Below are 72,089 nucleotides of genomic sequence, written 5' to 3' on the forward strand. Positions count from 1 at the left end.
ATCATCACCGCTCTGTGTTCAACCACATGGGGGGAACGTACCAGAACCTTGGTACACTCCCACTGGAGGAGAATGCCCCACTAGCTTGTTCAGGAAACGATCAGGGGCCCCCAGATCTGCATCCCATCAACCAAGACACCAATCGTCGTTCAAGTCCCTTTGCTCAGCCTACAGCTTACTCACTTGGGATTACACAGGACTGACTCCAGTTATTTTTATTGGTACCTACAAGCTCCCAGAGTCTGAGTGGTCTGGCCAGACACCTTGGACCAGGTCCTCCTCCATACAGGCTACAAAACCATCACATGGCCCCTTTCCAAAGAAGCTACCACCATGACCGCTAACTTCACCAAGTTAGCCACCACCATCAAAGATGGTAAACATATGCTAGACCTTACGACCAATATCCAACAAAAAGGCTGCATCAACCTATGCCTCCGACCGGACCGACCAGGAAAAGGCCCCCTCTTTACTATCACCATCCGCACTACTAGTCCAGCCATGGTCCCCAAAGTGATTGGTGTGAACCCCTTCGTACAACCATCCGCCACACGCCTACTCAAAATCCGTCCGGCAGGAACACCTAAGCCTGAGTAGATACACCTTATTCTCGCCCATGTCCAAACACAGGAAGAAAACGACTACAACCTGATGATGAGGAACAGTTGGTACAGATACACCGCACTCACAGCCCGCGCCACAACCAATGAGTTGTTATGTCTGTTCCCTCATGCCTACTGCCACAGCCCAACCACAGCTATGGTCCAACCGACAGAACGAAGAACTCGCCAACCTCACCTACAACTGTATCCTGGGTAATCTGAGAGAATCCTTCCAGCAAAGCTCGACCGCCTACATACCATGGTCGCAGTACCATTAGCAGCTACAGTCAATACCGCAACGTATGTCCAGTGCAACAACCGAACAGACTGTTATCCATCCTGTTTCAACTTCAGCGGACCGGATCCGAAGACCCCTTTGGACCAAGTTCACGTCACCAGGTGCGCCGAGATCAGACACATTCCTTCCCAATCATGGACAGTATTGGACCAAATATGGTGGCTCTGCGAATGGCAAGTGTATATGATCATCCCCACCAATACAACTGGGCTCTGTGTCCCTACATCTGCATCCGACCACACGTACGTTCTAACAGCAGACTCGATTCCAACTGTCGACGCCAACCCACATCTACCCACCAGGCGTCAAGTGACGGAGCTTTGATTTCTTCCCCCATGATTCAGTTTGGGGCTCGGATGTCCCCCTCTAATACAAACACTGGTCAGTCTCCTCCAAAATCATGATGGCGGTATTCCCCAGGGTAGGAACAGCGAAGAACACCCTACGTCTGGAAACCATTGACTACAGATTCCAGGCCCGACACTAATCAATTACTTGTTGCCCTGCAAATGACTGAAACGTATCTGTCCAAAGTCTTAGGGACAACTGTCAGTTTTGCCTGTATTTAAGACACACTCACTGGTCATTCGACTAGAGTTGCAGTAACATCGCAGTGAACAGGAGCCCACTGTATGAACTCTCTGTCCACTTTGCAGTCTGGTCATACATATTTTCTATTTAAATTTATCTCACTCTTTCTTAGCCTGCTCCTGAAGTTGTATTTTCAGACCTAACAAACATTTCAGTTTTTTTGCCCTAATGTGCGTTTCATGCGCTGAAAATCATGTTTTGGCCAAGTATCCTAGTTTTCACTATAACTTAACCTAAACCCTAACCCTAACCCTAACTTTCATCACTTAGAATGATATCAAATGAAAAACCTACTTAATTTGGATGATTATACACTATATACACAGTAACTATGTGTCACTGACAGTTTGTTTCGCAGCAGGGGAACATTTCAGTTTTAATGCCTTAACGTGCGTTTCATGCGCTGAAAATCACGTTTTGGCCAAGTATCATAATTTTCACTATAACCTAATTTCTATCACTTAGAATGATGCTAAATGCAAAACTTACTTGAATTGGACGATTTTACACTATATACACAGTCACTATGTGCCTCTGACAGTTTGTTTCGCAGCAGGGGAACTTTTCAGTTTTTATTGCCTTAACGTGCGTTTCATGCGCTGAAAATCACGTTTTGGCCAAGTATCATAGTTTTTACTATAACTTAATTTCTAGCACTTAGAATGATGCTAAATGCAATACTTACTTGAATTGGATGATTTTACACTATAGACACAGTAACTATGTGCCTCTGACAGTTTGTTTCGCAGCAGGGGAACATTTCAGTTTTTATTGCCTTAACGTGCGTTTCATGCGCTGAAAATCACGTTTTGGCCAAGTATCATAGTTTTCACTATAACTTAATTTCTAGCACTTAGAATGATGCTAAATGCAATACTTACTTGAATTGGATGATTTTACACTATAGACACAGTAACTATGTGCCTCTGGCAGTTTGTTTCGCAGCAGGGGAACATTTCAGTTTTTATTGCCTTAACGTGCGTTTCATGCGCTGAAAATCACGTTTTGGCCAAGTATCATAGTTTTCACTATAACTTAATTTCTAGCACTTAGAATGATGCTAAATGCAATACTTACTTGAATTGGATGATTTTACACTATAGACACAGTAACTATGTGCCTCTGGCAGTTTGTTTCGCAGCAGGGGAACATTTCAGTTTTTATTGCCTTAACGTGCGTTTCATGCGCTGAAAATCACGTTTTGGCCAAGTATCATAGTTTTCACTATAACTTAATTTCTAGCACTTAGAATGATGCTAAATGCAATACTTACTTGAATTGGATGATTTTACACTATAGACACAGTAACTATGTGCCTCTGACAGTTTGTTTCGCAGCAGGGGAACATTTCAGTTTTTATTGCCTTAACGTGCGTTTCATGCGCTGAAAATCACGTATTGGCCAAGTATCATAGTTTTCACTATAACTTAATTTCTAGCACTTAGAATGATGCTAAATGCAATACTTACTTGAATTGGATGATTTTACACTATAGACACAGTAACTATGTGCCTCTGGCAGTTTGTTTCGCAGCAGGGGAACATTTCAGTTTTTATTGCCTTAACGTGCGTTTCATGCGCTGAAAATCACGTTTTGGCCAAGTATCATAATTTTCACTATAACTTAATTTCTATCACTTAGAATGATGCCAAATGAAAAACTTACTTGAATTGGACAATAATACACTATATACACAGTAACTATGTGTCTCTGACAGTTTGTTTCGCAGCAGGGGAACATTTCAGTTTTTATTGCCTTAACGTGCGTTTCATGCGCTGAAAATCACGTTTTGGCCAAGTATCATAGTTTTCACTATAACTTAATTTATATCACTTAGAAAGATGCTAAATGCAAAACTTACTTGAATTGGACAATTATACACTATATACACAGTAACTATGTGTCTCTGACAGTTTGTTTCGCAGCAGGGGAACATTTCAGTTTTTATTGGCTTAACGTCCGTTTCATGCGCTGAAAATCACGTTTTGGCCAAGTATCATAGTTTTCATTATAACTTAATATCTAGCCATTAGAATGATGCCAAATGAAAAACTTATTAAATTATAAAATTTGATGATATTACACTATGTATAGAGAGACATTTGTGTCTCTGACAGTTTTACACAGTTTTACAAGTTATGACTCCAGACTCTTAATTTACAATTCTGCCTTTATGGATACATTGCATCACCACCCCTTGAGTGGATCGCTTACCTCTCACTGTCTTTCACTTACCTTCATTCAGCATGTAGGTGTCAGATCACCTTGTACCTAATGTCTATTCATATTACCTCACCCGAAGTTATTACACAGAAGGGATTGTGTTGTGTTACCCCAAGTTTAGAGTCCCAACGGATGTGGGAAACTTACAGCGTCTGTCTGCCAGAGAGCAGCAGCTGGAACCGATTGTGACCAGGGTGGCATGGGTCCCTGATCATGTCCCTGGCTCTGCTGAGGTAACGAGGGCTGGCAATGTCTTCCAGTGAGGGCAGAGTAGCCGACGTTCTTCTGCGTAGTGGTGATACCTTTCTAAATAGCCTTTTTGTCTGCTGCTGTTCTTCCCGCGTACCACCAAATGTGCTTTTTATGTGCTGATAAGCACGTTTTGGTCGAATATGAAAGTTTTCAAGTGTGCACTTGACCCTAGATGACCTGGAGAGTGACAGTTACTCCTGAAGTTGAACCTCTTTTCATCGCACAATACAAGGAAAAAATTGCAAACCCTGTTAGCCAGCCTTTCTTATACTTCTCGAGGCGAACAAACAATTGCAAGGCCAACTAGTTAGTCTTTCTTACATTCCACCATCTTTTAATTCAATTGTAAAACCAGTTTGGCTAGTCTACCTTGCATTCTACGATCTTAAAAAACAAAGTTAAACCAGTATGACCACATGGTGCGACAAGAATAAACAATTATTAAGCCAGTTAGCCAGTCCATCCCACAATTCCCTCCTTATGTGTCTGTGAAAATATCGAAATATTGAAGTGGCTGTTTCCATGAGCCAGAGAAGAACCAGTCAAGCCATCCTCGTTGTGGAACCGGATCTTCGGTCACAGCTCTCTGCATGTTCCTAATAGCCTGCAGGGCATCATGGACCGAGCAGGACATGCCGGCAGGGATGAAGGGGCAGCACGAGTCTCCCACCATGAAACACACACAGCCCCGCTGGGTGGCCACTCCGTCAAGAGCAGGGCAGCCCTGGAAAATCACCTGGGCCATAGCGGCTACCCAGCCTCACTGATGCGCCGACACAGGCCTTCACAGAACCTGCCTTCAATGGTCTTCAAATGCAGGGCGTTCCTTGCCGCTCCCACTCAAGGGAACTGAGCCATTACGATTTTGGATGAGACTGACCAGTATTTGTGTTTGAGGGACACATCCGAGCCACACACTGGATCATGGTCGTGAGCTCCGTCAATAATGTGCCCAAATGGAGGTCATTGATTCGGGAATAACAGAACTTCTGAAGATCCCTAGATGATTATTTTTATACATAATAATCAAAAATACATCCCCATCGTCAATGGATACAATTATTCGGGTAAATTCACCAACCAGAACAGACTGGGCCTGGTTCTAATACAACCACTATTTTAATCGCAGAATGCCTGTTTTGGACACTGTTTATGGTGGGAAAATAGCTCCAGAACCATCCTGGATCATTATTTTTACACAGAATAGTGAACATACATCCATCTACACATTCAACACTAATTATGGGTAGAAGCACTAACCAGAACCGACTGGGCCCGGTTCTAATACGACCACTATTTTAATCGCAAAATGCCTGTTTTGGACAATGTTTATGGTGGGAAACATTATTTTTATAGAAAATAGTGAAACTACATCTACCTACTCAATCAACACAAATTCTGGGTAAATACACCAACCAGAACCGATTGGGCCTTGTTCTAATACAACCACTATTTTTATCGCAAAATGTTTTGGACACTATTGACGGTGGGAAATATTCCCAAAACATCCCTGCATCTTTAATTTTACACATAATAGTGAAAATGCATCCATCCACACAATTGACACTAAATCTGGGTAAAAGCGGCAACCAGAACCTACTGGGCCCGGTTCTAATACGACCACTATTTTAATTGCAAAATGCCTGTTTTGGACAATGTTTATGGTGGGAAACATTATTTTTATAGAAAATAGTGAAACTACATCCACCTACTCAACCAACACAAATTCTGGGTAAATACACCAACCAGAACCGATTGGGCCCGGTTCTAATACGACCACTATTTTAATCGCAAAATGCCTGTTTTGGACACTTTTTGTGGTGGGAAATAGCTCCAGAACCATCCTGGATCTTTATTTTTATACAAAATAGTGAAAATACATCCACTCACACAATACACACAAATTCTGGGTAAAAGCACCAACCAAAACCGACTGGGCCTGTTTCTAAACCACCACTTGTGAATAAAGTGACCAAATGAAAGTAATTCAGTCGGGCATAACAGAACTTCTGAACATCGCTAGATGATTATTTCTATACAAAATAGTCAAGTATACATCCCCATCATAATTGGACACAAGTTCCGTATACAAACACCCACCAGAACCGACTGGACCCTGTTATAATGCAACCACTATTTTGTATCGCAAAATGCATGTTTTGGACACTATTTATGGTGGGAAATAGCCCCAGAACTGTCCTGGATCTTTATTTTTAGACAGAATAGTGAAAATACATCTACCCACACAATGGATAAAGCACCAACCAGAACCGACTGGGCCTGATTCTTAAAAACCACCACTTGTAAATAAAGTGCCCAAATTGAGGTCATTGATTCGGGCATAACAGAACTACTGAACATCCCTAGATGATTATTTTTATACAGAATAATCAAAAATACATCCTTATCAACATTCGACACAATTTCTGGGTAAAAACACCAACCAGAACCGCCTGGGCCTGGTTCTAATACAACCACTATTTTAATCGCAAAATGCCTGCTTTGGACACTGTTTATGGTGGGAAATAGCTCCAGAATCACCTGGAATGATGCCAATGAATGACTTACTTGAATTGGACGATTTTACACTATATACACAAGAACTATGTGTCTGTGACAGTGTGTTTGGCAGCAGGGAAACTTTTCAGTTTTTATTGCCTTAATGTACTTTTCATGCCCTGAAAATCACGTTTTGGCCAAGTAGGATTGTTTTCATTATAACTTAATTTCTAGCTTGAGAATGATCCAAATGGATAACTTACTTGAATTGGACGATTTTTCACTTTATACACAGTAACTATGTGTCTCTGACAGTTTGTTTGGCAGCAGGGGAACATGTGAGAATAGACAAAGTATCTTTGCAAATGCTTGTTCATATTGTATAAGTTTTTGTGAGTATAACAGCATCATAGTCATCCTTATGGCTGACATGTCAGCATAAACACCCAACTGTCTGACTGAATAAACAATCTTAGTCTTGTGATTGGGGTGACATGTCAGCACAAATACTCAACTGTCCGACACTGATCAATTACTTTTTGCCCTGCAAATGACTGAAATGTATCTGTCAAAAGTCCTAGTGACAACTGTCAGTTTTTCCTGTATTTGAGACACACACACTGGTCATTCGACTAGAGTTGCAGGAACATCGCGTTGAACAGGACCCTACTGTAGGAACTCTCACTGTCCACTTTGCAGTCTGGTAATAAACCAATTGGTCCGGGACCAATGAAAGTAGAACAATAATTAGCAAGGGCTTTATAGTCTTGGTCTGTTAATAGAGTCAGGGACTTAACTAAGACAAAGTCAGGGACTTTTGGTCTTTGTGTGTTCAGAGATATTGGGTTAATCACAAAGTAGAGATCACTTTCGGGTAATTTAGAAAATAATTGTTGTTTAAACTATTAAGTAGGTGATTAATATGGGTCAGAAAGCAACAAAAGGAATCGGTTTATTGTCAGAATGCAAAATGAAAATCGGAGAGTTACCGGGACGAGATATCATGGTCCAGCTTGGGCTAAGCCTAGTGGCCACCCAAAATGGCCTCCGACCCAGGGAATTACAGACCAAAAATATCTTCCACACCACCACATCTAACAGCTTCTACTCTCTCGACATTGTCGGGAATGATTCTGCCAAGGTAGCTGAAAGTCTAAGAGAACAGTCTGAAGATATCTGCCCAGCAGCACCAGGGCAGGAACAACAAACATGGCCATTACATGTCACCCTGAAGTTCATGGGAGACCGGACGACAAGTGGTTAAACCAATTCTCACAGTTGCCCACTCAACGAATCATAATTAACCACGTATATGCAACTGACCTAATGGACAACCCATTGCCCCCGGACACATTGCCTATGGGGATGGATCATCATCAAAAACCCTGGATGGAGAAAAACACAACGTATATGCCGTGGTGACTCAAAAAGACAACCTCAAGACAGGACGACTCCCCGGCGACTGGTCTGCACAAGCCGCAGAAATAGTGGCACTGACAGAGGCATGTAGACTATTCCTAGAACAAGACGTGACGGTGGAAAGACACAGCCCAATCCCTGCTGAATTCCTAAGAGAAATGCAAAATCATTCCCCAGAAAAAGAGAAACTGCAATGGGAAACAGAAGGAGCCACTCAACACAAGAACGGACTCTATGCAGTAGAAAACAAGCCATGCGTGACACGATCATTGTTTGAAGTAATTGCCAAATTGAGCCATGGGAGGAGCCATGTCTCAACAGGAGGGATGATCAGTACAGTACAACAAACAATGCATGTTCCCAGAGGTCTCCAAACTTCAATTTTTTTGGCAGGAACTGTCTGAACTGCTGTAGACACAACTCTCAAGGCAATGAACGACCCAAGCATGGAACAAGGCAAACAGGAACATATCCCTTCGAGCTTCTGAACATGGATTTCATCAAACTGAACCAAAGTGCTGGACTCGTCAAACAAACCATTAGAACAGTAAAACTCAGACTCAGAAAAACCATGGAAGATACAGGAAAACGATGGCAAGAATGCCTGAGCCTGGTAGAAACGTACATGAGAATCATTCCAACAGCACAGGGATGCACACCATTTGAGGCAGTGAAAGACAGACCCTTCCACTGAACAATGTGGGAAAAAGATCTGGTGGTAGAAGAGAAAAGAGAAACAGAATCCCTCACTAAGTGGTTATGCAAAATGTTCCAAGAAAGAAAACTGTGATGAATGCAAAATAATCTGCCAACATCTTCTCTGTCTCCCACAGAGGAGGTCCTGTCCCCAGGAGACCTGGTACTCGTCAAGGTGATAAAAAGAAAGTGCTGGTCTTCTCCACGTTGGGACGGACCTCACCGTGTGATTTTGGCCATCATCATCACCGCTCTGTGTTCAACCACATGGGGGGAACGTACCAGAACCTTGGTACACTCCCACTGGAGGAGAATGCCCCACTAGCTTGTTCAGGAAACGATCAGGGGCCCCCAGATCTGCATCCCATCAACCAAGACACCAATCGTCGTTCAAGTCCCTTTGCTCAGCCTACAGCTTACTCACTTGGGATTACACAGGACTGACTCCAGTTATTTTTATTGGTACCTACAAGCTCCCAGAGTCTGAGTGGTCTGGCCAGACACCTTGGACCAGGTCCTCCTCCATACAGGCTACAAAACCATCACATGGCCCCTTTCCAAAGAAGCTACCACCATGACCGCTAACTTCACCAAGTTAGCCACCACCATCAAAGATGGTAAACATATGCTAGACCTTACGACCAATATCCAACAAAAAGGCTGCATCAACCTATGCCTCCGACCGGACCGACCAGGAAAAGGCCCCCTCTTTACTATCACCATCCGCACTACTAGTCCAGCCATGGTCCCCAAAGTGATTGGTGTGAACCCCTTCGTACAACCATCCGCCACACGCCTACTCAAAATCCGTCCGGCAGGAACACCTAAGCCTGAGTAGATACACCTTATTCTCGCCCATGTCCAAACACAGGAAGAAAACGACTACAACCTGATGATGAGGAACAGTTGGTACAGATACACCGCACTCACAGCCCGCGCCACAACCAATGAGTTGTTATGTCTGTTCCCTCATGCCTACTGCCACAGCCCAACCACAGCTATGGTCCAACCGACAGAACGAAGAACTCGCCAACCTCACCTACAACTGTATCCTGGGTAATCTGAGAGAATCCTTCCAGCAAAGCTCGACCGCCTACATACCATGGTCGCAGTACCATTAGCAGCTACAGTCAATACCGCAACGTATGTCCAGTGCAACAACCGAACAGACTGTTATCCATCCTGTTTCAACTTCAGCGGACCGGATCCGAAGACCCCTTTGGACCAAGTTCACGTCACCAGGTGCGCCGAGATCAGACACATTCCTTCCCAATCATGGACAGTATTGGACCAAATATGGTGGCTCTGCGAATGGCAAGTGTATATGATCATCCCCACCAATACAACTGGGCTCTGTGTCCCTACATCTGCATCCGACCACACGTACGTTCTAACAGCAGACTCGATTCCAACTGTCGACGCCAACCCACATCTACCCACCAGGCGTCAACGACGGAGCTTTGATTTCTTCCCCCATGATTCAGTTTGGGGCTCGGATGTCCCCCTCTAATACAAACACCGGTCAGTCTCCTCCAAAATCATGATGGCGGTATTCCCCAGGGTAGGAACAGCGAAGAACACCCTACGTCTGGAAACCATTGACTACAGATTCCAGGCCCGACACTAATCAATTACTTGTTGCCCTGCAAATGACTGAAACGTATCTGTCCAAAGTCTTAGGGACAACTGTCAGTTTTGCCTGTATTTAAGACACACTCACTGGTCATTCGACTAGAGTTGCAGTAACATCGCAGTGAACAGGAGCCCACTGTATGAACTCTCTGTCCACTTTGCAGTCTGGTCATACATATTTTCTATTTAAATTTATCTCACTCTTTCTTAGCCTGCTCCTGAAGTTGTATTTTCAGACCTAACAAACATTTCAGTTTTTTTGCCCTAATGTGCGTTTCATGCGCTGAAAATCATGTTTTGGCCAAGTATCCTTGTTTTCACTATAACTTAACCTAAACCCTAACCCTAACCCTAACTTTCATCACTTAGAATGATATCAAATGAAAAACCTACTTAATTTGGATGATTATACACTATATACACAGTAACTATGTGTCACTGACAGTTTGTTTCGCAGCAGGGGAACATTTCAGTTTTAATGCCTTAACGTGCGTTTCATGCGCTGAAAATCACGTTTTGGCCAAGTATCATAATTTTCACTATAACCTAATTTCTATCACTTAGAATGATGCTAAATGCAAAACTTACTTGAATTGGACGATTTTACACTATATACACAGTCACTATGTGCCTCTGACAGTTTGTTTCGCAGCAGGGGAACTTTTCAGTTTTTATTGCCTTAACGTGCGTTTCATGCGCTGAAAATCACGTTTTGGCCAAGTATCATAGTTTTTACTATAACTTAATTTCTAGCACTTAGAATGATGCTAAATGCAATACTTACTTGAATTGGATGATTTTACACTATAGACACAGTAACTATGTGCCTCTGACAGTTTGTTTCGCAGCAGGGGAACATTTCAGTTTTTATTGCCTTAACGTGCGTTTCATGCGCTGAAAATCACGTTTTGGCCAAGTATCATAGTTTTCACTATAACTTAATTTCTAGCACTTAGAATGATGCTAAATGCAATACTTACTTGAATTGGATGATTTTACACTATAGACACAGTAACTATGTGCCTCTGGCAGTTTGTTTCGCAGCAGGGGAACATTTCAGTTTTTATTGCCTTAACGTGCGTTTCATGCGCTGAAAATCACGTTTTGGCCAAGTATCATAGTTTTCACTATAACTTAATTTCTAGCACTTAGAATGATGCTAAATGCAATACTTACTTGAATTGGATGATTTTACACTATAGACACAGTAACTATGTGCCTCTGGCAGTTTGTTTCGCAGCAGGGGAACATTTCAGTTTTTATTGCCTTAACGTGCGTTTCATGCGCTGAAAATCACGTTTTGGCCAAGTATCATAGTTTTCACTATAACTTAATTTCTATCACTTAGAATGATGCTAAATGCAAAACTTACTTGAATTGGACTATTTTACACTATATACACAGTAACTATGTGTCTCTGACAGTTTGTTTCGCAGCAGGGGGACATTTCAGTTTTTATTGCTAACGTGCGTTTCATGCGCTGAAAATCATGTTTTGGCCGAGTATGATAGTTTTCACTATAACTTAATTTCTATCACTTAGAATGATGCTAAATGAAAAACTTACTTGAATTGGACGATAATATGTTGTACCCGTGATTTTCCACGGGGTGGTAGTATTTCGCCTTTAAAAGACGGGTGAAATAATCAGACAGGTTCTTTGTTGTATTTTCAAACCAACTTCGAGAAATGTCTGAATAGCCCGTTATTATACCCTACCAAGGTCTATGACCATTGGTTAATCATTACGTCATCGCCCCGTGTTTAACGCATGCTAGCGGCATGAGTCCCTTTTTAACTTAACACCTGCACTCATGTATAACATCAACTACTTCACCCTGTCACACTAGCGGCATGAGTCCCTTTTTAACTTAACACCTGCACTCATGTATAACATCAACTACTTCACCCTGTCACACTCTCCCCCACAAAAACAAATGTCGTCCCGACATTAATATGCTCCCAAACATTTCCACTTTGGTGAGCCGATGCTCATTACAGTCCAGGCGGCCCGGGCCACAGTTCAAATATAATCCACAACTCGTACGGTCCACGTTTTACTGGATGGCACAGTAATCACAGTCCATAACAGTCCATAACAGTCCATAACAGTCCATGACAGTCCATGACAGTCCATGACAGTCCATAACAGTCCATGACAGTCCATGACAGTCCATGACCGCATCATGCACGTCGTCCTTGTAGGTTCAAGCTTGTTGGAGTCCAAACAAAAAAGGTGGCTGCAGGTAATATGGATGCAGGTGTACTAACCAAGGGCCCACTCCTGGTGCAGGGTAAACAGTTAGCCGTTCCTGCGGTGACTGTGTACTATAACAGGAGGGGATTCCAAGATGGTCATAGGTCGTACGTCGTGGTGGGTGTCTCTCTCTTCTCGGCCGTTCATCAGTCAGCGCCTCAGGTTCCGTCACGGCGGTTGGCGGGGAAGTCTCTGAGAACTGCTCATCACTAGGACCTTCAAGAGGAGGGTTTGCTCCCTCACCAGGCAGGTCCTCCAGCTGATGGTCCTCTTCTACTTGTACTGGTCCGGAAGCAGGGCCCCTCACTTCGTGTGTCTGGTCCACAGGCAGTGGCCTGTGCTCCGGCTCCATCACAGCCGTAAAATCACTTGGGTATGGGACGTTGCTTAACATAACTAGATCTGTCCAATCATAGTTCAAAAGCCTTGTGAATTTTCTACCTGTTAAAGGTGGTACAGTGGCATCAACCTCGGGAACTACAGATCTAAATGCACCTTCTAGACACTGTGATCTCAGTATGTCGGGATACCATAGAGGTGTGTAGGCATTATAGGTATAGGGGTTGATTGGCTTGGGATACACTGGTGGGGTACATGTGGAATAAGGCATACGACTACACAAATAACAACTTTCTTTCACACCAGTTATTTTTTTCTGAAATACCATGAAATTATACCACATATTTTCTTCAAAATGATTCTTTGGATTGTTCTTTTCATACCACTTCACTTTCCTCTGTGACAGTAGCACGGCATCGTCTCGTTTTTCAACTCGAATGTCTGGGGGCGGGGCACTCAGCCACACCCATGCTGCCACTGATAGTCACAGTGATGAGGGTGGCAGTGGCTTTCATTTTGGCTTCTGTGTGAGGGTGTAAAAACTGTGAGAGGTCAAGGTTAGGTTAGGGGGGGTGTTTGGGGCAGGTGAGCAGACGTCAGATGATTCCTTCGCGGACAAGGGTTTTGGTACCGTCCGATTTGCAATCTACTCAGGGTTGCCGATGTCTCGAACTATTTTGACTTGGGATTGGTGAATCCACGTCGACCTCTCGGCAATCTTTACTGCGGTGGGGGTGGTGAGTTGAACCACGAATGGGCCTTCCCAACATGGCGAGGACCAGGATTTCCTTTTTATGACTCGAATCAGGATCTGGTCACCAGGCTTCACCACCTCCTGTAGGGGAGACAAAGGGGATAACGGCAGCTTACATGTATTTTGGACAAGTTTTTCTCTAAACATTTTTACTATCCACTCTGTGAGTGGATCTGCCTCGCCCTTAGTCTCTTGCCATGGTTCACCTTCCCATAGGGGAAGTTGGAATGGTCTTCCATGAACTATCTCAAAAGGTGTTAATCCTGAGCTAGTTGGTACAATTCTCATATATGTTTTGACCAGTGGTAAGCATTCTGGCCATGTTTTTTTTGTTTCTTCCATGGTTTTTTTAAGCCTTAGTTCTATTGTACCATTTGTTCTCTCTACCAGTCCCGCGCTTTGCGGATGGTACGAGCAGTGATTTTTTAGACTTATTCCTAGGTGGTTTGCTATGTATTGCATTATGCTGTTTACAAAATGAGTTCCATTGTCGCTCCAGATGATTCTGGGGATCCCATGTTCTGGGATTATGTGTTTACAGATGGCTTTAGCCACCGTCAATGCGTCTGGTGTTTTTGAGGGGACTATTTCAGTCCATTTCGAGAATGAGTCAATCAAGACTAAACAGTATTTATACTGGTTGCTTCTGGATAATTCAATGAAATCCATGTGTATAATTTCAAATGGGTAGGTACCTTTTGGGCATTGGCCTCGTTTGGGTCTGAGGTTACCTTGCACATTATGTTTGCAGCAAGTTAAACAGTCTCTACAAAAAATTTTAAAATAGGTATTTAGACCTGTTGTCACATGGAAAACACGCTGTACCATGTCTATCATCCCCCTTGTTGAGACATGAGACTTTCCATGGCTCAATTTTGCTACCATTTGGAATAATTTTTTTGGCAAGCAGGGTAGGCCTTTTATTGTATATAGGCCGTCCGCAGACTGTTCTGTGCCTTTGAGTATCCATGCATCTTTTTCATTCTGTGGTGCAATGTTTTGCATTTCAATTAATACTGTTTTTGGGATTGACTCATGTTGTTGTTGTGTATACTGAGCACTCAGTGTTTGTGCTGCTCCTTTGTTGTTGTTGTTGTTGTAGAGGCAGCGCCCAGGTGGCCCTAACATAGGGTACGCCTGGCTAGCGCTAGCACCTTCGACGGCTCAGTCACCAGCACGTCCAGGGGGGGTGAGGCGACACCGAAGATCTGGAGGCGGAGGGAAGAAAGGCCGGGGCAACGCTGGAGCCAATGTTCATGGTCTTGCGTCTCTTCCCGGCAGAGGGGGCAGGTTGGGTCGAGGGTGGGGTTGAGAAGGTGACGGTAAGCTCTCAGGCTTGGGTGGTGGCCCGAGCGGAGGCGGGCGATGAGAACCGCGTCGCTCCGGTTCTTCACGCGCGCACAGTCTAGGCGCCAGTTATATTTTGGGTAGACGACCGCTGCGCGATGATCCGGTCTAGGTGGATTGTCGCGAATTAGTCGTCTGATGGCTGCCTTGGCTGGGGCGAATGAGATTGGTCGTGGCTCGTCGACCTTGGAGGAGGCGGCTTCCTTCGCTAGGGCATCTGCCATCTCGTTCCCAGGCAACCCGCAGTGACCTGGGGTCCACAGGAGGGCTGTCCGAGCCCTGCGCTGGTTCAGCAGACGACGGATTTCGCCGGTGTCGGCCGAGTGGCTGGCGATGGCAGTCAGTAGTGATTGACTGTCCGAGCACACTGCGACGTCACCAGCTATGTCCGTGTCAGTTAGCCATTGCAGGGCCATCGTCATGGCCGCCTTCTCTTCCTCGAAGGAGGACGTGAAAGGGGCCCCACGCATCGGCTTTGAGTGCGTGGTGATTGGGTCTGCCGGATCTCCAGTGGTGACGATCATTGCCACCCCGCCGGCCCTTGTTCCATCGGTAGCAGAGCCGTCGGTGTAGATGGTGACCTCTGGTGCGACTGCACGGATGGCGGAGATGGCACGTTCCCGAAGGACTGGCAGGGGATCGAGTTTTGTGGCACTCCCAAGGGTTGCAGAGACCGTCCAGAGGTCGGTGTCGTTCACCCATGGGCACTCGATGGGGGGCGGGAGGACCTCTCGTTGGTTGGACAGGGCGGGGGGGAGGGCGGACATAGTTCCCGACGCGGTCTTGCGCCAGCTGGAACGCTGGAGACGGTGCACGACTGTCTTAGTAGCAAGTTCGTGCCGAGGGTGATCAGGAGGAAGGCGGAGGGCTTTTTCAAAGGAGATGGCTGCTAGTTGGTTTACTCGCGAGTAGTAGGAGCACACGCCCGCTTCTAGCTGCAGCGCCTCGACTGGTGTAGTCCTCAGTTGGCCCGTCACGATGCGCAGGGCACTGTTCTGGGCGCGACCAAGGTCGTCGAGTCGAGACCGCGACAGGAAGGGTTGCCATGCTGGGGCGGCATAGTCCATGACGCTCCGCTGAAGGGCGAGGTGGACAGAGCGTAGGCTGTTTTTCTGCCAACCCCAGTCTTTTGTGGTCAGAGAGGCAAGGATGCGGTTTCTGGAAGCCACTGTCTTAGTGACGGCCTTCACGTGTGGCCCGAAACTCAGGCACCTGTCGAGCTTTACCCCAAGGAATTTGGGGGTGGGGTTGAAGCGCAGGCTCGTTGTTCCCACATTGACGGACGGGGTCCAGGAAGCCTCCCTTGGGTCGGTTGAGAAGAAAGTGACCTCACTCTTCGAGGCGTTCAACTTCATCTTCTTTTTGCAGCTCCACTCACAGACAGCTCCGACTGCGTTCTGGATCGCCGCCTCAGCGTCTTCCTTGCGTGTACTCTGTGCCAGCAGGGCAACATCGTCGGCATAAAGCGCGATGTCGACCCCTGCTGGGATGACTCTTCGGAGGTTGTTGATGTATAACACGAAGAGGAGGGGTGCAAGGACAGAGCCTTGGGGGAGACCTTGGCGCAGTGGGACGGACTTTCCCCGCTCCCCGTTTATTAGGACCCTGGCTCGGCGGTCGGAGAGGAAGCTCTTTAACCACCGGGCAGTTTGGGCTGGCATGCCTACGTCCAGCGCCGTCAGGAGGAGATCCTCCTTCCAGACACGGTCGTAGGCTTTGCTGTAGTCCAGCAGGGCCATCACACCGCGGAGCGGTTTTTTCCGTTGGAAGCCGTCGCTAATGGTCTGCGTGACGTGGAGGATCTGGTCTTCGCAGCTCCTCAGTTTGCGGAAGCCCGCCTGCTCTCTGCAGATCCAACCTCCGGTTTCTGCCTCGTAGTACACTCGGTTGTGGATGATTCTCTCGAGGGTCTTCACCACGCACGAGGTCAGGCTGATTGGACGATAGGAAGAGATGTCACTGGCAGGTTTGCCAGTCTTCCTGAGAGGTAGGATGGTTGCCTCTCTCCATGCCTGCGGGCAGGAACCGGATCTGAAGGATTCATTGAAGATTCCCAGGAGTTCCCGCCTGGCCGCAGGTCCCAGCGCCTTGATGAAGGATGGGGGGATATCGTCCGGACCTGGGGCGCCCGTCGGTCGCATCTGATGGATCGCAGTTTTGAGCTCCCGCTCGCTGAAATCCGCGCAGCTCTCGCCGTCAGCTGATGGGGCATCCAGCCGTTGCTTCGCTTCTCGGATGCGGTGTCGTTCTTCTTTGGAGAAGGAGAGTCTGCACACTGCGGCATAGTGCTTTGCAAAAACATCGGCTTTCCCCACATTGGTGGTGTAGAGGCGGCCGTTGTGTTGCAAGGACTCAGTGAGCGCGCAGTCATCGGGTGATCCGCTGAGAGAGCGGATCAAACGCCACGTTTTGCTGGTGTCCGGGTTGAACTCCAGCTCCTCCAATAGGGCAGCCCACTTTGCTTCCTTGGCCGACCGGGTGAGTGAGTTCACTTTCCTGCAAGCGGCCAGCCAGTCTTCTCTGTGGGTGCTTATGGAGCGACGTAGGCGATTGCGGTCTTTGATAGCAGATCTCACGTCAGCCGACATCCAGGTATTGCTCGTCTTGCCTCTCCGGGATTTGCCAACGACGCGCTTCCCCACCTCCTTCAACAGGGTCGTGAAGCGGGAGAGGCGGTTGGACAGCGGCGGGGGCGTGTTGGTTCCAAAACTCAGTACTGCATCTTCTACGTCTTGAGTGAAGGTTGCCCAGTCGACGTCTTTGTGGTTCCACCGTGCCGTTGGTAGGGGCGGGCATGACGGGCGGACGACACAGGCCACTGAGATGGACAGGGGTAGGTGGTCGGATCCAAGGTCCTCATCAACAGTCCATTCGGCATGGTTGGCGAGCCGCGGGTGGGCAAAGGTGAGGTCGGGTGTACTAAGCCCGCCGGTGCTTCGGTTCACCCTTGTTGCCGACCCGTTGTTAAGGAGTGTGATGGAGTTCCTCAGCAGCCAGTCCTCGATGTCGGCCCCACGCTTGTCGCTTGGCTGGTTGTGGTCCCAGAGGCCGGAGTGGGCGTTTAGGTCACCGCCGATGATCACGTCGGTGTTCGCCCCGATCCAGGTGAGGTCCAGTTCGGAATTTGGTCCCGGATCTCGGCATGGGGGTGCGTAGAGGTTGTGCACCGTCAGCCAGCGGTGCCGGGTCACACGTACCTTGATCGTGGACGACTCCAGGAGGCCCCGCAGGGAGGCGCCCAGGTTCATGAAGGAGAGGTCGTCTTTGATCAGGGTCATGAGTCCGCCCCCGGGTTGGTCTTTGGGGCGGTCGGCACGGACGACAGCATACCCCGGGAAGGTCGGGGCGGAGTCTTTGGCCCGCAGCTTGCTTTCCTGGATCAAGCAAATGTCGTACTTGCCTTCGACCATCCGCTTTTCCAGCTCGGCAGACTTTGTCTTCACGCCGTCAGCATTCCACTGCAAGATGCGCAGCGTGGATCTCTTGGCTACGTCGGGGATGTCCGTCTTTGGTTTTGGGAAGGGTAGGAGGGGGTTTGTGGGGTTGGGTTGGGGTTGGGAGGTAACCGGTGTCGGGGTGGTGGCACATTGTGGGCAGGACCAGGTGTCAGATGGCCTCATAGTTGCCGCAGCATCACGGGTAGCGCCTGAGCAGGACCGGTGGTAGGGGGCTCTGCAGACTCGACAGGTGAGGGGCTGGGTCGTCTTGGCGATGGTACGCTGGCAGCCGGTGCATTTCACTTTGTGCTGGGAGTCAGACAGGGGTTGGACTGCAAGGCCGGCCGCAACGCGGCCGGCGACTGTCTCGATTCGGGGCCTGTGCAGTGGGCATCTCCATGGGGACGCCTCGGGGGTGTCTCCACGGCAGCGCCTTCCGCGGTGGGTCATCGCTCCACAACTGGTTTCCGCGCATGCAAGGAAGCGGATCCCAGTCTTGAGTGCCTTGTTGCAGGAGCAACAAATCCGCCCTCCCGAAGGGGGAGGGCCGGGAGGTTGGCCTCCGTGGGCCACGCACCTCCAAGGGCCGGTCTGCAACCGCCGGGAGAGGCCGCTGCAGGCCGACTGTTTGTGGCATAGGGCGGGGCAGGAAGGGGCGGAGCAATGGAGCGGAGGTTGGCCGCGACGGATCGGACGGTGGCAGTGGTGGCAATCTCCGTCAGGTCCCGGGTTCGTTTCGACATCTCCGGCAAGGAGGAGGAGGCGGGAGGCCAGTGCCGGATACCAGGCCCCCCATCTCAAAAAGGTGAGGGGGGGAGACTCCAGGGTCTCGGTGGCGCCAGCTCCCTGACCGGGCCGATGGTCCGAGTCGTGGGGTGCGCGCCTGACGAAGCACATTCGCCCAGAGGTCTGGTTGAATGGAAGGGGCCACGAAGAGGCTGTGCTTGTTCCCTTCCGCTGCTCCTTTAGCTGCTGTATCTGCTCTAGTATTTCCTCTACTAATTCTGTCGCTGCTGTTACTATGTGCCTTACATTTGCATACAGCTATGTGGCTGGGAAGTAGTACTGCATTAAGTAATTGTTTCAGCAGTTCGGCATGCTCTACTGATTTGCCTGTGGATGTTTTCATCCCTCTTCTAATCCATTGTGCAGCAAATACATGTAGAGTGGAGTGTGCATATTGGCTGTCTGTATAAATCGTGACCTTCCTACCTTTAAACAATGTGCACGCCTTTGTCAATGCTATAATTTCTGCATCTTGCGCTGAGAGATTAGATGGCAATTTTTCTGCACATAAGACTTTGTTGTCTGTGACGACTGCAAATCCTACTTGATTTTTTCCTTGTTCTGATTTGGATGCGGATCCATCTACGTATACATAAGTGCTGTCTGGAATTGGAGTGTCTTTTAGATCTGGTCTTGGTTTACAGCTTTCACTGGTTCTTTCATCACATTGGTGTGGATCTCCGTCTTCTTCAGTTTGTATTAACGTTGCTGGGTTCAAGGTATTGCATCGCTTAATCGTGAGATGGGGTTGCGATAACAATGTGGCTGTTACGGCCAGGTGTCTTGCTGGTGACAGGAACGACATTTTGGTTTGTGTTATCAGTAGATCCACTTCATGGGGGACTTGGAGTGTGAGTGGATGGAACAGTAAAAGTTCAGCTGTCATCTGGACCGCTAATGCTGCTGCGCACACTGCTCGTACTTACGGGGGTAGGGCAGCTGCAACTGGGTCCAGTCGTTTTGGGTAGAACGCTACTGGTTTAATCTTTGTTCCATGTGGTTGTAGTAACACTGATGTCATGAACGCTCCTTTGCAAGTCACTGTTTGGGTGAATGGTTTTTCATAGTCAGGAAATGCTAGGACTCCTGATTCCAAGATGTGTTGCTTCACTTCCATGAATGTTCGGTTTCCTTCTTCAGTCCATGTCACTGGGTATCTCATTGTCATCTCAGTGGCATAGATCATGTCTAGAAGTGGCTGAGTTAGTTCTGCATAATTTGGAATCCAACTCCTGCAGTAGTTAGTTAGGCCTAAGAAGGCCATCATTTGTTTTTTCGTCTGTGGTTTCGGACATTGCTGGATGGCTTCTCGTCTTCCATCCGTTAGTTCCCTTCCTTTCTGTGAGACTCAGTGTCCCAAGAAGATGACTGACTCCTGACAGTACTGCAGTTTCTTCAGCGACGCCTTGTTCCCAGTTTGCTCTCGATGTTTGAATAATCTGATTGCTTCCTCTTTGTTTTCCTCTTCGGTGGGGCTGGCTATCAGTATATCGTCTACATATACTAGGATCTGTGTGGTGTCTGTGTTCATGCTGATTTATACATGCTGCAATCTCTTGTGAGAATATTGTGGGGCTGTCGCAGAATCCCTGTGGCAGCCTTGTGTATGTGTATTTGGTTCCTTCGAATGTGAAACCAAACCAGTCTTGTGCTGTTTTGTGTAATGGTATAGAGAAAAAATGCATTGCTTAGGTCAATTACTGTAAAGAATTTCTGATTTGGCTTTAACTCGTTCAACAGTATGTGTGGGTCGGGTACGCAGGGTGCTCTGGACTTCACTGCTTCATTGACCCGTCTTAGGTCTTGGACCAATCTCCACGTTCCCGTCTCCGTTTTCTTCACGGGAAAGATAGGTGTGTTACATTCGCTTGATGGACTTTCAATTAGAATGCCTGCTTCGAGCATTTCTTTAATTACTGGTCTGATGCCATTTATAGCATCTGGTTTAAGGGGGTATTGTTTAGCCCGTGGTCGAAATGATGTCTTGGGCTCAATTCTTACTTCTCTTGCTGTGGTCATTTTTCCTACATCTGCTTTTGATTTGGACCACAGTGAACTCGGTACTGTAGGGAAATCTTCAGCTTGTAGTAGTATGTAGTCTTGTCATGCAGTTAAATGCGTCTTCGGACTTGCTTGGGTCATCCACTTCAGCTTCTGTCTTGTCACTGTTCCATATGGGGTGTTTGTTAGTACGCTGACTGTGGGAGTCTGATGTGACCACGACTCCTCGTTTCTGGTCTTCAAAAATTGCACCATGCGTCCTAGGTCTTTCCAGGACCTGTGGTGTTTTCTCTTTATGGACACATGAGGTGTTATCTCAAACTGTAGTAGTTTTTTCGCTTGTGGCGGCAAGTCCACCGAAGTGGCTGCATCTCCCTCTGCTGTGGAATACAGGTACTCCAGTCGGACTAGTTGGGGTCCCAGTCGCTCGAAGTGTTTAACAAATTCTGGTCTGGCTTATCCAAATTTCATGGTGTTGTGTAGTGGCCAGTGGGTTTGTGTTTGGCCATTAATATTTTCGACTTTGGATTTTAACTGTCGGATTACGGATGAGGGCCCTTGTGTTGCTAAATCTAGGGAGTAGAACGTATGAGGTTCCTCTTGATCTTCAACTATTTGGATTTCCGCTTCCTCCCATCTGTGTACTGGTTTCATACCATCGTCTGTGGGGATAAGGCTGATTCCCAGTTTACGGAGTAGATCTCTTCCCATGAGGTTCACAGGACAGTTTTTACTCAGGACAAATTTTGCTTCATGATTTTGTCCATTTTCATCAGTTATTTTTGTTTTCTTCGACTTCTTCAATAGCTCCATGTGTCCTCCTGCTCCTATCACAGTGATCCACTCCTTTCCTGGTATCAATCCTGGCACTTTGTCTTTGATGACTGATTTATCTGCTCCAGTGTCGCATAAGAATCTTACTGGTGTTTGACTTTGTCCCACCAGTAAGGTGTAGTATGGTTTGCTATCTCTCTCCCAGAGGGTGGACATGATTTCGGTTAAGTCTAACACTTCTACTGGCGAGCAGGGGGTTTCTTCGTCCTACCAAACGCTTTCTTCAGTTTCCTCTTCTGTGTTAGACTTCCATTTCTTCTGGCGTCATTCTTGATATTGATTTTCAGGGTTGAACGGTGGGGGTCTCTGGTTCCACCTGTGTGTATTTTTGCAGTCTCGAGCAAAATGTCCACTAACAAAGCCAGGTTCAATGCCACAGGAGTACCCATGGGTGCCACCTGCAGGGACTATTACACTCTCCCTGATGTAATGGGCACTGATCCCCAAGATGATGGGTATTGGATGTGTGGGCATACAGTGTATTTGGGTTTGCCCACAGTATGGAATGGTCGCTGTGCAATGGTGCAGATGGTTCAAGATGCATTCCTTTTAAGGGGAGTGAAAATACCAGTAAGATATGAGAGATTTATACCTGTACAATTTAAACCACATGATTCAATTTGGGGTAGTAATGTCCCTGATGATCACAAATTATGGTCCACCTCCGAGAAAGTCATATTGTCACTACTTCCACAGATTGGAGTGGGTAAAGTTATGCTCCGTGTAGAACCATTGAATTATCGGATGGGATTGTTCATTAACCAAACTATCAAAGCCCTACAAGGTATAGCAGAGGAATTAAAAGCCTTTAGAGAAATGGAGTTGCAAGACCGCATGGTCCTAGATTTGATAACAGCCAAGGATGGAGGTGTGTGTGCCATAGTTGGAGAACACTGTTGCACCTTCATCCCAGATGAAACCGGTGACGAAGGTAACATAACTCGTGCCATAGCTGAAATGAAAGCCTTAGCCAACACCATGGCCCAAGATCACTCAGCCATAGGTGCATCACTGTGGTCGTGGTTGACAACCGGATCATGGTTCTCTATTCTGATTAAATTTGCAACTCCCTTTTTTGCGGTTTTAATTCTATTCTGCATCTTTTCAATGTGTGTAATCCCTTGTATGAAAGTTATGATTCAAAAAAATATCCAGCACACGCTGGTAGCTTACAGTGACATACAGTTTCACAGCATGACAAACCTTGCCGGAGATTCTAGCACTCTTCCAAAGTGTGATGAATCCCCGGATGTCGAGTCGTCTGGGTAAATGTACTTGTCTTGACTTAAAAAATTGTGTTCGCTCATTAAGGGGGACGCAGAGGAATTTTCCTCAAGTACCCCTGAGTAAACTTGAGTTTTTCGCCTCTGCCTTGACAAGTGATTTAGTTATTTTTCATACCCTGTTGAGTGACTATTAATGATATTTGTATTCTAAAACCTGCAAAGGAGGGATATAGATTGATGAAAATGAAAATTCTTTCAAAGTAACTTCAGGGGGGATATGTGAAATATATTTGCATGCATATATATATAATCTTGCACCCATTTCACTATGATATATTAAAGGTTACTAGAATAGAATATTAATTTACACCTATTGGTTAAAATGTGCACTAAACCTTTTGTACTCCACGTCCTGCATTTGTATTGACGCCTCCCATTTTTATGACTTGTCTTATCTCTAATAAAACCACAGTTGAAGCAACTTTTCAGCGGGAAACAGCCTTGAGGAGCTTGGAGAGTAGTCACACTATCGGGCCTCTGATTTGTCCACTCCCCCGCTTCTGCAGACGCGGCCTATAACTTTCATTCCATCCGCATCAGTGTGTGTTCCTGTGTTCGAGTTTATTTAAGTGTTGGCTGGTAGCCCCAACACTGGGAAATACCCCTAGAACCATCCTGGATCTTTATTTTTAGACAGAATAGTGAAAATACATCCACCTACACAATCAACACTAACTCTGGGTAAAAGCACAAACCAGAACTGACTGGGCTTGGTTTTACTACAACCACCATGCAAAATAAAGTGCCCAAATGGAGGTCATTTATTCGGGCATAGAAGAACTTCTGAACATCCCCAGATGATAATTTTTCTACAGAATAGTCAAAACATCAACCCCATTCCTATTGGACACACGTTACGGGTGTAGACACAAACCAGAACCGACTGGGCCTGGTTCTAATACAACCACTATTTTTGTCGCAAAATGCATGTTTTTGACACTATTTATGGTGGGAAATCGTCTCAGAACATCCCTGGATCTTTATTCTTACAGAGAATAGTGAAAATACATCCACCCACACAATCGACACTGATTGTGGGTAAAGCACCAACCAGAACCGACTGGGCCTGGTTCTAAACAACCACTTGTAAATAAAGTGCCCAAATTGAGGTCATTGATTCGGGCATAACAGAATTTCTGAACATCCCTAGAATATTATTTTTATAAAGAATAATCAAAAATACATCCCCATCATCATTGGACACAATTTCTGGGTAAAAACACGAACCAGAACCGACTGGGCCTGGTTTTAATACAACCACTACTTGAACCGCAAAATGCCTGTTTTGGACACTGTTTGTGGTGGGAAATAGCTCCAGAACCATCCTGGATCATTATTGTTATACAAAATAGTGAAAATACATCCACTCACACAATAAACACAAATTCTGGGTAAAAGCACCAACCAAAACCGACTGGGCCTGTTTCTAAACCACCACTTGTAAATAAAGTGACCAAATGAAAGTAATTCATTCGGGCATAACAGAACTTCTGAACATCGCTAGATGATTACTTCTATACAGAATAGTCAAGTATACATCCCCATCATAATTGGACACAAGTTTCGTATACAAACACCCACCAGAACCGACTGGACCCTGTTATAATGCAACCACTATTTTGTATCGCCTGTTTTGGACACTGTTTATGGTGGGTGATAGCTCCAGAATCACCTAGAATGATGCCAATGAATGACTTACTTGAAATGGACGATTTTTTGGTCCGGGACCAATGAAAGTAGAACAAGAATTAGCAAGGGCTTTATAGTCTTGGTCTGTTAATAGAGTCAGGGACTTAACTAAGACAAAGTCAGGGACTTTTAGTCTTTGTCTGTTCAGAGATATTGGGTTAATCACAAAGTGGATATCAATTTCGGGTAATTTAGAAAATAATTGTTGTTTAAACTATTAAGTAGGTGATTAATATGGGTGAGAACGCAACAAAAGGGATGGGTTTATTGTCAGACTGCAAAAGGAAATCGGAGAGTTACCGGGACGAGATATCATGGTCCAGCTTGGGCTAAGCCTAGTGGCCACCCAAAATGGCTTCCAACCCAGGGAATTACAGACCAAAAATATCTTCCACTTGACCACATCTAACAGCTTCTACGTTTTCGACATTGTCGGGAATGATTCTGCCAAGGTAGCTGAAAGTCTAAGAGAACAGTCTGAAGATATCTGCCCAGCAGCACCAGGACAGGAACAACAAACATGGCCATGACATGTCACCCTGAAGTTCATGGGAGACCGGACGACAAGTGGTTAAACCAATTCTCACAGTTGCCCACTCAACGAATCATAATTAACCACGTATATGCAACTGACCTAATGGACAACCCATTGCCCCCTGGACACATTGCCTATGGGGATGGATCATCATCAAAAACCCTGGATGGAGAAAAACACAACGTATATGCCGTGGTGACTCAAAAAGACAACCTCAAGACAGGACGACTCCCTGGCGACTGGTCCGCACAAGCCGCAGGAATAGTGGCACTGACAGAGGCATGTAGACTATTCCTAGAACAAGACGTGACGGTGGAAAGACACAGCCCAATCCCTGCTGAATTCCTAAGAGAAATGCAAAATCATGCCCCAGAAAAAGAGAAACTGCAATGGGAAAAAAAAGGAGCCACTCAACACAAGAACGGACTCTATGCAGTAGAAAACAAGCCATGCGTGACACGATCATTGTTTGAAGTAATTGCCAAATTGAGCCATGTGAGGAGCCATGTCTCAACAGGAGGGATGATCAGTACAGTACAACAAACAATGCATGTTCCCAGAGGTCTCCAAACTTACTTCAATTTTTTGGGCAGAAACTGTCTGAACTGCTGTAGACACGACTCTCAAGGCAACGAACGACCCAAGCATGGAACAAGGCAAACAGGAACATATCCCTTCGAGCTTCTGAACATGGATTTCATCAAACTGAACCAAAGTGCTGGACTCGTCGAACAAACCATTAGAACAGTAAAACTCAGACTCAGAAAAAACATGGAAGACCAACCACAGCTATGGGCCAACCGACAGAACGAAGAACTCGCCAACCTCACCTACAACTGTATTCTGGGTAATTTGAGAGAATCCTTCCAGCAAAGCTCGACCGCCTACATACCATGGTCGCAGTACCATTAGCGGCTACAGTCAATACCGCAACGTATGTCCAGTGCAACAACCGAACAGACTGTTATCCATCCTGTTTCAACTTCAGCGGACCGGATCCGAAGACCCCTTTAGACCAACTTCACGTCACCAGGTGTGCCGAGATCAGACACATTCCTTCCCAATCATGGACAGTACTGGACCAAATATGGTGGCTCTGCGAAAGGCAAGTGTATATGATCATCCCCACCAATACAACTGGGCTCTGTGTCCCTACATCTGCATCCGACCACACGTACGTTCTAACAGCAGACTCGATTCAAACTGTCGACGCCAACCCACATCTACCCACCAGGCGTCAACGACGGAGCTTTGATTTCTTCCCCCATGATTCAGTTTGGGGCTCGGATGTCCCCCTCTAATACAAACAATGGTCAGTCTCCTCCAAAATCATGATGGCGGTGTTCCCCAGGGTAGGAACAGCGAAGAACACCCTACGTCTGGAAACCATTGACTACAGATTCCAGGCCCGACACTAATCAATTACTTGTTGCCCTGCAAATGACTGAAACGTATCTGTCCAAAGTCTTAGAACAACTGTCAGTTTTGCCTGTATTTAAGACACACTCACTGGTCATTCGACTAGAGTTGCAGTAACATCGCAGTGAAGAGGACCCCACTGTAGGAACTCTCACTGTCCACTTTGCAGTCTGGTAATACATATTTTCTATTTAAATTTATCTCACTCTTTCTTAGCCTGCTCCTGAAGTTGTATTTTCAGACCTAACAAACATTTCAGTTTTTTTGCCCTAATGTGCGTTTCATGTGCTGAAAATCACGTTTTGGCCAAGTATCATAATTTTCACTATAACCTAATTTCTATCACTTAGAATGATGCTAAATGCAATACTTACTTGAATTGGATGATTTTACACTATAGACACAGTAACTATGTGCCTCTGGCAGTTTGTTTCGCAGCAGGGGAACATTTCAGTTTTTATTGCCTTAACGTGCGTTTCATGCGCTGAAAATCACGTTTTGGCCAAGTATCATAGTTTTCACTATAACTTAATTTCTAGCACTTAGAATGATGCTAAATGCAATACTTACTTGAATTGGATGATTTTACACTATAGACACAGTAACTATGTGCCTCTGGCAGTTTGTTTCGCAGCAGGGGAACATTTCAGTTTTTATTGCCTTAACGTGCGTTTCATGCGCTGGAAATCACGTTTTGGCCAAGTATCATAGTTTTCACTATAACTTAATTTCTAGCACTTAGAATGATGCTAAATGCAATACTTACTTGAATTGGATGATTTTACACTATAGACACAGTAACTATGTGCCTCTGACAGTTTGTTTCGCAGCAGGGGAACATTTCAGTTTTTATTGCCTTAACGTGCGTTTCATGCGCTGAAAATCACGTTTTGGCCAAGTATCATAGTTTTCACTATAACTTAATTTCTAGCACTTAGAATGATGCTAAATGCAATACTTACTTGAATTGGATGATTGTACACTATAGACACAGTAACTATGTGCCTCTGGCAGTTTGTTTCGCAGCAGGGGAACATTTCAGTTTTTATTGCCTTAACGTGCGTTTCATGCGCTGAAAATCACGTTTTGGCCAAGTATCATAATTTTCACTGTAACTTAATTTCTATCACTTAGAATGATGCCAAATGAAAAACTTACTTGAATTGGACAATAATACACTATATACACAGTAACTATGTGTCTCTGACAGTTTGTTTTGCAGCAGGGGAACATTTCAGTTTTTATTGCCTTAACGTGCGTTTCATGCGCTGAAAATCACGTTTTGGCCAAGTATCATAGTTTTCACTATAACTTAATTTCTATCACTTAGAATGATGCTAAATGCAAAACTTACTTGAATTGGACTATTTTACACTATATACACAGTAACTATGTGTCTCCGACAGTTTGTTTCGCAGCAGGGGGACATTTCAGTTTTTATTGCCTTAACGTGCGTTTCATGCGCTGAAAATCACGTTTTGGCCGAGTATGATAGTTTTCACTATAACTTAATTTCTATCACTTAGAATGATGCTAAATGAAAAACTTACTTGAATTGGACGATAATACACTATATACACAGTAACTATATGTCTCTGACAGTTTGTTTCGCAGCAGGGGAATATTTCAGTTTTTATTGCCTTAACGTGCGTTTCATGCGCTGAAAATCACGTTTTGGCCAAGTATCATAATTTTCACTATAACTTAATTTATATCACTTAGAATGATGCCAAATGAAAAACTTACTTGAATTGGACAATTATACACTATATACACAGTAACTATGTGTCTCTGACAGTTTGTTTCGCAGCAGGGGAACATTTCAGTTTTTATTGGCTTAACGTGCGTTTCATGCGCTGAAAATCACGTTTTGGCCAAGTATCATAGTTTTCATTATAACTTAATATCTAGCCATTAGAATGATGCCAAATGAAAAACTTATTAAATAATAAAATTTGATGATATTACACTATGTATAGAGAGACATTTGTGTCTCTGACAGTTTTACACAGTTTTACAAGTTATGACTCCAGACTCTTAATTTACATTTCTGCCTTTATGGATACATTGCATCACCACCCCTTGAGTGGATCGCTTACCTCTCACTGTCTTTCACTTACCTTCATTCAGCATGTAGGTGTCAGATCACCCAGTTGAACCTCTTTTCATCGCACAATACAAGGAAAAAATTGCAAACCCTGTTAGCCAGCCTTTCTTATATTTCTCGAGGCGAACAAACAATTGCAAGGCCAACTAGTTAGTCTTTCTTACATTCCACCATCTTTTAATTCAATTGTAAAACCAGTTTGGCTAGTCTACCTTGCATTCTACGATCTTAAAAAACAAAGTTAAACCAGTATGACCACATGGTGCGACAAGAATAAACAATTATTAAGCCAGTTAGCCAGTCCATCCCACAATTCCCTCCTTTTGTGTCTGTGAAAATATCGAAATATTGAAGTGGCTGTTTCCATGAGCCAGAGAAGAACCAGTCAAGCCATCCTCGTTGTGGAACCGGATCTCCGGTCACAGCTCTCTGCATGTTCCTAATAGCCTGCAGGGCATCATGGACCGAGCAGGACATGCCGGCAGGGATGAAGGGGCAGCACGAGTCTCCCACCATGAAACACACACAGCCCCGCTGGGTGGCCACTCCGTCAAGAGCAGGGCAGCCCTGGAAAATCACCTGGGCCATAGCGGCTACCCAGCCTGACTGATGCGCCGACACAGGCCCGGAACCTGCCTTCAATGGTCTTCAAATGCAGGGCGTTCCTTGCCGCTCCCACTCAAGGGAACTGAGCCATTACGATTTTGGATGAGACTGACCAGTATTTGTGTTTGAGGGACACATCCGAGCCACACACTGGATCATGGTCGTGAGCTCCGTCAATAATGTGCCCAAATGGAGGTCATTGATTCGGGAATAACAGAACTTCTGAAGATCCCTAGATGATTATTTTTATACATAATAATCAAAAATACATCCCCATCGTCAATGGATACAATTATTCGGGTAAATTCACCAACCAGAACAGACTGGGCCTGGTTCTAATACAACCACTATTTTAATCGCAGAATGCCTGTTTTGGACACTGTTTATGGTGGAAAAATAGCTCCAGAACCATCCTGGATCATTATTTTTACACAGAATAGTGAACATACATCCATCTACACATTCAACACTAATTATGGGTAGAAGCACTAACCAGAACAGACTGGGCCCGGTTCTAATACGACCACTATTTTAATCGCAAAATGCCTGTTTTGGACAATGTTTATGGTGGGAAACATTATTTTTATAGAAAATAGTGAAACTACATCCACCTACTCAACCAACACAAATTCTGGGTAAATACACCAACCAGAACCGATTGGGCCTTGTTCTAATACAACCACTATTTTTATCGCAAAATGTTTTGGACACTATTGACGGTGGGAAATATTCCCAAAACATCCCTGCATCTTTAATTTTACACATAATAGTGAAAATGCATCCATCCACACAATTGACACTAAATCTGGGTAAAAGCGGCAACCAGAACCGACTGGGCCCGGTTCTAATACGACCACTATTTTAATCGCAAAATGCCTGTTTTGGACACTTTTTGTGGTGGGAAATAGCTCCAGAACCATCCTGGATCTTTATTGTTATACAAAATAGTGAAAATACATCCACTCACACAATACACACAAATTCTGGGTAAAAGCACCTACCAAAACCGACTGGGCCTGTTTCTAAACCACCACTTGTGAATAAAGTGACCAAATGAAAGTAATTCATTCGGGCATAACAGAACTTCTGAACATCGCTAGATGATCATTTCTATACAAAATAGTCAAGTATACATCCCCATCATAATTGGACACAAGTTCCGTATACAAACACCCACCAGAACCGACTGGACCCTGTTATAATGCAACCACTATTTTGTATCGCGAAATGCATGTTTGGGACACTATTTATGGTGGGAAATAGCCCCAGAACTGTCCTGGATCTTTATTTTTAGACAGAATAGTGAAAATACACCTACCCACACAATGGATAAAGCACCAACCAGAACCGACTGGGCCTGGTTCTTAAAAACCACCACTTGTAAATAAAGTGCCCAAATTGAGGTCATTGATTCGGGCATAACAGAACTACTGAACATCCCTAGATGATTATTTTTATACAGAATAATCAAAAATACATCCTTATCAACATTCGACACAATTTCTGGGTAAAAACACCAACCAGAACCGCCTGGGCCTGGTTCTAATACAACCACTATTTTAATCGCAAAATGCCTGCTTTGGACACTGTTTATGGTGGGAAATAGCTCCAGAATCACCTGGAATGATGCCAATGAATGACTTGCTTGAATTGGACGATTTTACACTATATACACAGGAACTATGTGTCTCTGACAGTGTGTTTGGCAGCAGGGGAACGTTTCAGTTTTTATTGCCTTAATGTGCTTTTCATGGCCTGATAATCACGTTTTGGCCAAGTATGATAGTTTTCATTGTAACTTAATTTCTATCACTTTGAACGATGCCAAATAAAAAACTTACTTGAATTGGACGATTTTTCACTACATACACAGTAACTGTGTCTCTGACAGTTTGTTTGGCAGCAGGGGAACTTTTCAGTTTTTATTGCCTTAATGTACTTTTCATGCCCTGAAAATCACGTTTTGGCCAAGTAGGATTGTTTTCATTATAACTTAATTTCTAGCTTGAGAATGATGCCAAATGGATAACTTACTTGAATTGGACGATTTTTCACTTTATACACAGTAACTATGTGTCTCTGACAGTTTGTTTGGCAGCAGGGGAACATGTGAGAATAGACAAAGTATCTTTGCAAATGCTTGTTCATATTGTATAAGTTTTTGTGAGTATAACAGCATCATAGTCATCCTTATGGCTGACATGTCAGCATAAACAACTGAACATCCCTAGATGATTATTTTTATACAGAATAATCAAAAATACATCCTTATCAACATTCGACACAATTTCTGGGTAAAAACACCAACCAGAACCGCCTGGGCCTGGTTCTAATACAACCACTATTTTAATCGCAAAATGCCTGCTTTGGACACTGTTTATGGTGGGAAATAGCTCCAGAATCACCTGGAATGATGCCAATGAATGACTTGCTTGAATTGGACGATTTTACACTATATACACAGGAACTATGTGTCTCTGACAGTGTGTTTGGCAGCAGGGGAACGTTTCAGTTTTTATTGCCTTAATGTGCTTTTCATGGCCTGATAATCACGTTTTGGCCAAGTATGATAGTTTTCATTGTAACTTAATTTCTATCACTTTGAACGATGCCAAATAAAAAACTTACTTGAATTGGACGATTTTTCACTACATACACAGTAACTGTGTCTCTGACAGTTTGTTTGGCAGCAGGGGAACTTTTCAGTTTTTATTGCCTTAATGTACTTTTCATGCCCTGAAAATCACGTTTTGGCCAAGTAGGATTGTTTTCATTATAACTTAATTTCTAGCTTGAGAATGATGCCAAATGGATAACTTACTTGAATTGGACGATTTTTCACTTTATACACAGTAACTATGTGTCTCTGACAGTTTGTTTGGCAGCAGGGGAACATGTGAGAATAGACAAAGTATCTTTGCAAATGCTTGTTCATATTGTATAAGTTTTTGTGAGTATAACAGCATCATAGTCATCCTTATGGCTGACATGTCAGCATAAACACCCAACTGTCTGACTGAATAAACAATCTTAGTCTTGTGATTGGGGTGACATGTCAGCACAAATACTCAACTGTCCGACACTGATCAATTACTTTTTGCCCTCCAAATGACTGAAATGTATCTGTCAAAAGTCCTAGTGACAACTGTCAGTTTTTCCTGTATTTGAGACACACACACTGGTCATTCGACTAGAGTTGCAGGAACATCGCGTTGAACAGGACCCTACTGTAGGAACTCTCACTGTCCACTTTGCAGTCTGGTAATAAACCAATTGGTCCGGGACCAATGAAAGTAGAACAATAATTAGCAAGGGCTTTATAGTCTTGGTCTGTTAATAGAGTCAGGGACTTAACTAAGACAAAGTCAGGGACTTTTGGTCTTTGTGTGTTCAGAGATATTGGGTTAATCACAAAGTAGAGATCACTTTCGGGTAATTTAGAAAATAATTGTTGTTTAAACTATTAAGTAGGTGATTAATATGGGTCAGAAAGCAACAAAAGGAATCGGTTTATTGTCAGAATGCAAAATGAAAATCGGAGAGTTACCGGGACGAGATATCATGGTCCAGCTTGGGCTAAGCCTAGTGGCCACCCAAAATGGCCTCCGACCCAGGGAATTACAGACCAAAAATATCTTCCACAACACCACATCTAACAGCTTCTACTCTCTCGACATTGTCGGGAATGGTTCTGCCAAGGTAGCTGAAAGTCTAAGAGATCAGTCTGAAGATATCTGCCCAGCAGCACCAGGACAGGAACAACAAACATGGCCATTACATGTCACACTGAAGTTCATGGGAGACCGGACGACAAGTGGTTAAACCAATTCTCACAGTTGCCCACTCAACGAATCATAATTAACCACGTATATGCAACTGACCTAATGGACAACCCATTGCCCCCGGACACATTGCCTATGGGGATGGATCATCATCAAAAACCCTGGATGGAGAAAAACACAACGTATATGCCGTGGTGACTCAAAAAGACAACCTCAAGACAGGACGACTCCCCGGCGACTGGTCTGCACAAGCCGCAGAAATAGTGGCACTGACAGAGGCATGTAGACTATTCCTAGAACAAGACGTGACGGTGGAAAGACACAGCCCAATCCCTGCTGAATTCCTAAGAGAAATGCAAAATCATTCCCCAGAAAAAGAGAAACTGCAATGGGAAACAGAAGGAGCCACTCAACACAAGAACGGACTCTATGCAGTAGAAAACAAGCCATGCGTGACACGATCATTGTTTGAAGTAATTGCCAAATTGAGCCATGGGAGGAGCCATGTCTCAACAGGAGGGATGATCAGTACAGTACAACAAACAATGCATGTTCCCAGAGGTCTCCAAACTTCAATTTTTTTGGCAGGAACTGTCTGAACTGCTGTAGACACAACTCTCAAGGCAATGAACGACCCAAGCATGGAACAAGGCAAACAGAAACATATCCCTTCGAGCTTCTGAACATGGATTTCATCAAACTGAACCAAAGTGCTGGACTCGTCGAACAAACCATTAGAACAGTAAAACTCAGACTCAGAAAAACCATGGAAGATACAGGAAAACGATGGCAAGAATGCCTGAGCCTGGTAGAAACGTACATGAGAATCATTCCAACAGCACAGGGATGCACACCATTTGAGGCAGTGAAAGACAGACCCTTCCACTGAACAATGTGGGAAAAAGATCTGGTGGTAGAAGAGAAAAGAGAAACAGAATCCCTCACTAAGTGGTTATGCAAAATGTTCCAAGAAAGAAAACTGTGATGAATGCAAAATAATCTGCCGACATCTTCTCTGTCTCCCACAGAGGAGGTCCTGTCCCCAGGAGACCTGGTACTCGTCAAGGTGATAAAAAGAAAGTGCTGGTCTTCTCCACGTTGGGACGGACCTCACCGTGTGATTTTGGCCATCATCATCACCGCTCTGTGTTCAACCACATGGGGGGAACGTACCAGAACCTTGGTACACTCCCACTGGAGGAGAATGCCCCACTAGCTTGTTCAGGAAACGATCAGGGGCCCCCAGATCTGCATCCCATCAACCAAGACACCAATCGTCGTTCAAGTCCCTTTGCTCAGCTTACAGCTTACTCACTTGGGATTACACAGGACTGACTCCAGTTATTTTTATTGGTACCTACAAGCTCCCAGAGTCTGAGTGGTCTGGCCAGACACCTTGGACCAGGTCCTCCTCCATACAGGCTACAAAACCATCACATGGCCCCTTTCCAAAGAAGCTACCACCATGACCGCTAACTTCACCAAGTTAGCCACCACCATCAAATATGGTAAACATATGCTAGACCTTACGACCAATATCCAAAAAAAAGGCTGCATCAACCTATGCCTCCGACCGGACCGACCAGGAAAAGGCCCCCTCTTTACTATCACCATCCGCACTACTAGTCCAGCCATGGTCCCCAAAGTGATTGGTGTGAACCCCTTCGTACAACCATCCGCCACACGCCTACTCAAAATCCGTCCGGCAGGAACACCTAAGCCTGAGTAGATACACCTTATTCTCGCCCATGTCCAAACACAGGAAGAAAACGACTACAACCTGATGATGAGGAACAGTTGGTACAGATACACCGCACTCACAGCCCGCGCCACAACCAATGAGTTGTTATGTCTGTTCCCTCATGCCTACTGCCGTAGCCCAACCACAGCTATGGTCCAACCGACAGAACGAAGAACTCGCCAACCTCACCTACAACTGTATCCTGGGTAATCTGAGAGAATCCTTCCAGCAAAGCTCGACCGCCTACATACCATGGTCGCAGTACCATTAGCAGCTACAGTCAATACCGCAACGTATGTCCAGTGCAACAACCGAACAGACTGTTATCCATCCTGTTTCAACTTCAGCGGACCGGATCCGAAGACCCCTTTGGACCAAGTTCACGTCACCAGGTGCGCCGAGATCAGACACATTCCTTCCCAATCATGGACAGTACTGGACCAAATATGGTGGCTCTGCGAATGGCAAGTGTATATGATCATCCCCACCAATACAACTGGGCTCTGTGTCCCTACATCTGCATCCGACCACACGTACGTTCTAACAGCAGACTCGATTCCAACTGTCGACGCCAACCCACATCTACCCACCAGGCGTCAACGACGGAGCTTTGATTTCTTCCCCCATGATTCAGTTTGGGGCTCGGATGTCCCCCTCTAATACAAACACTGGTCAGTCTCCTCCAAAATCATGATGGCGGTATTCCCCAGGGTAGGAACAGCGAAGAACACCCTACGTCTGGAAACCATTGACTACAGATTCCAGGCCCGACACTAATCAATTACTTGTTGCCCTGCAAATGACTGAAACGTATCTGTCCAAAGTCTTAGGGACAACTGTCAGTTTTGCCTGTATTTAAGACACACTCACTGGTCATTCGACTAGAGTTGCAGTAACATCGCAGTGAACAGGAGCCCACTGTAGGAACTCTCTGTCCACTTTGCAGTCTGGTCATACATATTTTCTATTTAAATTTATCTCACTCTTTCTTAGCCTGCTCCTGAAGTTGTATTTTCAGACCTAACAAACATTTCAGTTTTTTTGCCCTAATGTGCGTTTCATGCGCTGAAAATCATGTTTTGGCCAAGTATCATAGTTTTCACTATAACTTAACCTAACCCTAACCCTAACCCTAACTTTCATCACTTAGAATGATATCAAATGAAAAACCTACTTAATTTGGATGATTATACACTATATACACAGTAACTATGTGTCACTGACAGTTTGTTTCGCAGCGGGGGAACATTTCAGTTTTTATTGCCTTAATGTGCAATTCATGCGCTGAAAATCACGTTTTGGCAAAGTATCATAGTTTTCACTATAACTTAATTTCTAGCACTTAGAATGATGCAAAATGAAAAACTTACTTGAATTGGACAATTATACACTATATACACAGTAACTATGTGCCTCTGACAGTTTGTTTCGCAGCAGGGGAACATTTCAGTTTTAATGCCTTAACGTGCGTTTCATGCGCTGAAAATCACGTTTTGGCCAAGTATCATAATTTTCACTATAACCTAATTTCTATCACTTAGAATGATGCTAAATGCAAAACTTACTTGAATTGGACGATTTTACACTATATACACAGTAACTATGTGCCTCTGACAGTTTGTTTCGCAGCAGGGGAACATTTCAGTTTTTATTCCCTTAACGTGCGTTTCATGCGCTGAAAATCACGTTTTGGCCAAGTATCATAGTTTTCACTATAACTTAATTTCTAGCACTTAGAATGATGCTAAATGCAATACTTACTTGAATTGGATGATTTTACACTATAGACACAGTAACTATGTGCCTCTGGCAGTTTGTTTCGCAGCAGGGGAACATTTCAGTTTTTATTGGCTTAACGTCCGTTTCATGCGCTGAAAATCACGTTTTGGCCAAGTATCATAGTTTTCATTATAACTTAATATCTAGCCATTAGAATGATGCCAAATGAAAAACTTATTAAATTATAAAATTTGATGATATTACACTATGTATAGAGAGACATTTGCGTCTCTGACAGTTTTACACAGTTTTACAAGTTATGACTCCAGACTCTTAATTTACAATTCTGCCTTTATGGATACATTGCATCACCACCCCTTGAGTGGATCGCTTACCTCTCACTGTCTTTCACTTACCTTCATTCAGCATGTAGGTGTCAGATCACCTTGTACCTAATGTCTATTCATATTACCTCACCCGAAGTTATTACACAGAAGGGATTGTGTTGTGTTACCCCAAGTTTAGAGTCCCAACGGATGTGGGAAACTTACAGCGTCTGTCTGCCAGAGAGCAGCAGCTGGAACCGATTGTGACCAGGGTGGCATGGGTCCCTGATCATGTCCCTGGCTCTGCTGAGGTAACGAGGGCTGGCAATGTCTTCCAGTGAGGGCAGAGTAGCCGACGTTCTTCTGCGTAGTGGTGATACCTTTCTAAATAGCCTTTTTGTCTGCTGCCGTTCTTCCCGCGTACCACCAAATGTGCTTTTTATGTGCTGATAAGCACGTTTTGGTCGAATATGAAAGTTTTCAAGTGTGCACTTGACCCTAGATGACCTGGAGAGTGACAGTTACTCCTGAAGTTGAACCTCTTTTCATCGCACAATACAAGGAAAAAATTGCAAACCCTGTTAGCCAGCCTTTCTTATATTTCTCGAGGCGAACAAACAATTGCAAGGCCAACTAGTTAGTCTTTCTTACATTCCACCATCTTTTAATTCAATTGTAAAACCAGTTTGGCTAGTCTACCTTGCATTCTACGATCTTAAAAAAACAAAGTTAAACCAGTATGACCACATGGTGCGACAAGAATAAACAATTATTAAGCCAGTTAGCCAGTCCATCCCACAATTCCCTCCTTTTGTGTCTGTGAAAATATCGAAATATTGAAGTGGCTGTTTCCATGAGCCAGAGAAGAACCAGTCAAGCCATCCTCGTTGTGGAACCGGATCTCCGGTCACAGCTCTCTGCATGTTCCTAATAGCCTGCAGGGCATCATGGACCGAGCAGGACATGCCGGCAGGGATGAAGGGGCAGCACGAGTCTCCCACCATGAAACACACACAGCCCCGCTGGGTGGCCACTCCGTCAAGAGCAGGGCAGCCCTGGAAAATCACCTGGGCCATAGCGGCTACCCAGCCTGACTGATGCGCCGACACAGGCCCGGAACCTGCCTTCAATGGTCTTCAAATGCAGGGCGTTCCTTGCCGCTCCCACTCAAGGGAACTGAGCCATTACGATTTTGGATGAGACTGACCAGTATTTGTGTTTGAGGGACACATCCGAGCCACACACTGGATCATGGTCGTGAGCTCCGTCAATAATGTGCCCAAATGGAGGTCATTGATTCGGGAATAACAGAACTTCTGAAGATCCCTAGATGATTATTTTTATACATAATAATCAAAAATACATCCCCATCGTCAATGGATACAATTATTCGGGTAAATTCACCAACCAGAACAGACTGGGCCTGGTTCTAATACAACCACTATTTTAATCGCAGAATGCCTGTTTTGGACACTGTTTATGGTGGGAAAATAGCTCCAGAACCATCCTGGATCATTATTTTTACACAGAATAGTGAACATACATCCATCTACACATTCAACACTAATTATGGGTAGAAGCACTAACCAGAACCGACTGGGCCCGGTTCTAATACGACCACTATTTTAATCGCAAAATGCCTGTTTTGGACAATGTTTATGGTGGGAAACATTATTTTTATAGAAAATAGTGAAACTACATCTACCTACTCAATCAACACAAATTCTGGGTAAATACACCAACCAGAACCGATTGGGCCTTGTTCTAATACAACCACTATTTTTATCGCAAAATGTTTTGGACACTATTGACGGTGGGAAATATTCCCAAAACATCCCTGCATCTTTAATTTTACACATAATAGTGAAAATGCATCCATCCACACAATTGACACTAAATCTGGGTAAAAGCGGCAACCAGAACCTACTGGGCCCGGTTCTAATACGACCACTATTTTAATTGCAAAATGCCTGTTTTGGACAATGTTTATGGTGGGAAACATTATTTTTATAGAAAATAGTGAAACTACATCCACCTACTCAACCAACACAAATTCTGGGTAAATACACCAACCAGAACCGATTGGGCCCGGTTCTAATACGACCACTATTTTAATCGCAAAATGCCTGTTTTGGACACTTTTTGTGGTGGGAAATAGCTCCAGAACCATCCTGGATCTTTATTTTTATACAAAATAGTGAAAATACATCCACTCACACAATACACACAAATTCTGGGTAAAAGCACCAACCAAAACCGACTGGGCCTGTTTCTAAACCACCACTTGTGAATAAAGTGACCAAATGAAAGTAATTCAGTCGGGCATAACAGAACTTCTGAACATCGCTAGATGATTATTTCTATACAAAATAGTCAAGTATACATCCCCATCATAATTGGACACAAGTTCCGTATACAAACACCCACCAGAACCGACTGGACCCTGTTATAATGCAACCACTATTTTGTATCGCAAAATGCATGTTTTGGACACTATTTATGGTGGGAAATAGCCCCAGAACTGTCGTGGATCTTTATTTTTCGACAGAATAGTGAAAATACATCTACCCACACAATGGATAAAGCACCAACCAGAACCGACTGGGCCTGGTTCTTAAAAACCACCACTTGTAAATAAAGTGCCCAAATTGAGGTCATTGATTCGGGCATAACAGAACTACTGAACATCCCTAGATGATTATTTTTATACAGAATAATCAAAAATACATCCTTATCAACATTCGACACAATTTCTGGGTAAAAACACCAACCAGAACCGCCTGGGCCTGGTTCTAATACAACCACTATTTTAATCGCAAAATGCCTGCTTTGGACACTGTTTATGGTGGGAAATAGCTCCAGAATCACCTGGAATGATGCCAATGAATGACTTACTTGAATTGGACGATTTTACACTATATACACAAGAACTATGTGTCTGTGACAGTGTGTTTGGCAGCAGGGGAACGTTTCAGTTTTTATTGCCTTAATGTGCTTTTCATGGCCTGATAATCACGCTTTGGCCAAGTATGATAGTTTTCATTGTAACTTAATTTCTATCACTTTGAACGATGCCAAATAAAAAACTTACTTGAATTGGACGATTTTTCACTACATACACAGTAACTCTGTCTCTGACAGTTTGTTTGGCAGCAGGGAAACTTTTCAGTTTTTATTGCCTTAATGTACTTTTCATGCCCTGAAAATCACGTTTTGGCCAAGTAGGATTGTTTTCATTATAACTTAATTTCTAGCTTGAGAATGATCCAAATGGATAACTTACTTGAATTGGACGATTTTTCACTTTATACACAGTAACTATGTGTCTCTGACAGTTTGTTTGGCAGCAGGGGAACATGTGAGAATAGACAAAGTATCTTTGCAAATGCTTGTTCATATTGTATAAGTTTTTGTGAGTATAACAGCATCATAGTCATCCTTATGGCTGACATGTCAGCATAAACACCCAACTGTCTGACTGAATAAACAATCTTAGTCTTGTGATTGGGGTGACATGTCAGCACAAATACTCAACTGTCCGACACTGATCAATTACTTTTTGCCCTGCAAATGACTGAAATGTATCTGTCAAAAGTCCTAGTGACAACTGTCAGTTTTTCCTGTATTTGAGACACACACACTGGTCATTCGACTAGAGTTGCAGGAACATCGCGTTGAACAGGACCCTACTGTAGGAACTCTCACTGTCCACTTTGCAGTCTGGTAATAAACCAATTGGTCCGGGACCAATGAAAGTAGAACAATAATTAGCAAGGGCTTTATAGTCTTGGTCTGTTAATAGAGTCAGGGACTTAACTAAGACAAAGTCAGGGACTTTTGGTCTTTGTGTGTTCAGAGATATTGGGTTAATCACAAAGTAGAGATCACTTTCGGGTAATTTAGAAAATAATTGTTGTTTAAACTATTAAGTAGGTGATTAATATGGGTCAGAAAGCAACAAAAGGAATCGGTTTATTGTCAGAATGCAAAATGAAAATCGGAGAGTTACCGGGACGAGATATCATGGTCCAGCTTGGGCTAAGCCTAGTGGCCACCCAAAATGGCCTCCGACCCAGGGAATTACAGACCAAAAATATCTTCCACACCACCACATCTAACAGCTTCTACTCTCTCGACATTGTCGGGAATGATTCTGCCAAGGTAGCTGAAAGTCTAAGAGAACAGTCTGAAGATATCTGCCCAGCAGCACCAGGGCAGGAACAACAAACATGGCCATTACATGTCACCCTGAAGTTCATGGGAGACCGGACGACAAGTGGTTAAACCAATTCTCACAGTTGCCCACTCAACGAATCATAATTAACCACGTATATGCAACTGACCTAATGGACAACCCATTGCCCCCGGACACATTGCCTATGGGGATGGATCATCATCAAAAACCCTGGATGGAGAAAAACACAACGTATATGCCGTGGTGACTCAAAAAGACAACCTCAAGACAGGACGACTCCCCGGCGACTGGTCTGCACAAGCCGCAGAAATAGTGGCACTGACAGAGGCATGTAGACTATTCCTAGAACAAGACGTGACGGTGGAAAGACACAGCCCAATCCCTGCTGAATTCCTAAGAGAAATGCAAAATCATTCCCCAGAAAAAGAGAAACTGCAATGGGAAACAGAAGGAGCCACTCAACACAAGAACGGACTCTATGCAGTAGAAAACAAGCCATGCGTGACACGATCATTGTTTGAAGTAATTGCCAAATTGAGCCATGGGAGGAGCCATGTCTCAACAGGAGGGATGATCAGTACAGTACAACAAACAATGCATGTTCCCAGAGGTCTCCAAACTTCAATTTTTTTGGCAGGAACTGTCTGAACTGCTGTAGACACAACTCTCAAGGCAATGAACGACCCAAGCATGGAACAAGGCAAACAGGAACATATCCCTTCGAGCTTCTGAACATGGATTTCATCAAACTGAACCAAAGTGCTGGACTCGTCAAACAAACCATTAGAACAGTAAAACTCAGACTCAGAAAAACCATGGAAGATACAGGAAAACGATGGCAAGAATGCCTGAGCCTGGTAGAAACGTACATGAGAATCATTCCAACAGCACAGGGATGCACACCATTTGAGGCAGTGAAAGACAGACCCTTCCACTGAACAATGTGGGAAAAAGATCTGGTGGTAGAAGAGAAAAGAGAAACAGAATCCCTCACTAAGTGGTTATGCAAAATGTTCCAAGAAAGAAAACTGTGATGAATGCAAAATAATCTGCCAACATCTTCTCTGTCTCCCACAGAGGAGGTCCTGTCCCCAGGAGACCTGGTACTCGTCAAGGTGATAAAAAGAAAGTGCTGGTCTTCTCCACGTTGGGACGGACCTCACCGTGTGATTTTGGCCATCATCATCACCGCTCTGTGTTCAACCACATGGGGGGAACGTACCAGAACCTTGGTACACTCCCACTGGAGGAGAATGCCCCACTAGCTTGTTCAGGAAACGATCAGGGGCCCCCAGATCTGCATCCCATCAACCAAGACACCAATCGTCGTTCAAGTCCCTTTGCTCAGCCTACAGCTTACTCACTTGGGATTACACAGGACTGACTCCAGTTATTTTTATTGGTACCTACAAGCTCCCAGAGTCTGAGTGGTCTGGCCAGACACCTTGGACCAGGTCCTCCTCCATACAGGCTACAAAACCATCACATGGCCCCTTTCCAAAGAAGCTACCACCATGACCGCTAACTTCACCAAGTTAGCCACCACCATCAAAGATGGTAAACATATGCTAGACCTTACGACCAATATCCAACAAAAAGGCTGCATCAACCTATGCCTCCGACCGGACCGACCAGGAAAAGGCCCCCTCTTTACTATCACCATCCGCACTACTAGTCCAGCCATGGTCCCCAAAGTGATTGGTGTGAACCCCTTCGTACAACCATCCGCCACACGCCTACTCAAAATCCGTCCGGCAGGAACACCTAAGCCTGAGTAGATACACCTTATTCTCGCCCATGTCCAAACACAGGAAGAAAACGACTACAACCTGATGATGAGGAACAGTTGGTACAGATACACCGCACTCACAGCCCGCGCCACAACCAATGAGTTGTTATGTCTGTTCCCTCATGCCTACTGCCACAGCCCAACCACAGCTATGGTCCAACCGACAGAACGAAGAACTCGCCAACCTCACCTACAACTGTATCCTGGGTAATCTGAGAGAATCCTTCCAGCAAAGCTCGACCGCCTACATACCATGGTCGCAGTACCATTAGCAGCTACAGTCAATACCGCAACGTATGTCCAGTGCAACAACCGAACAGACTGTTATCCATCCTGTTTCAACTTCAGCGGACCGGATCCGAAGACCCCTTTGGACCAAGTTCACGTCACCAGGTGCGCCGAGATCAGACACATTCCTTCCCAATCATGGACAGTATTGGACCAAATATGGTGGCTCTGCGAATGGCAAGTGTATATGATCATCCCCACCAATACAACTGGGCTCTGTGTCCCTACATCTGCATCCGACCACACGTACGTTCTAACAGCAGACTCGATTCCAACTGTCGACGCCAACCCACATCTACCCACCAGGCGTCAACGACGGAGCTTTGATTTCTTCCCCCATGATTCAGTTTGGGGCTCGGATGTCCCCCTCTAATACAAACACCGGTCAGTCTCCTCCAAAATCATGATGGCGGTATTCCCCAGGGTAGGAACAGCGAAGAACACCCTACGTCTGGAAACCATTGACTACAGATTCCAGGCCCGACACTAATCAATTACTTGTTGCCCTGCAAATGACTGAAACGTATCTGTCCAAAGTCTTAGGGACAACTGTCAGTTTTGCCTGTATTTAAGACACACTCACTGGTCATTCGACTAGAGTTGCAGTAACATCGCAGTGAACAGGAGCCCACTGTATGAACTCTCTGTCCACTTTGCAGTCTGGTCATACATATTTTCTATTTAAATTTATCTCACTCTTTCTTAGCCTGCTCCTGAAGTTGTATTTTCAGACCTAACAAACATTTCAGTTTTTTTGCCCTAATGTGCGTTTCATGCGCTGAAAATCATGTTTTGGCCAAGTATCCTTGTTTTCACTATAACTTAACCTAAACCCTAACCCTAACCCTAACTTTCATCACTTAGAATGATATCAAATGAAAAACCTACTTAATTTGGATGATTATACACTATATACACAGTAACTATGTGTCACTGACAGTTTGTTTCGCAGCAGGGGAACATTTCAGTTTTAATGCCTTAACGTGCGTTTCATGCGCTGAAAATCACGTTTTGGCCAAGTATCATAATTTTCACTATAACCTAATTTCTATCACTTAGAATGATGCTAAATGCAAAACTTACTTGAATTGGACGATTTTACACTATATACACAGTCACTATGTGCCTCTGACAGTTTGTTTCGCAGCAGGGGAACTTTTCAGTTTTTATTGCCTTAACGTGCGTTTTGTTAGACTAAACTATTTTCACCTGACTCCAATTCCTTAACTCTGTAGTCTCCAGTCTAACAATGGAGCGTGTTCAGCATCGGAGGAGACAAACCAGGGTTGAGCGAGTATATCCACAGATGATTTATTCCATTCAAATTGATTCATACAGAGCTCCGGGTCTCCCTCCCATAGAATAAGCCCGCTGAGTGTTGATGTCCCAAAGCGGAGGATGGAAAAGACATTGTCCAAACCCGCGTTTGCCCAGTTATAGTCCAACAAAAATGCATATTCATTCGCTGATTAATAATGAGATGTGGGCTGGTCCAGGGCTGCTGTGAAGGGGGGTTTCTCTGGGCTCCACATCTTCCAGCCTTGAATCCACATCATCCAGACCTCTGTCTCCGCTGGTCCTATAAAGTCCCGACCCTCTGCCCTGCTCTTTGTTCCTCTGCCCTTTGAAGTCCTCCATCTGGTCTCTTATCAGTGTGAATCCCACCTTGAAATAAGAATCTCAGGAAGAGCCTTTTGTTAACATTGTAGTCGAGGAGTCTCGGACCCATCCTTCTGTTCATATTGTAATTGAGTTGGGAACAAGAGCTGAACCCTTCAGTGGCGATACTAAAACAAGACCGCCACAAAAAGAATGAGTAAAATGTGATATCAAAATGAAACAGCTATACTAAAAAGAATGAGTAAAATATGTCAAATTCTTCATTCCCTCTCTTGGTCTCCTAAAAGAGACCACATCAACAACACCACACAGGTTAGTGTCAAATGAAATGTAAAACTATATTAGTATAAAAACAAAGAAGCACTACATTAGTATATCCATGAACATGTGCCCAGCGGGGGGTCCAGAGGGGTCAGTTTGGCGCAACTGGACATACTGACCTCTAGGGCCTGGTCCCACTTGCTTTATCGTTCAATCGAGTAACTAGAATACGAGCTAAGAGGAATGCATCTCATCTGCCTAACTGCAGATTTAAGTGTGACGTCTAGACCCAGTGAATTCAGGATGTCAGGATACCACACATCTTCTTCATAGTAGTTCTCCAGTTTGTTCTTTTCATACCAATTTACTCTCCTCTGTGATAGGAGTATGTCACCATCTTGTTTTCCAACTCGAGTCTCTGTGGGTGGGGCGTTCAGACACGCCCAGGCAGTCACTGACAGTGCAGTCACTGTGATGTGAGTGGCAACAGCTTTCACTGTGGCCAATGTGCAGAGGTGCAAAGTCTATGGAAGCTCAAGGTTAAGTGAGGGGTGCTCGTGGCAGGTGAGTAGACTGATGAGTTTTTACGGACAAGGGTTTTGATACCGTCCAACTTCCAGTCTACTCAGAGTCACCTGTGTCTCGAACTACCTTGACCTGGCATTGGTGAAAGCACTGACATTTCAGCCATCTTTGCAGCAGTGGAGGTTGGTCAGTTGGGCCACGAATAGGTCTTCCTATCGTGGAGAGAACCAGGACTTCCTTTTTATGACTGGGATCAGCATCCAGTCACCTGGCTTCACCACCTCCTGCAAAGTAGACAAAAAGGGATCACGGCAGCTTGCCCGTTCTTTGGACAAGTTTCTCCAAACATGTTACCATCCATTCTGTGATTAGGTCTGCCTTGCCCTTAGCCTTTTGTCATGTTTCACCTTCCCATAAAGGATGTTGAAATGGTCTTCCATGAACGTCTGTTTGCTCTACCAGTCCCATACTCTTTTGGACGTTGTCCTCGTTTGGGCCTGAGGTTACCTTGCACACCATGACTGCAACAAATCAAACAGATACTACAAAACAATTAAAAGCAGGTATTTAGACCTCTGGGACATGGAACACACTGTACCATGTCCATCATCAACCTCTGGGACATGGAACACACTGTACCATGTCCATCATCCCCCCTGTTGAGACATGGTTCAATCCATGGCTCAATTTTGGAGGCACGCTCGGCTTTTAGCTGTGTACAGGTCTTCTGCAGACTGTTCTGTGTTCTTTCTGTATAGATGCATTTCTACCTTATGTGATGCAATGTTTTGCATATCAATTAATACTTTTTGACTCAGTTTTTGTTGTTGTGAATACTGTGCAGTAAGTGTTTGCGCTGCTGCTTTAGCTGCTGTCATCTTTAGCGCATGCTCAACACCTGCTTACGGCCACTTGGTTGGGCTTAATACACAAACGAACAAAAATCACAACAATCTTACTTACTCCATCACTTTGTTTGTGAAAATCTGAATGCTTTATCAGTCAAAAGTGGATATACTAGCTGTTATTCTATTGTGATCGTTGCTTCCTCGTTAAGATCAAAACCTATATTTGATTTTTTCCTTTCCTGCAATTACACCAATTAACTAATCGTGCTAAAAATAGGGAAAATACAAAAAGCGAACCAGGCTGCTTTCTCCTCAGGAAAACAGCTTTCCCGGTCTCTGCAACAGTTACATTCACATCAATTAATATCCAGAAACAAATGTAAACATTTTTCATTCTGAAAAGAATTGAACCCACTAAACTGTAACCACCCCCTGTTTATCAGGGTTAATATTTTCTAGCATAATTTTCCTTTAGGGCAATTAAAATTCATTACTTATAAATCGCATACTAATCAAGTCCCAATTCAATTAACAATGTGTATCGCGTTGCATATTAAACTCAATTGTTTAAAATTCAAAATATCCCAAACTAGTAGTCTTTTTATCAAATGTAACATTCCATTGTCTTTGGAGTTTGCCAATCATCTCCTTTAAAACTTTCTTAATCATCATTTTCCAATAGCCTGGCATAAAATTGAAATTTAGTTACATATCTATCCATTGTAGTCTATCTTCTCTCTAATTGTTTACTTTTAAAAATCTGTAAGAAGGTTTGTTCTCAATTGAAACGCTTTCACTTTTTATGGAGACAATCAATACAATATAAAAGTTCCTTATGGTTTATGGCATTGCTCCTCGAGCAATAATCTTTCCAATCAATATTGGATGCTTTCCATTACGTCTGATCGCGTCAATAAGCTTATCTTACCTGTCTCCTCAAACGTTTCAACTGAGAGAACCTCCTTACAGTGCAAAGATGGATCTGCATCCTCCGTTATTTTCATGTCTGCTGTTTGGTCAGCAACAGTTGTACGGACGTTCTCATTTTGGGTTGCTCGTGCGTCTTCTCCATGTTTCCTGTTGAAAAACACAGTCTTCTTCTGCTAACTCAAAATTAGTGCGTTTCTTTAAAGTTTTTCTTTTATGCGGATTGCTAGATTAGTCTAATCATTCAGCTCCAATCGTGTAGTGAATAATGGCGTTTGGTGTGGTAACTAAATATGGAACATTTTGTCAATTCAGTCAATTAATCTGCTAACACAATTTGGATGCCATTATCCCTATACATCAATGGTACTTTGAAATTTCATATGATGCACTGTTTTTGTTTTTCTCAGTGCTCCCAAATTCTGCATAGCAGATTTATTCCTCCAATTCAATGCATTATCATCAAAAAATTTCTTTGGACTAAACAATTTTCCTTGATTTTTCATCGCCATCCAAAAAGGCTTATTGGCGATTTCAGAAATTGATTTCAAATTTCCAATCCTTCGCTGCCATCCCTGAAAAGGGCTTATTGGCAGTTTCAGAAATTGATTCCAATTTGCTAAATCCTTTTCCACCTTGATACCTAACGGTTTGATTATATCTTGGTGGATGGCCAATCAAAAACACAAAAAGACAAACAACCATTCACGCTCACAGACATCAGTGGTCTGTAATTTTTTTCACTAGTGGAGAGCGCCATCCCTGAAAAGGGCTTATTGGCAGCTAACCACCTTTTTCTGTCCTATCAGCACTAATCGATCTCAAAAGAACTAGGTTAATAGTCATTAATATGACTCACACTAAAGCATATTTCATCTAGTGATGGAAAAACAATGAATTATATTTCGTGCACTAAACATGATTCATCTTATTCCATCCTATAGAAATCATGCTTATCCTAAATTAATTATTTTATCTCAACTTTTATCTAAACTTTACCTAATAATTTGGATCAATGCCATTTCTGCATTGTAAACTTCTCGTTTGATATCATTAATAATTTGGATCAATGCCATTTCTGCTTTGTCTTCATTTAATAATTTGGATGATTCTTAATACTTAAATCTGAATCACAAATCACTCTCATATTGCTAAATTAGCTATGAGGATAGCTAAATTGCGCTAGCAGAATTCCTATCCGCTCCAAGAAGGCGGTTATATTTAAAATAAGAGCCATTTTCTGGGCTCACTATTACCATAATTAAAATTGAGGAAAAATAACCTTTCACTAAGAATTTCCTTATATAAATTTCAGTGTTTAATAAAGGACCCATAATTTGTGACTAATATATCATAACATTATCAACTATCTGTCTCTCTCTCTCTACATCTCTCTGTCTCTATCTTTCTCTCTGTTAACTTTCTCTCTCTACCTGTCTCTCTCAGTCCCCCACCCCTCCCCGCTTTGTGCAGGGGGTGGGGGCCTTGGGCTGGTGGGGGCTCTCTCTCTATGGCCCCACTGTGGGGTGTTTTATCGGCCCCCGCCTTCACCTCCTTAGCTGTGACTTCACGCTCTACTTTCTGCAAAGCAATGGACAAGTTATTCATATTCCATTCATGCTTTTGACCTACAATATGTACATTTCCTTTTAAAGTACAAAATTGTTTCACCAACTCGCGTCTTATTTTTGGGTTGTTTTTTAACTTGAACACCACTCAGAACCTGTGCTTCCACATCTGCATACAAAAATTGTCAATTCATTCCATTCTCCACATTCTCCCGCACTCTCACATCCTTCCATTTTCACCATTTACAAAATTGTCAATTCATTCCATTCTCCACATTCTCCCGCACTCTCACATCCTTCCATTTTCACCAATTCAATCTAGATCAAGTCTCCGGATAAATTTAGAATTTTAGTATGTTCAATTCTAGGAATTAGAAATATTACTATTGTTACTTTTTTTTTTTTTTTTTTTTTTTTTGAATCAATTCTAGGAATCAAACATCTGTGGCCCCAGTTGTTTCCCTGCTGAAGACTTTAAAATAACTCCTGCATACAACTCTTTCCGGAATCTCTTGTTCCTTTGTTTCCTTATTCTCACGTTCGCCGACGTGTTTAACTTTTTCTTATTCTCACGTTCGCCGACGTGTTTAACTTTTCATACGACGTTTTCTCTATTTCAAAACGACCGTCCTGGGATCGTCATCAATTCCGACTCTAGGTATATTACAACCTTTTCGAAATCTCCTATTCCCAAACCCCCTTTCTATGGCATCTTCTCCATAATTTAAAAATCCAATAGCAGAATTTTAACGTTTCAGTAATAGGTATTCTGCTTACCTTTCAGTTGATCAGGCGCCTGTTGGAGAAGTCCCAAGAGAAAGGTCTCACGCTCGCCGGCGTGCCCTCACGTTCGCCGACGTGGTTAACTTTTCCTTATTCTCACGCTCGCCGGCGTGCCCTCACGTTCGCCGACGTGGTTAACTTTTCCTTATTCTCACGTTCGCCGACGTGTTTAACTTTTCCTTATTCTCACGTTCGCCGACGTGTTTAACTTTTCCTTATTCTCACGTTCGCCGACGTGTTTAACTTTTCCTTATTCTCACGTTCGCCGACGTGCTTCGATAACCGCGACTCCACGTTCGCCGACGTGTTTTAGAGTCCACGGCTGGCCTTAACCCATATGTCTACGCAGTTCCTCCCTGGTTCACGGACGGAGTTATCGGCCTTAACCCCTAAACTGTCTACGCAACCGACTCACGGACTGGGTCACCAAAACTGTTAGACTAAACTATTTTCACCTGACTCCAATTCCTTAACTCTGTAGTCTCCAGTCTAACAATGGAGCGTGTTCAGCATCGGAGGAGACAAACCAGGGTTGAGCGAGTTTATCCACAGATGATTTATTCCATTCAAATTGATTCATACAGAGCTCCGGGTCTCCCTCCCATAGAATAAGCCCGCTGAGTGTTGATGTCCCAAAGCGGAGGATGGAAAAGACATTGTCCAAACCCGCGTTTGCCCAGTTATAGTCCAACAAAAATGCATATTCATTCGCTGATTAATAATGAGATGTGGGCTGGTCCAGGGCTGCTGTGAAGGGGGGTTTCTCTGGGCTCCACATCTTCCAGCCTTGAATCCACATCATCCAGACCTCTGTCTCCGCTGGTCCTATAAAGTCCCGACCCTCTGCCCTGCTCTTTGTTCCTCTGCCCTTTGAAGTCCTCCATCTGGTCTCTTATCAGTGTGAATCCCACCTTGAAATAAGAATCTCAGGAAGAGCCTTTTGTTAACATTGTAGTCGAGGAGTCTCGGACCCATCCTTCTGTTCATATTGTAATTGAGTTGGGAACAAGAGCTGAACCCTTCAGTGGCGATACTAAAACAAGACCGCCACAAAAAGAATGAGTAAAATGTGATATCAAAATGAAACAGCTATACTAAAAAGAATGAGTAAAATATGTCAAATTCTTCAGTTTCATGCGCTGAAAATCACGTTTTGGCCAAGTATCATAGTTTTTACTATAACTTAATTTCTAGCACTTAGAATGATGCTAAATGCAATACTTACTTGAATTGGATGATTTTACACTATAGACACAGTAACTATGTGCCTCTGACAGTTTGTTTCGCAGCAGGGGAACATTTCAGTTTTTATTGCCTTAACGTGCGTTTCATGCGCTGAAAATCACGTTTTGGCCAAGTATCATAGTTTTCACTATAACTTAATTTCTAGCACTTAGAATGATGCTAAATGCAATACTTACTTGAATTGGATGATTTTACACTATAGACACAGTAACTATGTGCCTCTGGCAGTTTGTTTCGCAGCAGGGGAACATTTCAGTTTTTATTGCCTTAACGTGCGTTTCATGCGCTGAAAATCACGTTTTGGCCAAGTATCATAGTTTTCACTATAACTTAATTTCTAGCACTTAGAATGATGCTAAATGCAATACTTACTTGAATTGGATGATTTTACACTATAGACACAGTAACTATGTGCCTCTGGCAGTTTGTTTCGCAGCAGGGGAACATTTCAGTTTTTATTGCCTTAACGTGCGTTTCATGCGCTGAAAATCACGTTTTGGCCAAGTATCATAGTTTTCACTATAACTTAATTTCTAGCACTTAGAATGATGCTAAATGCAATACTTACTTGAATTGGATGATTTTACACTATAGACACAGTAACTATGTGCCTCTGACAGTTTGTTTCGCAGCAGGGGAACATTTCAGTTTTTATTGCCTTAACGTGCGTTTCATGCGCTGAAAATCACGTATTGGCCAAGTATCATAGTTTTCACTATAACTTAATTTCTAGCACTTAGAATGATGCTAAATGCAATACTTACTTGAATTGGATGATTTTACACTATAGACACAGTAACTATGTGCCTCTGGCAGTTTGTTTCGCAGCAGGGGAACATTTCAGTTTTTATTGCCTTAACGTGCGTTTCATGCGCTGAAAATCACGTTTTGGCCAAGTATCATAATTTTCACTATAACTTAATTTCTATCACTTAGAATGATGCCAAATGAAAAATTTACTTGAATTGGACAATAATACACTATATACACAGTAACTATGTGTCTCTGACAGTTTGTTTCGCAGCAGGGGAACATTTCAGTTTTTATTGCCTTAACGTGCGTTTCATGCGCTGAAAATCACGTTTTGGCCAAGTATCATAGTTTTCACTATAACTTAATTTCTATCACTTAGAAAGATGCTAAATGCAAAACTTACTTGAATTGGACAATTATACACTATATACACAGTAACTATGTGTCTCTGACAGTTTGTTTCGCAGCAGGGGAACATTTCAGTTTTTATTGGCTTAACGTCCGTTTCATGCGCTGAAAATCACGTTTTGGCCAAGTATCATAGTTTTCATTATAACTTAATATCTAGCCATTAGAATGATGCCAAATGAAAAACTTATTAAATTATAAAATTTGATGATATTACACTATGTATAGAGAGACATTTGTGTCTCTGACAGTTTTACACAGTTTTACAAGTTATGACTCCAGACTCTTAATTTACAATTCTGCCTTTATGGATACATTGCATCACCACCCCTTGAGTGGATCGCTTACCTCTCACTGTCTTTCACTTACCTTCATTCAGCATGTAGGTGTCAGATCACCTTGTACCTAATGTCTATTCATATTACCTCACCCGAAGTTATTACACAGAAGGGATTGTGTTGTGTTACCCCAAGTTTAGAGTCCCAACGGATGTGGGAAACTTACAGCGTCTGTCTGCCAGAGAGCAGCAGCTGGAACCGATTGTGACCAGGGTGGCATGGGTCCCTGATCATGTCCCTGGCTCTGCTGAGGTAACGAGGGCTGGCAATGTCTTCCAGTGAGGGCAGAGTAGCCGACGTTCTTCTGCGTAGTGGTGATACCTTTCTAAATAGCCTTTTTGTCTGCTGCTGTTCTTCCCGCGTACCACCAAATGTGCTTTTTATGTGCTGATAAGCACGTTTTGGTCGAATATGAAAGTTTTCAAGTGTGCACTTGACCCTAGATGACCTGGAGAGTGACAGTTACTCCTGAAGTTGAACCTCTTTTCATCGCACATTACAAGGAAAAAATTGCAAACCCTGTTAGCCAGCCTTTCTTATATTTCTCGAGGCGAACAAACAATTGCAAGGCCAACTAGTTAGTCTTTCTTACATTCCACCATCTTTTAATTCAATTGTAAAACCAGTTTGGCTAGTCTACCTTGCATTCTACGATCTTAAAAAACAAAGTTAAACCAGTATGACCACATGGTGCGACAAGAATAAACAATTATTAAGCCAGTTAGCCAGTCCATCCCACAATTCCCTCCTTTTGTGTCTGTGAAAATATCGAAATATTGAAGTGGCTGTTTCCATGAGCCAGAGAAGAACCAGTCAAGCCATCCTCGTTGTGGAACCGGATCTTCGGTCACAGCTCTCTGCATGTTCCTAATAGCCTGCAGGGCATCATGGACCGAGCAGGACATGCCGGCAGGGATGAAGGGGCAGCACGAGTCTCCCACCATGAAACACACACAGCCCCGCTGGGTGGCCACTCCGTCAAGAGCAGGGCAGCCCTGGAAAATCACCTGGGCCATAGCGGCTACCCAGCCTCACTGATGCGCCGACACAGGCCTTCACAGAACCTGCCTTCAATGGTCTTCAAATGCAGGGCGTTCCTTGCCGCTCCCACTCAAGGGAACTGAGCCATTACGATTTTGGATGAGACTGACCAGTATTTGTGTTTGAGGGACACATCCGAGCCACACACTGGATCATGGTCGTGAGCTCCGTCAATAATGTGCCCAAATGGAGGTCATTGATTCGGGAATAACAGAACTTCTGAAGATCCCTAGATGATTATTTTTATACATAATAATCAAAAATACATCCCCATCGTCAATGGATACAATTATTCGGGTAAATTCACCAACCAGAACAGACTGGGCCTGGTTCTAATACAACCACTATTTTAATCGCAGAATGCCTGTTTTGGACACTGTTTATGGTGGGAAAATAGCTCCAGAACCATCCTGGATCATTATTTTTACACAGAATAGTGAACATACATCCATCTACACATTCAACACTAATTATGGGTAGAAGCACTAACCAGAACCGACTGGGCCCGGTTCTAATACGACCACTATTTTAATCGCAAAATGCCTGTTTTGGACAATGTTTATGGTGGGAAACATTATTTTTATAGAAAATAGTGAAACTACATCTACCTACTCAATCAACACAAATTCTGGGTAAATACACCAACCAGAACCGATTGGGCCTTGTTCTAATACAACCACTATTTTTATCGCAAAATGTTTTGGACACTATTGACGGTGGGAAATATTCCCAAAACATCCCTGCATCTTTAATTTTACACATAATAGTGAAAATGCATCCATCCACACAATTGACACTAAATCTGGGTAAAAGCGGCAACCAGAACCTACTGGGCCCGGTTCTAATACGACCACTATTTTAATTGCAAAATGCCTGTTTTGGACAATGTTTATGGTGGGAAACATTATTTTTATAGAAAATAGTGAAACTACATCCACCTACTCAACCAACACAAATTCTGGGTAAATACACCAACCAGAACCGATTGGGCCCGGTTCTAATACGACCACTATTTTAATCGCAAAATGCCTGTTTTGGACACTTTTTGTGGTGGGAAATAGCTCCAGAACCATCCTGGATCTTTATTTTTATACAAAATAGTGAAAATACATCCACTCACACAATACACACAAATTCTGGGTAAAAGCACCAACCAAAACCGACTGGGCCTGTTTCTAAACCACCACTTGTGAATAAAGTGACCAAATGAAAGTAATTCAGTCGGGCATAACAGAACTTCTGAACATCGCTAGATGATTATTTCTATACAAAATAGTCAAGTATACATCCCCATCATAATTGGACACAAGTTCCGTATACAAACACCCACCAGAACCGACTGGACCCTGTTATAATGCAACCACTATTTTGTATCGCAAAATGCATGTTTTGGACACTATTTATGGTGGGAAATAGCCCCAGAACTGTCCTGGATCTTTATTTTTAGACAGAATAGTGAAAATACATCTACCCACACAATGGATAAAGCACCAACCAGAACCGACTGGGCCTGGTTCTTAAAAACCACCACTTGTAAATAAAGTGCCCAAATTGAGGTCATTGATTCGGGCATAACAGAACTACTGAACATCCCTAGATGATTATTTTTATACAGAATAATCAAAAATACATCCTTATCAACATTCGACACAATTTCTGGGTAAAAACACCAACCAGAACCGCCTGGGCCTGGTTCTAATACAACCACTATTTTAATCGCAAAATGCCTGCTTTGGACACTGTTTATGGTGGGAAATAGCTCCAGAATCACCTGGAATGATGCCAATGAATGACTTACTTGAATTGGACGATTTTACACTATATACACAAGAACTATGTGTCTGTGACAGTGTGTTTGGCAGCAGGGGAACGTTTCAGTTTTTATTGCCTTAATGTGCTTTTCATGGCCTGATAATCACGCTTTGGCCAAGTATGATAGTTTTCATTGTAACTTAATTTCTATCACTTTGAACGATGCCAAATAAAAAACTTACTTGAATTGGACGATTTTTCACTACATACACAGTAACTCTGTCTCTGACAGTTTGTTTGGCAGCAGGGAAACTTTTCAGTTTTTATTGCCTTAATGTACTTTTCATGCCCTGAAAATCACGTTTTGGCCAAGTAGGATTGTTTTCATTATAACTTAATTTCTAGCTTGAGAATGATCCAAATGGATAACTTACTTGAATTGGACGATTTTTCACTTTATACACAGTAACTATGTGTCTCTGACAGTTTGTTTGGCAGCAGGGGAACATGTGAGAATAGACAAAGTATCTTTGCAAATGCTTGTTCATATTGTATAAGTTTTTGTGAGTATAACAGCATCATAGTCATCCTTATGGCTGACATGTCAGCATAAACACCCAACTGTCTGACTGAATAAATAATCTTAGTCTTGTGATTGGGGTGACATGTCAGCACAAATACTCAACTGTCCGACACTGATCAATTACTTTTTGCCCTGCAAATGACTGAAATGTATCTGTCAAAAGTCCTAGTGACAACTGTCAGTTTTTCCTGTATTTGAGACACACACACTGGTCATTCGACTAGAGTTGCAGGAACATCGCGTTGAACAGGACCCTACTGTAGGAACTCTCACTGTCCACTTTGCAGTCTGGTAATAAACCAATTGGTCCGGGACCAATGAAAGTAGAACAATAATTAGCAAGGGCTTTATAGTCTTGGTCTGTTAATAGAGTCAGGGACTTAACTAAGACAAAGTCAGGGACTTTTGGTCTTTGTGTGTTCAGAGATATTGGGTTAATCACAAAGTAGAGATCACTTTCGGGTAATTTAGAAAATAATTGTTGTTTAAACTATTAAGTAGGTGATTAATATGGGTCAGAAAGCAACAAAAGGAATCGGTTTATTGTCAGAATGCAAAATGAAAATCGGAGAGTTACCGGGACGAGATATCATGGTCCAGCTTGGGCTAAGCCTAGTGGCCACCCAAAATGGCCTCCGACCCAGGGAATTACAGACCAAAAATATCTTCCACACCACCACATCTAACAGCTTCTACTCTCTCGACATTGTCGGGAATGATTCTGCCAAGGTAGCTGAAAGTCTAAGAGAACAGTCTGAAGATATCTGCCCAGCAGCACCAGGGCAGGAACAACAAACATGGCCATTACATGTCACCCTGAAGTTCATGGGAGACCGGACGACAAGTGGTTAAACCAATTCTCACAGTTGCCCACTCAACGAATCATAATTAACCACGTATATGCAACTGACCTAATGGACAACCCATTGCCCCCGGACACATTGCCTATGGGGATGGATCATCATCAAAAACCCTGGATGGAGAAAAACACAACGTATATGCCGTGGTGACTCAAAAAGACAACCTCAAGACAGGACGACTCCCCGGCGACTGGTCTGCACAAGCCGCAGAAATAGTGGCACTGACAGAGGCATGTAGACTATTCCTAGAACAAGACGTGACGGTGGAAAGACACAGCCCAATCCCTGTTGAATTCCTAAGAGAAATGCAAAATCATTCCCCAGAAAAAGAGAAACTGCAATGGGAAACAGAAGGAGCCACTCAACACAAGAACGGACTCTATGCAGTAGAAAACAAGCCATGCGTGACACGATCATTGTTTGAAGTAATTGCCAAATTGAGCCATGGGAGGAGCCATGTCTCAACAGGAGGGATGATCAGTACAGTACAACAAACAATGCATGTTCCCAGAGGTCTCCAAACTTCAATTTTTTTGGCAGGAACTGTCTGAACTGCTGTAGACACAACTCTCAAGGCAATGAACGACCCAAGCATGGAACAAGGCAAACAGGAACATATCCCTTCGAGCTTCTGAACATGGATTTCATCAAACTGAACCAAAGTGCTGGACTCGTCAAACAAACCATTAGAACAGTAAAACTCAGACTCAGAAAAACCATGGAAGATACAGGAAAACGATGGCAAGAATGCCTGAGCCTGGTAGAAACGTACATGAGAATCATTCCAACAGCACAGGGATGCACACCATTTGAGGCAGTGAAAGACAGACCCTTCCACTGAACAATGTGGGAAAAAGATCTGGTGGTAGAAGAGAAAAGAGAAACAGAATCCCTCACTAAGTGGTTATGCAAAATGTTCCAAGAAAGAAAACTGTGATGAATGCAAAATAATCTGCCAACATCTTCTCTGTCTCCCACAGAGGAGGTCCTGTCCCCAGGAGACCTGGTACTCGTCAAGGTGATAAAAAGAAAGTGCTGGTCTTCTCCACGTTGGGACGGACCTCACCGTGTGATTTTGGCCATCATCATCACCGCTCTGTGTTCAACCACATGGGGGGAACGTACCAGAACCTTGGTACACTCCCACTGGAGGAGAATGCCCCACTAGCTTGTTCAGGAAACGATCAGGGGCCCCCAGATCTGCATCCCATCAACCAAGACACCAATCGTCGTTCAAGTCCCTTTGCTCAGCCTACAGCTTACTCACTTGGGATTACACAGGACTGACTCCAGTTATTTTTATTGGTACCTACAAGCTCCCAGAGTCTGAGTGGTCTGGCCAGACACCTTGGACCAGGTCCTCCTCCATACAGGCTACAAAACCATCACATGGCCCCTTTCCAAAGAAGCTACCACCATGACCGCTAACTTCACCAAGTTAGCCACCACCATCAAAGATGGTAAACATATGCTAGACCTTACGACCAATATCCAACAAAAAGGCTGCATCAACCTATGCCTCCGACCGGACCGACCAGGAAAAGGCCCCCTCTTTACTATCACCATCCGCACTACTAGTCCAGCCATGGTCCCCAAAGTGATTGGTGTGAACCCCTTCGTACAACCATCCGCCACACGCCTACTCAAAATCCGTCCGGCAGGAACACCTAAGCCTGAGTAGATACACCTTATTCTCGCCCATGTCCAAACACAGGAAGAAAACGACTACAACCTGATGATGAGGAACAGTTGGTACAGATACACCGCACTCACAGCCCGCGCCACAACCAATGAGTTGTTATGTCTGTTCCCTCATGCCTACTGCCACAGCCCAACCACAGCTATGGTCCAACCGACAGAACGAAGAACTCGCCAACCTCACCTACAACTGTATCCTGGGTAATCTGAGAGAATCCTTCCAGCAAAGCTCGACCGCCTACATACCATGGTCGCAGTACCATTAGCAGCTACAGTCAATACCGCAACGTATGTCCAGTGCAACAACCGAACAGACTGTTATCCATCCTGTTTCAACTTCAGCGGACCGGATCCGAAGACCCCTTTGGACCAAGTTCACGTCACCAGGTGCGCCGAGATCAGACACATTCCTTCCCAATCATGGACAGTATTGGACCAAATATGGTGGCTCTGCGAATGGCAAGTGTATATGATCATCCCCACCAATACAACTGGGCTCTGTGTCCCTACATCTGCATCCGACCACACGTACGTTCTAACAGCAGACTCGATTCCAACTGTCGACGCCAACCCACATCTACCCACCAGGCGTCAACGACGGAGCTTTGATTTCTTCCCCCATGATTCAGTTTGGGGCTCGGATGTCCCCCTCTAATACAAACACCGGTCAGTCTCCTCCAAAATCATGATGGCGGTATTCCCCAGGGTAGGAACAGCGAAGAACACCCTACGTCTGGAAACCATTGACTACAGATTCCAGGCCCGACACTAATCAATTACTTGTTGCCCTGCAAATGACTGAAACGTATCTGTCCAAAGTCTTAGGGACAACTGTCAGTTTTGCCTGTATTTAAGACACACTCACTGGTCATTCGACTAGAGTTGCAGTAACATCGCAGTGAACAGGAGCCCACTGTATGAACTCTCTGTCCACTTTGCAGTCTGGTCATACATATTTTCTATTTAAATTTATCTCACTCTTTCTTAGCCTGCTCCTGAAGTTGTATTTTCAGACCTAACAAACATTTCAGTTTTTTTGCCCTAATGTGCGTTTCATGCGCTGAAAATCATGTTTTGGCCAAGTATCCTTGTTTTCACTATAACTTAACCTAAACCCTAACCCTAACCCTAACTTTCATCACTTAGAATGATATCAAATGAAAAACCTACTTAATTTGGATGATTATACACTATATACACAGTAACTATGTGTCACTGACAGTTTGTTTCGCAGCAGGGGAACATTTCAGTTTTAATGCCTTAACGTGCGTTTCATGCGCTGAAAATCACGTTTTGGCCAAGTATCATAATTTTCACTATAACCTAATTTCTATCACTTAGAATGATGCTAAATGCAAAACTTACTTGAATTGGACGATTTTACACTATATACACAGTCACTATGTGCCTCTGACAGTTTGTTTCGCAGCAGGGGAACTTTTCAGTTTTTATTGCCTTAACGTGCGTTTCATGCGCTGAAAATCACGTTTTGGCCAAGTATCATAGTTTTTACTATAACTTAATTTCTAGCACTTAGAATGATGCTAAATGCAATACTTACTTGAATTGGATGATTTTACACTATAGACACAGTAACTATGTGCCTCTGACAGTTTGTTTCGCAGCAGGGGAACATTTCAGTTTTTATTGCCTTAACGTGCGTTTCATGCGCTGAAAATCACGTTTTGGCCAAGTATCATAGTTTTCACTATAACTTAATTTCTAGCACTTAGAATGATGCTAAATGCAATACTTACTTGAATTGGATGATTTTACACTATAGACACAGTAACTATGTGCCTCTGGCAGTTTGTTTCGCAGCAGGGGAACATTTCAGTTTTTATTGCCTTAACGTGCGTTTCATGCGCTGAAAATCACGTTTTGGCCAAGTATCATAGTTTTCACTATAACTTAATTTCTAGCACTTAGAATGATGCTAAATGCAATACTTACTTGAATTGGATGATTTTACACTATAGACACAGTAACTATGTGCCTCTGGCAGTTTGTTTCGCAGCAGGGGAACATTTCAGTTTTTATTGCCTTAACGTGCGTTTCATGCGCTGAAAATCACGTTTTGGCCAAGTATCATAGTTTTCACTATAACTTAATTTCTAGCACTTAGAATGATGCTAAATGCAATACTTACTTGAATTGGATGATTTTACACTATAGACACAGTAACTATGTGCCTCTGACAGTTTGTTTCGCAGCAGGGGAACATTTCAGTTTTTATTGCCTTAACGTGCGTTTCATGCGCTGAAAATCACGTATTGGCCAAGTATCATAGTTTTCACTATAACTTAATTTCTAGCACTTAGAATGATGCTAAATGCAATACTTACTTGAATTGGATGATTTTACACTATAGACACAGTAACTATGTGCCTCTGGCAGTTTGTTTCGCAGCAGGGGAACATTTCAGTTTTTATTGCCTTAACGTGCGTTTCATGCGCTGAAAATCACGTTTTGGCCAAGTATCATAGTTTTCACTATAACTTAATTTCTAGCACTTAGAATGATGCTAAATGCAATACTTACTTGAATTGGATGATTTTACACTATAGACACAGTAACTATGTGCCTCTGGCAGTTTGTTTCGCAGCAGGGGAACATTTCAGTTTTTATTGCCTTAACGTGCGTTTCATGCGCTGAAAATCACGTTTTGGCCAAGTATCATAGTTTTCACTATAACTTAATTTCTAGCACTTAGAATGATGCTAAATGCAATACTTACTTGAATTGGATGATTTTACACTATAGACACAGTAACTATGTGCCTCTGACAGTTTGTTTCGCAGCAGGGGAACATTTCAGTTTTTATTGCCTTAACGTGCGTTTCATGCGCTGAAAATCACGTATTGGCCAAGTATCATAGTTTTCACTATAACTTAATTTCTAGCACTTAGAATGATGCTAAATGCAATACTTACTTGAATTGGATGATTTTACACTATAGACACAGTAACTATGTGCCTCTGGCAGTTTGTTTCGCAGCAGGGGAACATTTCAGTTTTTATTGCCTTAACGTGCGTTTCATGCGCTGAAAATCACGTTTTGGCCAAGTATCATAATTTTCACTATAACTTAATTTCTATCACTTAGAATGATGCCAAATGAAAAACTTACTTGAATTGGACAATAATACACTATATACACAGTAACTATGTGTCTCTGACAGTTTGTTTCGCAGCAGGGGAACATTTCAGTTTTTATTGCCTTAACGTGCGTTTCATGCGCTGAAAATCACGTTTTGGCCAAGTATCATAGTTTTCACTATAACTTAATTTCTATCACTTAGAAAGATGCTAAATGCAAAACTTACTTGAATTGGACAATTATACACTATATACACAGTAACTATGTGTCTCTGACAGTTTGTTTCGCAGCAGGGGAACATTTCAGTTTTTATTGGCTTAACGTCCGTTTCATGCGCTGAAAATCACGTTTTGGCCAAGTATCATAGTTTTCATTATAACTTAATATCTAGCCATTAGAATGATGCCAAATGAAAAACTTATTAAATTATAAAATTTGATGATATTACACTATGTATAGAGAGACATTTGTGTCTCTGACAGTTTTACACAGTTTTACAAGTTATGACTCCAGACTCTTAATTTACAATTCTGCCTTTATGGATACATTGCATCACCACCCCTTGAGTGGATCGCTTACCTCTCACTGTCTTTCACTTACCTTCATTCAGCATGTAGGTGTCAGATCACCTTGTACCTAATGTCTATTCATATTACCTCACCCGAAGTTATTACACAGAAGGGATTGTGTTGTGTTACCCCAAGTTTAGAGTCCCAACGGATGTGGGAAACTTACAGCGTCTGTCTGCCAGAGAGCAGCAGCTGGAACCGATTGTGACCAGGGTGGCATGGGTCCCTGATCATGTCCCTGGCTCTGCTGAGGTAACGAGGGCTGGCAATGTCTTCCAGTGAGGGCAGAGTAGCCGACGTTCTTCTGCGTAGTGGTGATACCTTTCTAAATAGCCTTTTTGTCTGCTGCCGTTCTTCCCGCGTACCACCAAATGTGCTTTTTATGTGCTGATAAGCACGTTTTGGTCGAATATGAAAGTTTTCAAGTGTGCACTTGACCCTAGATGACCTGGAGAGTGACAGTTACTCCTGAAGTTGAACCTCTTTTCATCGCACAATACAAGGAAAAAATTGCAAACCCTGTTAGCCAGCCTTTCTTATATTTCTCGAGGCGAACAAACAATTGCAAGGCCAACTAGTTAGTCTTTCTTACATTCCACCATCTTTTAATTCAATTGTAAAACCAGTTTGGCTAGTCTACCTTGCATTCTACGATCTTAAAAAACAAAGTTAAACCAGTATGACCACATGGTGCGACAAGAATAAACAATTATTAAGCCAGTTAGCCAGTCCATCCCACAATTCCCTCCTTTTGTGTCTGTGAAAATATCGAAATATTGAAGTGGCTGTTTCCATGAGCCAGAGAAGAACCAGTCAAGCCATCCTCGTTGTGGAACCGGATCTTCGGTCACAGCTCTCTGCATGTTCCTAATAGCCTGCAGGGCATCATGGACCGAGCAGGACATGCCGGCAGGGATGAAGGGGCAGCACGAGTCTCCCACCATGAAACACACACAGCCCCGCTGGGTGGCCACTCCGTCAAGAGCAGGGCAGCCCTGGAAAATCACCTGGGCCATAGCGGCTACCCAGCCTCACTGATGCGCCGACACAGGCCTTCACAGAACCTGCCTTCAATGGTCTTCAAATGCAGGGCGTTCCTTGCCGCTCCCACTCAAGGGAACTGAGCCATTACGATTTTGGATGAGACTGACCAGTATTTGTGTTTGAGGGACACATCCGAGCCACACACTGGATCATGGTCGTGAGCTCCGTCAATAATGTGCCCAAATGGAGGTCATTGATTCGGGAATAACAGAACTTCTGAAGATCCCTAGATGATTATTTTTATACATAATAATCAAAAATACATCCCCATCGTCAATGGATACAATTATTCGGGTAAATTCACCAACCAGAACAGACTGGGCCTGGTTCTAATACAACCACTATTTTAATCGCAGAATGCCTGTTTTGGACACTGTTTATGGTGGGAAAATAGCTCCAGAACCATCCTGGATCATTATTTTTACACAGAATAGTGAACATACATCCATCTACACATTCAACACTAATTATGGGTAGAAGCACTAACCAGAACCGACTGGGCCCGGTTCTAATACGACCACTATTTTAATCGCAAAATGCCTGTTTTGGACAATGTTTATGGTGGGAAACATTATTTTTATAGAAAATAGTGAAACTACATCTACCTACTCAATCAACACAAATTCTGGGTAAATACACCAACCAGAACCGATTGGGCCTTGTTCTAATACAACCACTATTTTTATCGCAAAATGTTTTGGACACTATTGACGGTGGGAAATATTCCCAAAACATCCCTGCATCTTTAATTTTACACATAATAGTGAAAATGCATCCATCCACACAATTGACACTAAATCTGGGTAAAAGCGGCAACCAGAACCGACTGGGCCGGGTTCTAATACGACCACTATTTTGATCGCAAAATGCCTGTTTTGGACAATGTTTATGGTGGGAAACATTATTTTTATAGAAAATAGTGAAACTACATCCACCTACTCAACCAACACAAATTCTGGGTAAATACTCCAACCAGAACCGATTGGGCCCGGTTCTAATACGACCACTATTTTAATCGCAAAATGCCTGTTTTGGACACTTTTGTGGTGGGAAATAGCTCCAGAACCATCCTGGATCTTTATTGTTATACAAAATAGTGAAAATACATCCACTCACACAATACACACAAATTCTGGGTAAAAGCACCAACCAAAACCGACTGGGCCTGTTTCTAAACCACCACTTGTGATTAAAGTGACCAAATGAAAGTAATTCAGTCGGGCATAACAGAACTTCTGAACATCGCTAGATGATTATTTCTATACAAAATAGTCAAGTATACATCCCCATCATAATTGGACACAAGTTCCGTATACAAACACCCACCAGAACCGACTGGACCCTGTTATAATGCAACCACTATTTTGTATCGCAAAATGCATGTTTTGGACACTATTTATGGTGGGAAATAGCCCCAGAACTGTCCTGGATCTTTATTTTTAGACAGAATAGTGAAAATACATCTACCCACACAATGGATAAAGCACCAACCAGAACCGACTGGGCCTGGTTCTTAAAAACCACCACTTGTAAATAAAGTGCCCAAATTGAGGTCATTGATTCGGGCATAACAGAACTACTGAACATCCCTAGATGATTATTTTTATACAGAATAATCAAAAATACATCCTTATCAACATTCGACACAATTTCTGGGTAAAAACACCAACCAGAACCGCCTGGGCCTGGTTCTAATACAACCACTATTTTAATCGCAAAATGCCTGCTTTGGACACTGTTTATGGTGGGAAATAGCTCCAGAATCACCTGGAATGATGCCAATGAATGACTTACTTGAATTGGACGATTTTACACTATATACACAGGAACTATGTGTCTGTGACAGTGTGTTTGGCAGCAGGGGAACGTTTCAGTTTTTATTGCCTTAATGTGCTTTTCATGGCCTGATAATCACGCTTTGGCCAAGTATGATAGTTTTCATGGTAACTTAATTTCTATCACTTTGAACGATGCCAAATAAAAAACTTACTTGAATTGGACGATTTTTCACTACATACACAGTAACTCTGTCTCTGACAGTTTGTTTGGCAGCAGGGGAACTTTTCAGTTTTTATTGCCTTAATGTACATTTCATGCCCTGAAAATCACGTTTTGGCCAAGTAGGATTGTTTTCATTATAACTTAATTTCTAGCTTGAGAATGATCCAAATGGATAACTTACTTGAATTGGACGATTTTTCACTTTATACACAGTAACTATGTGTCTCTGACAGTTTGTTTGGCAGCAGGGGAACATGTGAGAATAGACAAAGTATCTTTGCAAATGCTTGTTCATATTGTATAAGTTTTTGTGAGTATAACAGCATCATAGTCATCCTTATGGCTGACATGTCAGCATAAACACCCAACTGTTTGACTGAATAAACAATCTTAGTCTTGTGATTGGGGTGACATGTCAGCACAAATACTCAACTGTCCGACACTGATCAATTACTTTTTGCCCTGCAAATGACTGAAATGTATCTGTCAAAAGTCCTAGTGACAACTGTCATTTTTTCCTGTATTTGAGACACACACACTGGTCATTCGACTAGAGTTGCAGGAACATCGCGATGAACAGGACCCTACTGTAGGAACTCTCACTGTCCACTTTGCAGTCTGGTAATAAACCAATTGGTCCGGGACCAATGAAAGTAGAACAATAATTAGCAAGGGCTTTATAGTCTTGGTCTGTTAATAGAGTCAGGGACTTAACTAAGACAAAGTCAGGGACTTTTGGTCTTTGTGTGTTCAGAGATATTGGGTTAATCACAAAGTAGAGATCACTTTCGGGTAATTTAGAAAATAATTGTTGTTTAAACTATTAAGTAGGTGATTAATATGGGTCAGAAAGCAACAAAAGGGATGGGTTTATTGTCAGACTGCAAAATGAAAATCGGAGAGTTACCGGGACGAGATATCATGGTCCAGCTTGGGCTAAGCCTAGTGGCCACCCAAAATGGCCTCCGACCCAGGGAATTACAGACCAAAAATATCTTCCACACCACCACATCTAACAGCTTCTACTCTCTCGACATTGTCGGGAATGATTCTGCCAAGGTAGCTGAAAGTCTAAGAGAACAGTCTGAAGATATCTGCCCAGCAGCCCCAGGACAGGAACAACAAACATGGCCATTACATGTCACCCTGAAGTTCATGGGAGACCGGACGACAAGTGGTTAAACCAATTCTCACAGTTGCCCACTCAACGAATCATAATTAACCACGTATATGCAACTGACCTAATGGACAACCCATTGCCCCCCGGACACATTGCCTATGGGGATGGATCATTATCAAAAACCCTGGATGGAGAAAAACACAACGTATATGCCGTGGTGACTCAAAAAGACAACCTCAAGACAGGACGACTCCCCGGCGACTGGTCTGCACAAGCCGCAGAAATAGTGGCACTGACAGAGGCATGTAGACTATTCCTAGAACAAGACGTGACGGTGGAAAGACACAGCCCAATCCCTGCTGAATTCCTAAGAGAAATGCAAAATCATGCCCCAGAAAAAGAGAAACTGCAATGGGAAACAAAAGGAGCCACTCAACACAAGAACGGACTCTATGCAGTAGAAAACAAGCCATGCGTCCCACGATCATTGTTTGAAGTAATTGCCAAATTGAGCCATGGGAGGAGCCATGTCTCAACAGAAGGGATGATCAGTACAGTACAACAAACAATGCATGTTCCCAGAGGTCTCCAAACTTACTTCAATTTTTTTGCAGAAACTGTCTAAACTGCTGTAGACACAACTCTCAAGGCAATGAACGACCCAAGCATGGAACAAGGCAAACAGGAACATATCCCTTCGAGCTTCTGAACATGGATTTCATCAAACTGAACCAAAGTGCTGGACTCGTCGAACAAACCATTAGAACAGTAAAACTCAGACTCAGAAAAACCATGGAAGATACAGGAAAACCATGGCAAGAATGCCTGAGCCTGGTAGAAACGTACATGAGAATCATTCCAACAGCACAGGGATGCACACCATTTGAGGCAGTGAAAGACAGACCCTTCCACTGAACAATGTGGGAAAAAGATCTGGTGGTAGAAGAGAAAAGGGAAACAGAATCCCTCACTAAGTGGTTATGCAAAATGTTCCAAGAAAGAACTGTGATGAATGCAAAATAATCTGCCGACATCTTCTCTGTCTCCCACAGAGGAGGTCCTGTCCCCAGGAGACCTGGTACTCGTCAAGGTGATAAAAAGAAAGTGCTGGTCTTCTCCACGTTGGGACGGACCTCACCGTGTGATTTTGGCCATCATCATCACCGCTCTGTGTTCAACCACATGGGGCGAACGTACCAGAACCTTGGTACACTCCCACTGGAGGAGAATGCCCCACTAGCTGGTTCAGGAAACGATCAGGGGCCCCCAGATCTGCATCCCATCAACCAAGACACCAATCGTCGTTCAAGTCCCTTTGCTCAGCCTACAGCTTACTCACTTGGGATTACACAGGACTGACTCCAGTTATTTTTATTGGTACCTACAAGCTCCCAGAGTCTGAATGGTCTGGCCAGACACCTTGGACCAGGTCCTCCTCCATACAGGCTACAAAACCATCACATGGCCCCTTTCCAAAGAAGCTACCACCATGACCGCTAACTTCACCAAGTTAGCCACCACCATCAAAGATGGTAAACATATGCTAGACCTTACGACCAATATCCAACAAAAAGGCTGCATTAACCTATGCCTCCGACCGGACCGACCAGGAAAAGGCCCCCTCTTTACTATCACCATCCGCACTACTAGTCCAGCCATGGTCCCCAAAGTGATTGGTGTGAACCCCTTCGTACAACCATCCGCCACACGCCTACTCAAAATCCGTCCGGCAGGAACACCTAAGCCTGAGTAGATACACCTTATTCTCGCCCATGTCCAAACACAGGAAAAAAACGACTACAACCCGATGATGAGGAACAGTTGGTACAGATACACCGCACTCACAGCCCGCGCCACAACCAATGAGTTGTTATGTCTGTTCCCTCTTGCCTACTGCCGTAGCCCAACCACAGCTATGGTCCAACCGACAGAACGAAGAACTCGCCAACCTCACCTACAACTGTATCCTGGGTAATCTGAGAGAATCCTTCCAGCAAAGCTCGACCGCCTACATACCATGGTCGCAGTACCATTAGCAGCTACAGTCAATACCGCAACGTATGTCCAGTGCAACAACCGAACAGACTGTTATCCATCCTGTTTCAACTTCAGCGGACCGGATCCGAAGACCCCTTTGGACCAAGTTCACGTCACCAGGTGCGCCGAGATCAGACACATTCCTTCCCAATCATGGACAGTACTGGACCAAATATGGTGGCTCTGCGAATGGCAAGTGTATATGATCATCCCCACCAATACAACTGGGGTCTGTGTCCCTACATCTGCATCCGACCACACGTACGTTCTAACAGCAGACTCGATTCCAACTGTCGACGCCAACCCACATCTACCCACCAGGCGTCAACGACGGAGCTTTGATTTCTTCCCCCATGATTCAGTTTGGGGCTCGGATGTCCCCCTCTAATACAAACACTGGTCAGTCTCCTCCAAAATCATGATGGCGGTATTCCCCAGGGTAGGAACAGCGAAGAACACCCTACGTCTGGAAACCATTGACTACAGATTCCAGGCCCGACACTAATCAATTACTTGTTGCCCTGCAAATGACTGAAACGTATCTGTCCAAAGTCTTAGGGACAACTGTCAGTTTTGCCTGTATTTAAGACACACTCACTGGTCATTCGACTAGAGTTGCAGTAACATCGCAGTGAACAGGAGCCCACTGTAGGAACTCTCTGTCCACTTTGCAGTCTGGTCATACATATTTTCTATTTAAATTTATCTCACTCTTTCTTAGCCTGCTCCTGAAGTTGTATTTTCAGACCTAACAAACATTTCAGTTTTTTTGCCCTAATGTGCGTTTCATGCGCTGAAAATCATGTTTTGGCCAAGTATCATAGTTTTCACTATAACTTAACCTAACCCTAACCCTAACTTTCATCACTTAGAATGGTATCAAATGAAAAACCTACTTAATTTGGATGATTATACACTATATACACAGTAACTATGTGTCACTGACAGTTTGTTTCGCAGCGGGGGAACATTTCAGTTTTTATTGCCTTAATGTGCATTTCATGCGCTGAAAATCACTTTTTGGCCAAGTATCATAGTTTTCACTATAACTTAATTTCTAGCACTTAGAATGATGCAAAATGAAAAACTTACTTGAATTGGACAATTATACACTATATACACAGTAACTATGTGCCTCAGAGTGTATGTTTCGCAGCAGGGGAACATTTCAGTTTTTATTGCCTTAACGTGCGTTTCATGCGCTGAAAATCACGTTTTGGCCAAGTATCATAGTTTTCACTATAACTTAATTTCTAGCACTTAGAATGATGCTAAATGCAATACTTACTTGAATTGGATGATTTTACACTATAGACACAGTAACTATGTGCCTCTGACAGTTTGTTTCGCAGCAGGGGAACATTTCAGTTTTTATTGCCTTAACGTGCGTTTCATGCGCTGAAAATCACGTTTTGGCCAAGTATCATAGTTTTCACTATAACTTAATTTCTAGCACTTAGAATGATGCTAAAAGCAATACTTACTTGAATTGGATGATTTTACACTATAGACACAGTAACTATGTGCCTCTGGCAGTTTGTTTCGCAGCAGGGGAACATTTCAGTTTTTATTGCCTTAACGTGCGTTTCATGCGCTGAAAATCACGTTTTGGCCAAGTATCATAATTTTCACTATAACTTAATTTCTATCACTTAGAATGATGCCAAATGAAAAACTTACTTGAATTGGACAATAATACACTATATACACAGTAACTATGTGTCTCTGACAGTTTGTTTCGCAGCAGGGGAACATTTCAGTTTTTATTGCCTTAACGTGCGTTTCATGCGCTGAAAATCACGTTTTGGCCAAGTATCATAGTTTTCACTATAACTTAATTTCTATCACTTAGAATGATGCTAAATGCAAAACTTACTTGAATTGGACTATTTTACACTATATACACAGTAACTATGTGTCTCTGACAGTTTGTTTCGCAGCAGGGGGACATTTCAGTTTTTATTGCTAACGTGCGTTTCATGCGCTGAAAATCATGTTTTGGCCGAGTATGATAGTTTTCACTATAACTTAATTTCTATCACTTAGAATGATGCTAAATGAAAAACTTACTTGAATTGGACGATAATATGTTGTACCCGTGATTTTCCACGGGGTGGTAGTATTTCGCCTTTAAAAGACGGGTGAAATAATCAGACAGGTTCTTTGTTGTATTTTCAAACCAACTTCGAGAAATGTCTGAATAGCCCGTTATTATACCCTACCAAGGTCTATGACCATTGGTTAATCATTACGTCATCGCCCCGTGTTTAACGCATGCTAGCGGCATGAGTCCCTTTTTAACTTAACACCTGCACTCATGTATAACATCAACTACTTCACCCTGTCACACTAGCGGCATGAGTCCCTTTTTAACTTAACACCTGCACTCATGTATAACATCAACTACTTCACCCTGTCACACTCTCCCCCACAAAAACAAATGTCGTCCCGACATTAATATGCTCCCAAACATTTCCACTTTGGTGAGCCGATGCTCATTACAGTCCAGGCGGCCCGGGCCACAGTTCAAATATAATCCACAACTCGTACGGTCCACGTTTTACTGGATGGCACAGTAATCACAGTCCATAACAGTCCATAACAGTCCATAACAGTCCATGACAGTCCATGACAGTCCATGACAGTCCATAACAGTCCATGACAGTCCATGACAGTCCATGACCGCATCATGCACGTCGTCCTTGTAGGTTCAAGCTTGTTGGAGTCCAAACAAAAAAGGTGGCTGCAGGTAATATGGATGCAGGTGTACTAACCAAGGGCCCACTCCTGGTGCAGGGTAAACAGTTAGCCGTTCCTGCGGTGACTGTGTACTATAACAGGAGGGGATTCCAAGATGGTCATAGGTCGTACGTCGTGGTGGGTGTCTCTCTCTTCTCGGCCGTTCATCAGTCAGCGCCTCAGGTTCCGTCACGGCGGTTGGCGGGGAAGTCTCTGAGAACTGCTCATCACTAGGACCTTCAAGAGGAGGGTTTGCTCCCTCACCAGGCAGGTCCTCCAGCTGATGGTCCTCTTCTACTTGTACTGGTCCGGAAGCAGGGCCCCTCACTTCGTGTGTCTGGTCCACAGGCAGTGGCCTGTGCTCCGGCTCCATCTCTTGGGTACCTCTCTCATTTAGCTGGCGTAGCTCATAGTGGAAGTCATCTTCGTCATCGCTTTCTTCGTCTGACTCCTGATGAGATGCCGGCTGCTGTTTCTTTCTCGGCGTCCTCGTGCCGATTTTCCCTTCTTCTGGTGTTATCTCAACGGGCAAATGTTCACAAGACATTAGTAGATTTCTGTACAGAATTCTGGAACGATCTTTACCTCTTCCTGGCCTAACTTCATAAATTAGTAGGCCAGATCCCATTTGCTTCACCACTGTGTGAACTGTATCTTCCCAGAAGTCACGGAGTTTCCCAGGTCCTCCTCTTGGTGTCAGATTTTCTGGTTTTGGTTTGACCTTTGGGAATCTACTCGTCTTTGTCTGTTGAGTAGGAATTGATTCACTAGATTTTTGACATTCAAGGGGAGACTTGTCAGTGTCTCTACCATATTGGGTCA

The sequence above is a fragment of the Stigmatopora nigra genome, chromosome 6 (assembly GCF_051989575.1).
Source record: "Stigmatopora nigra isolate UIUO_SnigA chromosome 6, RoL_Snig_1.1, whole genome shotgun sequence".
NCBI lineage: Eukaryota > Metazoa > Chordata > Actinopteri > Syngnathiformes > Syngnathidae > Stigmatopora > Stigmatopora nigra.